Raw genomic sequence first — 72,089 nt, 5'->3', positions numbered from 1 at the left:
GATGAGCCAAACGATGGTGGACGAAAAGACATTTTTACCATTTACTTAAGAGATGTCCCGATGTAAGTCTAGGACTATATTTTAACTGTGTTAGCACAATTAGAGGTTCAGGAAAGATATGTTACGTATCTGCGTACTTAAAGGTGGCAATTTCCACCCATTCTCTTATGTCAGATGTGATTTGAATCACGTTTTATACTTATTTGGTCACATGGGCTCAATATTATGTCTACAGAGTCTCGCCAGTTAGTATTATATGTTTAAAATATGTATTGATTAAAGTTGATCCATGATTTTGGTTATACTTTGCAGACAACTGCATCTCCTTGCCTACACTTGAGATATTGTTATTTTTTACAAAACATAAGCCTGCAATAAAGGTTCTTACACTTACCCATACGAGAGTAGGAATTGTAATTGATCGATGGTTTTACTTTTATGTGCAGTTTTCTAGAACTTGGAAATGCAAATAATTGATGGCTTATACCAGCTCCTGAGTCCTGATATAGATGAAGTAATGATCAGGTCTGTATACTACAAAGTTTTGATATATTTATATTTCAGGGAACTGTTGGAAGACTTCTATCTGAGTTCACCTTAGCTAAAACCTCAACATATAATTTTTATTCGAGGATGACGTTAGCATGTCTCAGTTTTACTCAAGTGCTCAATATCGACATTTACGTATACAGAGGGTATGTATTTGTCTTATGGTAGATCAAAAATCTTATCCATATGACAATTTTCTATTAAGTATTTCATGAACCAAATTCTGAAACACGAGTACGATGATATTATCTCATTGACATAAATGTAGTGATGGGTCTCGATTTCGAAGAAACGGGTCAAGCAGTTGGTGAAATTTGAGACATGAAGTAACATGAAAATATCATGTATGATATTCTGAAGTATTGTACAAGTTGGTAATGTTAATGTGAATATATCATATTAGTTTCATTTGAAAAGGTGTTTCATGCATGTATGATACATTTTTTGCATAGTCGTGACAGAGTTTCAATTACTGTAATAATAAATGAATGCCTTATTTGAAAATGAACATTGCAATTAGAAAAGGAATACATAGTATTATGGTTAGGACTATTATGTCTCAAAGTTATATAAGGCTCTTTTCTATATATATATATATATATATATATATATATATATATATATATATATATATATATATATATATATATATATATATATATATATATATATATATATATATATATTTTAACAAACCCTTGCCATGTCCTTTTATTAGGGTATGCCCTTAAACTTTTGTTATTATATAATTTAAATAACGTGAAGGTTCAAAACTAACGAATGAATGTTTTGTTTGTAGATAATGTAATGCATCAAGATTAAGAAGATTGCGTGATGATCCAGGTCTTAGGCTTCATGTTTTTGCTATTTTATTATCATCGCCAAATGTTACTAGACTTTTATATTGATTTTTTGTAACTATGTTTACTGCCAAATGAAACATATTTTTTTTTGTTAAATGAACTGATTTTGGATGTCAATTTAATTTTCAAAATTTTTGTTATATTTGCACTATTTACATTTTCGTAAACGTATACTTACAACTTTATTGCAACAGGCTCATTTGGACACTTTGACCCGTTTGACGACTTTTGTGTTAACTTGGAAAATGTAAACCTAAGATATGACCATTATCAACATATATAATATCAATAATGAAGAGCTTCTTTATTGTAATTATATCACTACATAATATCAATACTCTTGTGATATAACGACTACCAAGATAGTGTGTTCAAATTTCGGAACTAATAAATGACGGTCAATATGAATGCTATGATCTCCAAAAAGTTATTCATATTTGGGGTCTAAAAGAGGAACCACAAAAGAAAAAACCAAATTTATACGTGTCGTCTGGCTGGACTAAGTTTGTCAAATCTAATGGATATAAGGTTGGTGAAAAATGTCTCATTGAATTCCGACGCAGTAAACTTTTGTTTGTTATGTTACAAGATGGAAGTCACAAGGTTAATCTTTAGGTACTTTCTTTATGGAATTATTGGTATTCTGCAATTTTCAATATATATACTATTTAAACAATTAACAAGTCGAATTTAGTAGCATTAATCAATGTCTTATGTGTAATAGTTTAGAAAATTCAACTATTGGTAATACCGTTACTTATAAATCTACTACTCATGGTGATGTGTTTGGTGTTCTGGTACTCTCAAATTTAGTAGCCTTAATCTATGTGTTTTGTATAGCACGAAACAAAATAATTAAGCAGTTCACCCAACACAATACTTGTGATATTCTCTTTATCATTTCGTTAATTTATATACCAATGTACGTTTCGACTTTGTTTGATTGAGAGTCGCCGTGCAACGCACGGGCTCTTAAATCTAGTATGTATATATATATATATATATATATATATATATATATATATATATATATATATATATATATATATATATATATATATATATATATATATTTTTATTATATCATTTATTAATTACTTTTTGATTTAAATAAACTTTTAATTAAACTTTAGATTAATAATACTTTTATTATTAATGAAAATACTTATGATAAGTATTAAACTTATGTTATGAGATTATTATTATAAGACTTATAATAAAGATTAATTAATTATTTAACTATTATAAGGTTTAGTTATTATTTAATTATAATTTAATTATTAAATACTTATGGTTTAATAATTATAATTAAATACTTATGATATGATTAATAATTCATTATTAATTAATAATACTTATGATATGATTAAAAATGTATTATTACTTAATAATACATATGTTATGACTAATATTTAATTAATTAATTAAATACTTATGTTATATTAATTATATCATTTAAACTTATGTTAACTTTAATAATTCAATTTAATTTAATTAAACTTATGTTATGACATAATTATACATATATGACTTTAAATAACATTATAACTTATATTATTATTATAACTTATACTTTAAAATTTAGTGTTGACTATGTTTGACCAAAGTTGACTTTTGAGTTGACTTTCGGTTGACTTTGACTTTCACTTGACTTTTGTTGACTTTCTAATTAAGGAAACTTTCCTAAGTTAAAAACTTTCTAAAAATAGAAACTTTCCAAAAACAGAAATTTTTTCGGAAATGGAAACCTGCCAAAAATAGAAACTTTCTAAAAATAGAAAGTACGTTTTTTTACGCTGTCCTGATCAAACCGAAGCATACTGAGTGTTGTTCTATGTTTACTTACAACAAGTACTATAGCTATCATACTAAGACTTGACCTAAGTTAGTTATTTATATCGACCTGCTTTATTTATAGGTCGGCGTTGTGATCATTCTTGATCACTTTACTTCCTGCAGTTCACGTTTTCTGTGTTATTACTTCGTTTACGTTATGGTGAGTTATAGTCCTATTTTTCTATTTTAAATCTTTTGGGATGAGAATACATGCATTTTATTTTCCATATTGGACACAAGTGGATGTTGGTTTAAATTATTCATTGTGAGTCGAACAAAAATATTCTCTAATCTGGTAATTATAATCACTGGTTTCTACTGGTGAACGCGAATCCTATGGATAGATCTATCGGGTTTGACAACCCCATTTCGAGGTAGTCGCGCTAGCAATTTATAATCGGAATGTATTAGTACTTCGTTATTATTTGAAGATACACCTGTTCAGTGTATATTGTGTTTGGTAAGGGTGGAATTGGTTAAGTGGTTACCAGGTGGCTCACGGATAATGGAATAATGTTTTTATATGTTTTCGAGCATATAATTTTGTGGTCCAAAAATGAGTTTTTATGTTTTCAAACATAAATTTTTATTGTTTAATTTAAATATTGTTTGCAATATTAAACCTATAATTCACTCAACATTTTTGTTGATAGTTACTCGCATGTTTTATTCTCAGATTCATGATTGATTGCTTTCACTGTGCTTAGAGAGTCTGCATATTTTTGATGGCAGCTTTTGTTAAATATTAACTTGCATTCTATTTTGATACATTAAATTGTGGGTGTTTGTTGACTTTGTTTTGGTCAACTTTTGGTCAACTTTTGGTCAAGTATTTGTGAAGACCCGTCCTAATCCATCCGGACGAAGTCCATATCGATTATAAACGATTCACAACAGTTGATTACATCGCGAGGTACTTGACCTCTATATGATACATTTTACAAACATTGCATTCGTTTTCGAAAAGACAATCTTTCATTACATCAAAAGTTGACGGCAGGTATACCACTTCATAATATATCTAACTATAATTGAATTAATAATAATCTTGATGAACGCGATGACCCGAATGCAACGTCTTTTGAAAGATGTCATGAATGACTCCAAGTAATATCTCTAAAATGAGCAAATGCACAGCGGAAGATTTCTTTTATACCTGAGAATAAACATGCTTTTAAGTGTCAACCAAAAGGTTGATGAGTTCATTAGTTTAACATAAATAATCATTTTCATCATTTTAATAGACCACAAGATTTCATATTTCCATTTCTCATAAATATACGTCCCATGCATAGAGACAAAAATATCATTCGTATGGATTGAACACCTGGTAACCGACATTCACAATATGTATATTAGAATATCCCCATCATTCCGGGATCCTCCTTCGGGCATGATATAAATTTCGAAGTACTAAAGCATCCGGTACTTTGGATGGGGCTTGTTGGGCCCGATAGATCTATCTTTAGAGTTCGCGTCAATTAGGGTGTCTGTTCCTTAATTCTTAGATTACCAGACTAAATAGGGGCATATTCGATTTCGATCATTCAACCATATAATGTAGTTTCGATTACTTGTGTCTATTTCGTAAAACATTTATAAAAATTTCGCATGTATTCTCAGCCCAAAAATATAAAGGGTAAAAAGGTAAATGAAACTCACGCATATAATTATTGTAAAACAGTTAATAAAGCATTTGCATGTATTCTCAGCCCAAAAACGTAAAGAGAAAAAGGGAGTAAATGAAACTCAACTAATGTATTTTGTACTAAAAATACATATAACGACATTTAAACAACTGAACAATGCAGGGTTGGCCTCGGATTCACGAACCTATAACATTTGTATATATATTAAAACGTATATCATAATCGAACAAATATATATTATTATTATTATTATTATTGATATAATTTTTATATTAGTAACTTTTATATTTCATTATTAGTATATATTAATTTTATGTATATATAAAAATATAGATTTTGTTATGTCATATGTATTAAATATTTTATATACATATATATATACATATATATATATATATATATATATATATATATATATATATATATATATATATATATATATATATATATATATATATATATATATATATTATTTGTTTATTAAATAGTAATTATAACAATACTATAATAATATTAGTAGTGATTTAAAATAATGATAATACTAGTATTGAATGAAAAGTTTAGTAGATTTGATATATTTATAGTTATGTGAAAGTTTAATATAATTATATTATATGTAGTAAATATATTTTATGTACAAAATATTTATTTGATTAAAAAGGTAGTTTTTGATATTAATAATGATAATATTTTTTATCATATTACTTAATAATAATACTTATGTTGATAATAATATTAGTAATAACCATATTAATAAATAATAATTATATTTGTAACTAAGGTTATGATAAAAATAATAATTATATAGGGTAACTAATACTTGTATTAGTATTACTAACATCAATAACTAGTATTCATAATACCTACTAATAATAAGACTAATAATAATAATAATTCTATTACTTAATGATAATAATAATGATAATAACAGTAATCACAATGATAACTAATGATGATAATAATAATAATAACTATACTTATAATACATAGTAGTAATAATAATAATATTAATAATAATAATAATAATAATAATAATAATAATAATAATAATAATAATAATAATTGATAAATAACAATACTAATAATTTTAAAACTAATAATAATAACAATAATAAATAATAAAAGAAATTTTAGAAGAAAAAAAAAGAACTACCTTCAAAGCCTCTTAAAAACAAAACGCCATAAGCTGGACTCGAACCCGTGACCTCTCGAATACCGACTAACAACCTATACCACCCAACTGAATCCATTTTTCTGTTAATAACTCAAACCCCGTAGTATATAAACCGTATATTCATTTGATTCTATTTTCATCATCTTCCTCAATTTCCAATCGAACAGAGACCATAATCCATTCAATCACAGTTAAGCCAATGATTTAAAACTTGTAACAGAGTATACAATTGGAACAGAAAATGATTTTTAATTATCAGAATCAAAAATTTAAACCCAACAGACCTGACGAGTACTATGAAGAACTCGAATTCCAATCTGAATTTCTAGGATGTTTTAGCAAATGATTATAACATGAAAATGATCCCATTTCGCCTTTAGAAACTTTCTGGGTATCCAATTCAACCTAAAACATAAAAACGATCTCGAATTTTCATCAAGAACATTTGGTTTGACTTTTGACAGAAACTTTGACTTCGTAAATTCGAGTTCATTATGAAGAATTGGAAATCCAACCTTTGCATATGGTTTTCAGATGAAATTCCTAACATGACTGTGTTAACACTTTTTGAAAACTGATTCAAAATCAAGGCATTGCTTAAAAGTTGTATTGAACAGGATAGCCGTCGGGTTTGTCTTAATTTATTTGTTTTTCTTTCGTTTTGCAGTGGATATTTGTGGAGTATATTTGTTAGTTGATGTTTGATGAATGAATGAACACTTAAACAGCTGGTGATAAATGAATATTATACAGAATTGAGTTGACACGCATTCCCAGGAACAGCAGGTAAATAACAAAAAAGAAATATAAAAAAAATAAACTGTGGACACTAATTGATAACTGTATTTGGTTTTATATCCTTGTTTAGATTCTTATTTGCACAACTTTATAAAATCACCTACAGTATGAGAACGATGGAAAACAATTTACCTATGTAAGTATATGTACAAGTTCGCATATATTTATATTTATCTATATTAAATTATATATAATTAAGTGTTTTTATATATATATGTCTTTATATATATATAAATATATATATATATATATATATATATATATATATATATATATATATATATATATATATATCTATGATTATCTATAATTTACATCTAGTTAATTTTTCTAACCCTTAATGTCTTAATGATAATAATATTATTAACATTTATATCAATAAGAATCCTAATGTTAATAATAATAAATGATAAAAGTAAAATAATATTAATAATATCATTACTAAATATAATAGATTATATATTTCAAATAAAAAAAATACCATTAATGATTTTAATAATACTGATATGGTAATAATACTAATTATAATAATACTAATGATAATAATCATGTTCGTAATAACAATATTATAACAATAAAATTTATATCTATAGATTATATGTTCGTATGTAATTTGGTGTTAATATTGAAAATACTATAATAATTTGTACATAACTACTTTCATATTTGTATTTAATTTAATAATAACCATTTTAATATAGTACTATATTTTATCTTATACTTATAGACATATGTATATATATTTACATTTTTAATCGTTCGTGAATCGTTGGGAAAAGTCAAAGGTCAAAATAGTTCTAACATTTTTTTTTAGGCTTGGCTTAATATGCTTTGCTTATTGTGTCTAAATCATAGTAAGATTAAGTTTAAATTTGGTCGGAAATTCCCGGGTCATCACAGTACCTACCCGTTAAAGAAATTTCGTCCCGAAATTTGAGTGTGGTCGTCATGGCTAACAACAAAAATGTTTTCATGACGAATATGAGTCAATAATTAAAGTTTTATCACCATCAGGTGATTTGAATAAAACAACTCAATTATTCGAAGCGTACTAGTGAAATTATCACAAAAGATTGAAATAGGATAAGTAAAGATTCGTCGTAAATTTTGACAAAGTCAGGGTTGAATTTTAAAAGTAAGATACATCTTAAATTTTGACGTAGTCACGATTGAATTTAGAAAACAGGATGCGTCTTAACTTTTGACGTTGTTTTGGTTGAATTTCGGAATTTAAGGGATTTGAAGAAAATCTTCGAAATCTAAAAGATTTGATTCTCCTGCGAATAAGGAAATTTAGATTTCTATAATTAAATGCGGTGATCATGCCTCGATTCCTATGTCTGATATTTTCACTATAAATTTTACCTTTTTTGTTCCATTAATCTTCACCACTTCAATACTCAATTCCCAAATTCAAAAGATCGTGAAATGCTTAATCCAGTTCTGATTCTTGTCCTTATCCTGATTATCGCAACAATCATTCTCCTTTTCCAACTTCCACCAGAGGAATCCGTTTATTTCTACTATGCTTTAGGGATTATTGTATTTATAATCCTCCCATGTCTTTATATTGCTATACGCACTGATGTCCACGGTTTGTAATTTCGGTGTTGTTGTTGGGAATTATATTTTCTCTTATATTTTGGAGCTCTTTGCCTTTTTATTATCTTCCCGACCTCAGGTAAAGCGAGTAATGGTCCAAAATTCATAAGTATGGAATTTCGAATAAACCTCGTGTTCTAAATAAGAACTAATGTATTAGCACGATTTGATTTATCAAATTACCATAATCACTGAGAATTGAACTATCAAGAAAATACTTTCTTGATATGTTCAGAAGTTAAGCATAATGAAAGAGTTATGTAACATGGCACATGATGACGTTAGGATCTGTGAATCATCACGTCCCATTAGAAACTCAGCATGACTTACTGTAATATAATCACGTTGATCAGGTGTCATTATATTATACTAACTCATGCATCAATTCCCAACATTACTTCAATAACATTCATATTTTAATCTCGAAAGTTTACAGAATATAGAAACTAACAGTTTCTATATGATGTAATACTGATAGCACGAAGAGATTTATGATTTCAGATAAGAATAGTTACAAAAATATCTCCAAAAATATGGAGGATATTTATAATGAAAGATACGATAATATTTCGGAATATCTAAGATCAGAGGATGATAGAAACTATTATCTGCAAGGGTTTAGAGTAAGGAGCAAGATATTCACTAAAGACTTTAGCAGATATTGAATCATTTGGATTCTTTGAAGTCAAACTTATTCTTTGTGATTTGTCCACGGCTTTCTTCATAGTTTCGCATAATCTGCTTTTCGGTACTAAATTTTCTATTGATTGTTTCCAATATAATGATACATAGGAAAGCACGAAGAGGTATATAATTTCAGATGAGAATATTTATGAAAATATCCTCAGAAATATCGAAGATATTGATGGTGATATTTTGGAATTTCTAAGTTCGATGGTTGATGGAGAAAGATTTTTCACAAGATTTTAACATGACTTCAGAGCAAGACATTCTCTAAAGATTTCAACGGATCCAGAATTATCTGGATTCTTTGAATATAGGGTATGGTCCTTGTATTTGTCCTTGGTCTCCTTCATGGTTAACTCTATCCATTTTTCAGTTCTAACTTTTCTGAGCTTTTCGAATATATTATTCTTTATCATCAAACTTCCGACGATTAAGATCGTTTACGGTTGTCTATAGTTTCTGCTTCTTCATTCAGCTTTTTCAACATTCAGAGTATTGATTTGTGACTGAGTGCTTTTCAGAATTTCAGAATGAGAGATCATAATTCTAAAAGATAAATGTCATACATATAACTGTTGATGTAGATATGCTGTGAGTTTTCAAAGTATTGATTGTTGATTCCCGGTAATTGGGATGACAATTATTGTTACAGGGTATAGATGAATACAGTATGGGATTTCAATGAATATAATGATTTTTCGGAAAGTCCAAATTCATTGAAGTTGCTGGTAATTTTACTGCTGATGTGGTGAAATATAAACGGTTTTTCGGTAACGATGACGACTGGGAAAATTATATATCGAGGTTATAATAAGGTTAATTCAAATGGAAGTTGAAGTTGATTTGCCGAAGCTGTGATAAAATTGGCTAATTTGAAAAAGAGTTGAAATGTTATTTTTGCTAATAATTGCCAAAGGATATGACGCGGATACATGTTAAACTTTTACTCAGTTGCCGAGAGTTTCTCAGGTGCATAACTATATGCATAAATCTTTCCTTCCGTAGATGAAGTGCGGTTGATTCATCCTATCGATTGAGGTGTTTTCAAGAATCATGAAAGGTTTGAACGCAGATTGTATTCGTCAAGATACAAATGAGGTTTAAGATGAAATCAAGTGGCAACTTGAAGAAATGTTTAGTTTCATATGTTATATTCAATATTTTAATTCATTTTAATTGTCCAATGTTATTAGTCCACAGTCGATAGTCCACAGTTGACAGTCCAATAATTCATATATAATTTAATATATAATATTCGAATTAATTAATACATATCGTGACCCGTATACATGTCTCAGACTCGATCACAACTCAAATTATATATATTATTGTAGAATCAACCTCAACTCTGTATAGAGAACTCGTTCATTACTGTATATAGAGTGTCTATGGTTATTCCAAATAATATATATAAATGCGTCGATATGATATGTCAAAACCTTGTATACATGTCCCGATATTTAAAGTGCGTAAAAATAAATAACAGAAATTTAAATGACGAATAATAAAGTGCGTAAAGTAAATAACAGAAATTAAATGACGATAAATAAAATTGCGAGAATATAAATTGCGATAAATAAACTGCGATAAATAAATTGCGATAATTAAATGGTAATACAGAATTAACAGTTAGCTAGGAACAGTTAGCTAGGATTTTGTTAGCGTGGATTCTTAATAGAATTTCATATTGTTAATTAATCTGTTACTAATCAATTTTTATTGTGTCCATTATTTCTTCGTTATGCCACTTGATGGATTCTGATAGATCAAAATCCAAATATGTAATTGGATGAATATGGTTATTCTGTGGTGAACGGATTTGTATATCGATGGATGTAAGTAGGATAGTATATGACTTGTTGAAACAGATTCGAAGAACGTACAATGTAACTTATTAATGTGAAATTTAAATAGTCCTCGGGTATTACCTACCCGTTAAAATATTTTCACCATTAACAGTTGTACAAGAGAATTTTTAATTACAATCTTTATGAAAACATATATACATATATATTTTCTTCAGATGTATTCATGGATTTAATGAGTTAATATGATATTAAACTCATTTGCTTTTCGGTTGGAACTAGAATAAATAATCTCTAAAACTTTAGAGATTACATATTCGCCATGTCGAACGAAGATAAATGAGGTAGAACGAAGATCATACTCAAAGTACATATGATGATATTGAAGCATGGATTATTGATGGTACTGGTGCTGTTATTGATTGTACTGTTGGTGCCGGTGATGTTGCTGAAGCTGGTACATTTTGCACCATATTCTCTGAATTGATTATTCGAGCGCGAAGTTCGTTGACTTATTACTTCAGGATGATTGTCGGTCGAAATGAGCGGATGAATAAGGTTCAGAATTGTGGATAGAATATGATCTTGTCTAGTTACCCTGGAAATGAGACTGAAAATGGTGTCTCGAACAGGTTCGCCGGTAAACGCTTCAGATTCATTGTCAAGAGGTGAATTCGGTTGGCGGAAGGGATTGCCCTCTGCGCGTTTCCATTAATTAATTCGACCACGAACCCATCAGATAATGGCTGATTGGTTGATTCATGCCGATGACGCAGTTTTCGGAACTTAGGTGAACATCTATGTCGGAATAGCTGTCGGAATAACTATCGGAATAGCTATCGGAATCTGAGGGACTCGAACTGGTTTAGGGATTCAACCAGTATGATCAGATGAAGAATTTTCGATAAGAAATAGATTATAGGATATAGATTAGTACCATGCAGTACATAATTTACATATGCATATATAATACTAAAATCCCATAAGTTACGGAGGAATCTACGGAAGCTGTCAGGCATCGGTTACAATAACAGGTACGCTAAGATATGAATTAGCAGATATGCTAAGATATAAATTTTTGTCTATACACTAATCATGCAATTAATGCAATAAAATGTGTCTAGACTAAGGATGATAAGCAAGTGATTCTCTAAGAATGATAAGCAGGAAATTTTCGACACAAAATGATAAGCAAAACTTTTGACATGCAGACACGGTCAAAGTCCAGACTCACTAATGCATCCTAACGACTTATCAGTTAGACACACTAATGCAGACCCGGTTCACTAAGACCACCGCTCTGATACCAACTGTGAAGACCCGTCCTAATCCATCCGGACGAAGTCCATATCGATTATAAACGATTCACAACAGTTGATTACATCGCGAGGTACTTGACCTCTATATGATACATTTTACAAACATTGCATTCGTTTTCGAAAAGACAATCTTTCATTACATCAAAATTTGACGGCAGGTATACCACTTCATAATATATCTAACTATAATTGAATTAATAATAATCTTGATGAACGCGACGACCTGAATGCAACGTCTTTTGAAAGATGTCATGAATGACTCCAAGTAATATCTCTAAAATGAGCAAATGCACAGCGGAAGATTTCTTTTATACCTGAGAATAAACATGCTTTCAAGTGTTAACCAAAAGGTTGGTGAGTTCATTAGTTTAACATAAATAATCATTTTCATCATTTTAATAGACCACAAGATTTCATATTTCTATTTCTCATAAATATACGTCCCATGCATAGAGACAAAAATATCATTCGTATGGATTGAACACCTGGTAACCGACATTCACAATATGTATATTAGAATATCCCCATCATTCCCGGATCCTCCTTCGGACATGATATAAATTTCGAAGTACTAAAGCATCCGGTACTTTGGATGGGGCTTGTTGGGCCCGATAGATCTATCTTTAGAGTTCGCGCCAATTAGGGTATCTGTTCCCTAATTCTTAGATTACCAGACTAAATAGGGGCATATTCGATTTCGATCATTCAACCATATAATGTAGTTTCGATTACTTGTGTCTATTTCGTAAAACATTTATAAAAATTTTGCATGTATTCTCAGCCCAAAAATATAAAGGGTAAAAAGGTAAATGAAACTCACGCATATAATTATTGTAAAACAGTTAATAAAGCATTTGCATGTATTCTCAGCCCAAAAACGTAAAGAGAAAAAGGAAGTAAATGAAACTCACCTAAACAACTGAACAATGCAGGGTTGGCCTCGGATTCACGAACCTATAACATTTGTATATATATTAAAACGTATATCATAATCGAACAAATATATATATTATTATTATTGATATAATTTTTATATTAGTAACTTTTATATTTCATTATTAGTATATATTAATTTTATGTATATATAAAAATATAGATTTTGTTATGTCATATGTATTAAATATTTATATATATATATATATATATATATATATATATATATATATATATATATATATATATTTTTACTTGTTTGTTAAATAGTAATTATAACAATACTATAATAATATTAGTAGTGATTTAAAATAATGATAATACTAGTATTGAATGAAAAGTTTAGTAGATTTGATATATTTATAGTTATGTGAAAGTTTAATATAATTATATTACATGTAGTAAATATATTTTATGTACAAAATATTTATTTGCTTAAAAAGATAGTTTTTGATATTAATAATGATAATATTTTTGATCATATTACTTAATGATAATACTTATGTTGATAATAATATTAGTAATAACCATATTAATAAATAATAATTATATTTGTAACTAAGGTTATGATAAAAATAATAATTATATAGGGTAACTAATACTTGTATTAGTATTACTAACATCAATAACTAGTATTCATAATACCTACTAATAATAAGACTAATAATAATAATAATTCTATTACTTAATGATAATAATAATGATAATAACAGTAATCACAATGATAACTAATGATGATAATAATAATAATAACTATACTTATAATACATAGTAGTAGTAGTAGTAGTAATAATAATAATAATAATAATAATAATAATAATAATAATAATAATAATAATAATAATAATAATAATAATAATAATAATAATAATAATTGATAAATAACAATACTAATAATTTTAAAACTAATAATAATAACAATAATAAATAATAAAAGAAATTTTAGAAAAAAAAGAACTACCTTCAAAGCCTCTTAAAAACAAAACGCCATAAGCGGGACTCGAACCCGTGACCTCTCGAATACCGACTAATAACCTATACCACCCAACTGAATCCGTTTTTCGGTTAATAACTCAAACCCCGTAGTATATAAACCGTATATTCATTTGATTCTATTTTCATCATCTTCCTCAATTTCCAATCGAACAGAGACCATAATCCATTCAATCACAGTTAAGACAATGATTTAAAACTTGTAACAGAGTATACAATTGGAACAGAAAACGATTTTTAATTATCAGAATCAAAAATTTAAACCCAACAGACCTGACGAGTACTATGAAGAACTCGAATTCCAATATGAATTTCTAGGATGTTTTAGCAAATGATTATAACATGAAAATGATCCCATTTCGCCTTTAGAAACTTTCTGGGTATCTAATTCAACCTAAAACATAAAAACGATCTCGAATTTTCATCAAGAACATTCGGTTTGACTTTTGACAGAAACTTTGACTTCGTAAATTCGAGTTCATTATGAAGAATTGGAAATCTAACCTTTGCATATAGTTTTCAGATGAAATTCCTAACATGACTGTGTTAACACTTTTTGAAAACTGATTCGAAATCAAGGCATTGCTTAAAAGTTGTATTGAACAGGATAGCCGTCGGGTTTGTCTTAATTTATTTGTTTTTCTTTCGTTTTGCAGTGGATATTTGTGGAGTATATTTGTTAGTTGATGTTTGATGAATGAATGAACACTTAAACAGCTGGTGATAAATGAAATATTATACAGAATTGAGTCGACAAGCATTCCCAGGAACAGCAGGTAAATAACAAAAAAGAAATATAAAAAAATAAACTGTGAACACTGATTGATAACTGTATTTGGTTTTATATCCTTGTTTAGATTCTTATTTGCACAGCTTTATAAAATCACCTACAGTATGAGAACGATGGAAAATAATTTACCTATGTAAGTATATGTACAAGTTCGCATATATTTATATTTATCTATATCAAATTATATATAATTCAGTGTTTTTATATATATATGTCTTTATATATATATAAATATATATATATCTATGATTATCTATAATTTACATCTAGTTAATTTTTCTAACCCTTAATGTCTTAATGATAATAATATTATTAACATTTATATCAATAAGAATCCTAATATTAATAATAATAAATGATAAAAGTAAAATAATATTAATAATATCATTACTAAATATAATAGATTATATATTTCAAATAAAAAAATACCATTAATGATTTTAATAATACTGATATGGTAATAATACTAATTATAATAATACTAATGATAATAATCATGTTCGTAATAACAATAAAATTTATATCTATAGATTATATGTTCGTATGTAATTTGGTATTAATATTGAAAATACTATAATAATTTGTACATAACTACTTTCATATTTGTATCATATTTGTATTTAATTTAATAATAACCATTTTAATATAGTACTATATTTTATCTTATACTTATAGACATATATATATATATATATATATATATATATATATATATATATATATATATATATATATATATATATATATATATATATATATATATATATATATTTACATTTTTAATCGTTCGTGAATCGTTGGGAAAAGTCAAAGGTCAAAATAGTTCTAACATTTTTTTTTTTTAGGCTTGGCTTAATATGCTTTGCTTATTGTGTCGAAATCATAGTAAGATTAAGTTTAAATTTGGTCGGAAATTTCCGGGTCATCACAGTATTTATGTATGGTTTTCTAAACTTACATATTTTGGTAGATTTCCTTTATAGGAAATCATAGCTAAATAAAGAATGCAAAGTTATTTATTAAATTTATTTAGAGTTATGATCAAGCTATGGGACCAAGATAACGATGGTCATCAAGTGTACTTTGACGGGTCGTTAAATATAGCACTATTTAAATTTACATATTTATAAGTAAATGGGTAGGAATTTGTATCTATTAAAATTAACGTTCACAACTATCAACATTCACGTTTTAACTTATTTCCTTTTGTTTTTTTCATTACGCAGGTCAAAAATCTCACTAGGAACAGCCTGTTGGCCGAGACTGTTTAAAAATCAGATGATCTGAACTGCTCCCTCTTCATCTCTTTGAGCTGAGTTTTTACAATTGTTGGGTTGTTGAGCTACATTTTGTGTTAGTTGCATACTGTGTGTTTAGAATATAGCATTAGTGATGCTTGGCTGCTTCTACTGTTGCCCCATACTATTTTATGTATATGTATACTATATTGCATATATTATATAAAACTTTTGAGTTTGACTCAATGGAGCCATGGAGGTAATCATCGGTGATTTTGTTGTTTATGTGTTTGATTTTGAGCTTATAATTGTTGGTCTTTGTGTCTAATTTTCAGTTCGGAGTATATTGTATGATCCCATTATCTATTGTACTATAGTTACTAGGCCACCCGCTTTGCTAACTCTATGCAATATGATTATCATGGATGAGCAATCTATCGTAATGGTTTTTAATCAAAACCGTGAATTCACGGATCACACTCATCCCGAAAATACTGATTTAAATTATGTCCAAATTTAATTAAACCGAAAAACATGATTAACAAGATTTAATTATCTAGCTTTCACCAAAACAAACCACAAGCAATATAACTAATATATCATGCATAAATATAAGTAAATATATAATAACTGAAATAGTTAGGGTTTATAAATATTACCTAACAAGAAAAGTAGAAATATAGAAACGTAGAGAATCGCGAGAGGAATCCAAATATCCAATTTGATTTGGAAGAGGATGAGTTATGATGGAGCTATGAGAAGTCAATTATTTGGAGGTGTTTGAGGTTTAATTCTGATTGCCAAAATGTAGAGAGAATTCTTCGTATTTTTATTTATTTATTTATTTTTTATTTTTATTTTTTTGTGATTAAATGATAAGAGTTGCTCAATAATCTATATAGTCATATAAAGCTCTAAAATGATGATGTCATCATTAAATTAATTGACCTTTAATTTTTATAATAATGATGTCATAATTATATATTAATTTAATTAAAAAAATAATACGAAAGTTTTTATAAAGGGGGATGATTCTCACACACACTTTTTTGATCATCACACACCTATTTTAACCTTTTACTCTTCTAATAATACTCAATTAGTGTGTGAGGATTAAAAAAGTGTGTGTGAGAATCATCCCCCTTTTATAAAAGGAAATACTAATCTCTCCTAAATTGTAATTTTAATTTTCCAAAAAAATTTAAAATACATTTATTATTACTAATAATAATTATTATTATTAAAAATATAAATACTCAACTTTGAGCGAACTTTAGTATTATTATTTACTTTTAATATAATAATTATAATTATTATATTATTAATATTCAAATATGGATTCTTTCTGCGTAATTAATTACGTTACATATGCATGCGAAAATACATGTCTCTATATATTTGTAAAAACAACGACAAGTTTCTTAGTTAAATGGGTAATTAAAATAAATGACTTTAGCATTTACATTCACTTAATACCTAAAACATGTAACGACCCGACTTTTTCGACTTGCTTTTATGCCTTGTATTTTTGCGAAACTGCGTTTTTGTGCGTACTGTGTTACTTTATACTCTGGAATCTTTTAATACATGATTTACTTCCATTTATATGTTAAAACGTGCCTTAGAGTACGTAGGATACTTAACTTGATCACCGGAAGCCTTTATGACCGTTAGTGTCACTTGACGTTTCGAATAAACTGCGAACTGCGCACACGTTTAACTTTTGTCGTAATCGGAATATTATGACTGCGAAATATTAATTATTATTTTATAATAATAATTACTTGGGCTTTTGAATGCTTAATTTTATTTAATTATTTACTAGATCACAATAGTTAGTCTTGTTGGACTTTCTACCTTGTTGGACTTAAGCCCACCCTACTCTAGCTAGTGACCCAATTAATTAGTCCACTTATTAATTACTAGTGACTCAATAATATATAAGACAATTACCCATTTAATTAGAGGGAACATGCTAGCATTTGTGTCAAGTATTATCCATAATGTTACATAGGATCCTAGCATAAGTATCTACTTTAGACAACCATTAACCAAAAAGCAACTTTGTGTCCCCCCTTGCCTTATCCAAATCTCACAGCCACCATCACCAACCTTATCCTCATTTTGCCTATAAATATCACCCTTAACCCATTCATTTAACACTTGCTCTCATTTGAATTTCACACACACTTGCTCCCTTATCTCCTTTCTAGTCTTTCTCACTCTAAAAACTTGTAAGTTTTTGATCTATCTTCTTCTTCTTTCCTTATTCAATTCGTGATTTATCATCATTCATGAAGATCAAGTTCTTTAACTTTGATCTTGATTACATCTTGAAGATTCAAGCATGAATCCTTCAAGAACATGGAAGATTCAACCTTTATAGCTTTGAATCTTCACCAACTTTGTAGATCTACTTCTTTTTAGCTTTAATCTTGTTATTTGTTATAAAGATTCAAACTTTTGTTTGCAATCTTCATGAAACTTAAAGATCCAAGCTTTATGCTTTAAGATCTTCAAGAACAATCAAGATTCAAGCTTTCTAGCTTGAATCTTCATATCTTTTTGTTGGATCTAAGTTTTCTAACTTATGATCTTGTTATTTTGTGATAAAGATTCAAACTTGTGTTTGTAATCTTCATGCAGCTTAAAGATCCAAGCTTTATGCATTCAAGATCTTCAAGAACACCAAAGGTTCAAGCTTTCTAGCTTTGTAACCTTGTAACTTGTGTGAAAAGGATCCAAGCTCTCTAGCTTAGGGTTCCATCACCTCATTTGACTTAGATTGTGTTCATACTTATTTGATTGATGTAAAGTTTGTAGCTTTAGTTGTAAATGGGACTTGAAATTGTGTTAAGACTAAGGATATGATGTAACCTTGGTTCATCATCCATCTAAGACTCATAAATGAGTTGTATTCTTACTTGATCTTAACATATTGTGTATTGATGGTGGAATCTTAGTCAAGGTGATGCTAACCCATCAACGAGTTGTACACTTGAAGCTACAAGCATCAAGGATGAGAACCGTGATGAGCATCAAGCACTAAGAACTCCATCGGAGCACCTTGCTTGCTGTTTTTCGAATCTGATCAGGCTCCTAGGCTACTGGAAAAGTTTATTTTCAGATAGCCTGGTTCGAGTAGATTATTTTCCGTTTAAGACTCGTCTCAATCCGAGTTACGGTTTGGGATTTATGGCCTTTTCTAAATCACTACACCTTTGTAACGTTGTGCTGAAAATTCGGACCTACTCGCACTTAGACCGTCGCCACGGTCAAACTAAGACGAGTTTGAGTCTAGAAATTGGTCAGCAACTATAGGACTCCCATACGGAGCCATAGCCACTGATTTTGCGTCTTTTAGACTTACGTAGAGGCCGTAGCAGCTGACCGAAGTCAGCCTATTGTTGGACCTCTATACTTGATTAACTTACTTAGCTTTTATGATGATGAATGATGATGGTGATGACACTTAAACTTATTTTATGCACTATTAGAACTTGTGAGTACAACCTACTGACCTAGTAACCTTTGATTTAGGTTGACGACCTTTCGGACCGACTTACTACTTGCACACTTTCGTATCAACTTGTATTGCTTATTCACTGTGAGTTATAGCAACCCTCTTTACTACTTTTACTATTTTTGGGACTGAGAATACATGCGCTTTTTACGTTTTACATGCTAGGCACGAATACTTAAACTTTGTATGTATGTGGGTTATATAACGGCATAAATATTCCCTTTAGCACGGTAACGTTTAGTCATTGGTCTTTGAACCGGTGAACGCGAATCTTAGATATGGATCCATAGGGGTTGACATCCACTCGGGCTAGTCACGCTAGCATTTAACGGGTGTTTAATACTTCGTGAACATACGCACTCGCCAAGTGTACCTTCAGGGGGTTATAAACGTTAAGTCTAGTTACCGGGTGCCCACGGTTATACATATACTTTATCATACTGATTTGGGATACTGATTTGAAACGCTTGTTTGAAGCACTGAAATCTCGTGGCCTACATTACATTACTGATTACAAACAAACTATAGCTCACCAACATTCGTGTTGACTTTTTAAGCATGTATTTCTCAGGTGCTTAGACGTTGTTGCTTCCGCTGTTAGACTTGCTGTCTTGGTATTATAAACTTGCTGTTACAGACTTGCTGTGTTAGACTTCCGCTGCATTACTTAGAGATGTCTCAATCATGGAACTTTTCTTTTGCATTCGTAATTTATGTTATTTTCAGACAATGGCTTTGTAACGACCTTTGAGTCACATACTTATGTTTATGCTCCTATTCATAGGATGCACGTTATCTTTTGTAAAACGTATCTTTTCATGAATGCAAACTCGTTTTAAACAGCATATAGTGTTTGACCTTGTAATAATCCTGTTGTTGATGATCCGTACACGTTGATTTTGTACGGAGCGTCACAAAACATGTCATTAAATTGTTTCGTTTAAACAAATCCGTGATTTCACGGGTCATTTCACTAGTATAAAATAAATAGGCAAAAGTATTTTGGCCTAATTTTGTGGGATTTCTTTTTGGCCGGCTCTTTCAAATTTTTAGGAGCATATAATTATTATTATTAATTTTTTTTTTGAATATTGTGAAATGAGATAAGTGAAGTAATTATGTTAACAAGTTAACTAGTATCAAGTCAAAATGGAGGGTGGGCCAAAAATTAAGGGGTGTTCGGTCGAGTTTTTTTTTTTTTTTTTTATAATTATAATTATAATTATATTTTTTTTTCTTCAATCTTATCCATAAAATAACACATGACTAAATTAAATTATATGGAAGATGAACCTATAGCCGTAGAAATGGGGGCCAAAGATGAGCCTAACATTAATAATTGAATTTATAAATTGGCCTGAACGAATGTACGCGGCCTTATTCGTGAAAACACTGCTACGTAATTAAAAATATAGAAAGGACACGCACCCGCAATAAATAAAATATAGAAATATTTTATAACTTCATATGACGTTGAAATGTCATAGATAAAATATTTCAGATTTGAAAATCACGAAAGTCTAATCGTTGGTTTGAAAACCGAAACAATTCACCGGAATAAAACTGTTACACGTAGAAACGCATTAATACATAAGTGCACTTATTTATAATATAACAAGTCATATAGAAATGACGTGGCAAAAATATTAGATAACGAAAGTTAAATATTTAATTGAACAGATAACGGCAAAAGTAGGGTCAGTACATTGTTCATCCCACGCAATAGCAAAAAGACGATTGTTCCACGACAGGGGTAAGCATTATATAAATAAAATGTGAAATATTAAAAAATAATATAGATAACAAAAATAGACTAACATTGACAAACATGTTGAAGAAAGCAAAGACCGAGTAGCAAAGACTAAGGACTAGCAACATCTAACAAACAACACATCGATCTTTTGTCTACAACTCTACTGTCACCGACCTAATCTATCCGCATCGAAGCATGCCCCGTCAGTAGCTATGAACTAAAACTACAATCGAGAAATAAAATTATTATTATTATTATTATTATTATTATTATTATTATTATTATTACAATTGAAATTGAGTGACTGTAGACACGAATATTATTACTACTATATATACTAAAGATCAAAGTGGAATGGTACATTCCTATTCGTCGGCCACTATTCATCAATAGTGGTCTTTTTATGGAACGATGCATTCTTATTGGTCGGCCACTATTCATCTGTTCATCATTTTAATTTTTTTTTTCCTATTATGTCTTTATCATTTGAAGAAAGTTGATAGGATAGTATACATGAATGCATACATTCGCTATTACACGGTTTAAAATATATAAATTTTTTTAGTTAAATCGCTAGCACTTTTCAAGCAGCAGCGCGCGAAACCCACCTTTCTTGTTTAATTCAAAAATCCTTTTGCCATGTTTATATACTCGCGTGTAACAAACCGCCATTGTAATTTAATTAATATTAATATATTTTTAATATAAAAATAATATATATATTAATTAAGGGGGATGATTCTCACACACACTTTTTTGATACTCACACACCAATTGAGTATTATTAGAAGAGTAAAAGGTTAAAATAGGTGTGTGAGGATAAAAAAAGTGTGTGTGAGAATTATCCTCCATCAATTAAATTTAAGCCTCCATTTTAATAATCCAAATAGACATAGACAGCACTTTTTTATTCAATTAAATTTTGAGTAACTGTAGAGAGAATTTTTTTTATTAAAAAAGGCATCTTCATCCCCACATTTCCTGAACCTTCTCTACCTTTCGCTAAGGGTTCTCTGACTCCAGATCCTTCTTCACCCACTCCTCATCCCATCATCCTCCTTTTATTTTACAAAAAAAAAAAAAAAAAAAAAAAATTTAGTTTCCATAGTCCAACCAAACCAAATTTACTTGGAGAACAACACCCAACGGTACCACCGCCGGCATCACCGTCACCGGTGTTACGACCATCGCCAGTGCTACAAGCCTACAACTGGTACAATCACCGCCGCTGCTACTACCGTCTTCGTTGTCTCCGCTGCTTCCACCAACACCGGCGCTGGCTTCGTCTCCTCTTCCACCATCGTCACTGTTGCTACCACCATCATCTCCATGGACAACGGCATCCTTTAATCCACTCTGTAACAACCACCATCATCTTCTTGGCCATCGCAACCGTCACAGTCGCAAGTTACGTCGTCTTATCCGCCTGCAACCCACTCCACCACACGCACTATTATCCTCTCCTTTATCGTGTATGTGATTTTCATTTTTCAATTACCGGGTAAGCTTTGCTTCTCTTACGAATTTGTTGAATTTAGGGTTTCAATTTTTCTCCTATTTTGGCTTATATTTTTGACAAACTTAGCTCATGGGTCTCATGTTCTTCTTCTTTGAATGTTGCAGGCTTTTAGGCATAGATGTCTCACTCTTATTGTATATAATGGCCACGATTTCTTGATTTTGTATTGTTAAATTTGTATTTCACTTTGTATTTGTACATGTCTTTTTTGAAGAATTGAGTGGCTTATGTTTGTTAACAGGTTTTGATGGATCACGGGTTCTAAGAAACGAACGGTGAGATTGAAACTGATAGATGCCGGACTATATCTGACCATGCGTTAATGAAGTGGTACGGTTTATCTTTAATATATTTTGAGCGATGACGCTATGCAATATTAATAAAGCTGATGAGTTTACTCTTGAACTATGTGCTGTGATTTGAATTAATTTTATTGAATACTAAAACATCTTTTACTAATTTGGGTGTCATCTTTTGAAGATGGAAACGGTTTTAAGCCAAGCACAATAAGGCTTGGAGCACATGTTTGGTTTTAGCCGTTGTTCAGGACAACATGATAGAAGGTATGTTTTATCTTAGAAAAATGCTTTACATTTTGAGGCGTTCTATATTCTCCTTTTTAACTTCTTAAAAGGTATTACTCATATGATTCTTTTTATTTCACTCCTAGGAATGAAGTTTAGCTCTTCGTCTGTTATTTGGAATAGACTCTGGTAAATATGTCACATAGGAAATATTAGAAAACAACTTTAAGTTTTGCAATACCTTTTGTTCCAAACAGCCATATTTATAATACCTTTCTTGAGAACTATTACGTAACGTTGTTTCTCGGCCTTTGCCATACAACATTAAACATAGATGCTTGATAGTCATTGTAGATGATGATCATTTTGACAGTGGTTGACGCTTTAGTCTTTTTTTTTTTTTTTTGGCATATTTAACAGGTGTTTGTGTGATGGATAATATTTAGTTGGTGTTAAGTATATAGTGTTTGTTGATGTTGTAAGTTTTTGGTAACCTTATCATCTGCTCCTTTTTTACTTACGATTTTCTTATAAAACTATAATTATAATATAGATACAATGATACATTTAATTTAATATTTTAGCTTATGTATTAGGGAGTGCTCATAGTTGTAAATTTTCAGTTTTCTTATGTTTTAGGTGTTTTCGATATTCTGTGATTAGTGTGTATGTATAAATTTGTAGATACAAGTGAAGTCAACAAAGCCATACTTGATACTGTTTTGAAAGTAAATTTGGTGAAGTTAACAAAGCTATACTTGATACAGTTTTGAAAGTAAATTTGGTGAGATCCGATGTTCCTAATATTTGATTTTATCACATTGATGCCATTACCTTATTTTAATTTTGAACGGTAATAATTTGCTTATCGTTTCTAAAGTATCGTTTGTACCTAACTGATTCATTGTGCTATTATTGCTATTATTGTTAGGTGATATAGATAATAGATATATACTATTTATATTGCTAACTGCACATTCTATGTTTTCTTATAAATACATTTTATGTTTCAAAGTATTGACTCATGCAATTTCTTTTTTTGGGAGAATTACGGTACGATTCTTGCTTCTTTGGGATTTCTTTAGTGTCTTTTGTTGATTATTATACTTTGTTAATTGAACTTTGTTAAGAGGCATAGTGTTTATTCATTCATTCATTATGTAATGTATTGTTGTTTTGTTATTTACATGTGATTGCTATTGCAGGTTTGCTAATTGGAGTTTTTAAGCTGCATTTGGACTCTGTTTGTAACTGCTTTTTGTTAACATGTATATGTTTATAGTTTTTTTATTTTTTTATTTATTTTTAAAATTCTTGCTTAATTTTTGGACACATATTTTTGTACTATGGTAACCTTATAAGCTTATTTGCAACGTTCAGGAAAAGCGGAGCTAAATGGAACGAATGCAACATACTGTTATTTGAACCCGAATCCCGAAGAGTTTAACCAAATGATCGGCGAGTAAGTAAATTACTATAAATTATTTCCAACTTTTAACTTACAATTATTTAGCCTACAAATTATACATACAGATACTGGAAAAAAGTTGCAGAATATACATTGAGCTAGAAAAAAAAAAAGCAATAGGTATCCACTGGCTGCGATAATGGCACAAACCCCAGAGAAACACAAGGTCAGCCAACTATTCTTATTTTCTGATTTATTAGTTTTCTATTGCATACAATGCAACCTGAGAAATTGCTAATAGACTGATTTCATACAGAGTCCAAATGCAGCTTAATAGACTGATTTATTGGTTTTCTATATATATATATATATATATATATATATATATATATATATATATATATATATATATATATAGTGGTAGGATCAAGAGTGAAGTAACCATTCGGGGGGAAGCAAAAACTTTTTTTTTTTTTTTTCGTTTTTTGAAAAAACTTTGTTCACGAACATTATAGATGAGATGAAAATATGAACATTTAGTAGAGACACTTTGTGATAAATGTTTTTATTTTGGCGGGAAAACGCTATAAGAAGTAATATACAACAATTATCGTGTTTTTCGAGCGTATTTTGAGTTTTTAGCTATTGGGGTTTAGATATTAGGGTTTAGATATTAGGGTTTAGAAATTTAGGGTTTAGGGTTTAGATTTAGGATTTAGATTGAGTTTTTAACACGAACGGTTTAGAGTTTAGGGTTTAGGGTTTAGGGTTTGGTGTTTTGGGTTTATGGAATAAACCCAAAACACCAAACCCTAAACTCTAAACCCTAAACTCTAAATCGGGCTAAATTTTACTTCACAAAACATGAAAAAAAAAACGTTCATATTCTTCACGAACAATATTATCTTGAATGTTATTTTTGTCGATCGTTTTCCCGCCTAAATAATAACATTCATCACGAAGTGTCTCTTCTAAATGTTCATATTTTCGTGTGATCTTAATGCCGGGAAAAAAAATTTCAAATAAAACGAAAAAAAAAAAAAATTTTGCTTCCCTCCCTTCCCCCGATTGGTTACTTCCCCATTGATCATGCCCCTATATATATATATATATATATACATATATATATATATACATATATATATATATATTATTTTGATTCTGAGATAGATTTAGAATTTCTTTTGTCATTATCTTATGCATTCGTCAAATTTCATTTTATTTTTTAACTCCAGGTGTGTTAATTTTTATATAAAGATTCCTGAGAAAGACGTAATGTTGCTGCCAAATACTATCAACTGAAAGGGGAAACGGGTCAAAAGGGTTGCTTTTAACCATTGAATAACTTTAGTACAATTGTTTGTGTGACACAATTGTTGTGTATATTGTTTGTTTTTCTTAATTAGTAAACTGACTCTCATAAAACGTATAAACGGTTTGCCACCGCAACGCGCGGCTGACCAACTGCTTGTTAAAAACATATACGAGTATAAAATAGATCGAGAACTTTGTATTTACGAAACATAAATCTTACTTCAGGAAAAACTGAAAAAGAGAACTTGTATAAGAACCTTGGAACTAAATGATCAATACGAATTTTTATTTGCAACACATCCCAATATGCTAGACGAGGCGTATGCTACCTTATGTAGGGCAATTCCCATGCCGAAAGTCAGATTCATGACCTTTATCGGGTGTCCAATTTACAGCATCATCTTGTTGAAGTGAAATGGGAATCTTGCTTTTATTGACAACCAGAATCTCGGCATCAACTATGTCGAGCATCACTTGAATTGTTATTGATAAGCAGGACATTTATGTATGTGATGTAAGTAGTTAATTATGTAATTTGACTAATATTTGTGATTTGTAATGCAATATGGTCTAGCTTATATATAAAAAGAACATGAGATATGTCATCATTTTTTAAAAGATTAAATTTACATTTACATATTATCTAACAGACAAATTACTATTTCACTATTCATCAATAGTAACCAGGGTTATTTCCGTGATTCCACTTTTTTTTTGACTTCAACGATAAAAGAAGCAAAAAAAAAATATTTTTTATAAAAAAATCAACTACCTTTTTTTTTTCTCCCTCAACGATAAAAGAGGCAACTTTCATAAAAGGAACAACCATTCAATGCTACTAAAAAATGTCGAAAAACATTCTTTTTTATAAAATAGATCAACTAACTTTAAAAAAAAGAACACTAAAAGAAGCAACTTTCGCAAAAGAAACAACCCTTCAATGTTAGATGTCGAAAATATTTTTTTAACAAAAAAGATCAAGATTTTTTTTAATGCGCACTCAAAACGGAGCTCTCGGCGCGAAGCGGAGCTCCAAAACTAGTTATGATCATTTAAATAGCTCTCAACTATCATTTTTGAAAACATTAAATCTTGACAAAGGTTAATATGTGGAGTTTTTATGTGTTTTGGTAATTTATTATTTGTCACATTAGTGCTAACTTGGGTTATAAAACTAAGTAGATAGATATGAAATGCTTCAGATAAAAGTTTCATACAACCTTTATTTTTCGAATATATATATATATATATATATATATATATATATATATATATATATATATATATATATATATATATATATATATATATATATATATAAAATAAAGCACGTGACAATAATCCTACGTGTCAACTCCTGAATAATTTGTGTCACGTGTTAACTCATCATTTATTCCTGACACGTGTCAGTTATTTTCATATATTAATCGAATTATTATAGATTTTCTAATTTAATTTAATATACCGATTTCATTACCTAAAATATTATATTATATTACCATATGATATTATATTATATTAATATTAATAACGATAGATGTTATAATTATGTTAATAATATTATATCATTATTAAAATAGAAAATATCATAATAACTTTAAATTTATATTAAAAAGATACATTGATTTAATATAAATATTGATTGTTAATATTTATATATATAAATGGGCATATATGAAAACCATTTACAATGTTTTTATTGTAATAAACAATTAAAAAATATATTTTTTCTATTAACATTATAATAATGTTTATGAATGATATTTTATATAATATAAAATTAATTTTAGTTTGCGCCATAATTCTAAAAAAATTATGTTAATATAATATTTGGGGCTCATGTTTATTAATTGAAGTTAAAATACTTATTTGATAATCTTTATAAATATTTAGATATTTGTATGTTCTATTTCGTTTGAGATTTTGACATAATGGAATTAGTTTATACTAAAAGCATATATAATTAGAGATGTACATAAAATATTTTTCTTAACGATCAGTTTTAAAATAACTTTTTAGGAGTTCATGTTTGGTGTTTATCGATTATTTGTCAGTTGAACTTAAAATGATTTCAATATACGGGCTCATAATCTATGTGTTTGTATTCAATATTAATGTTTCCGATACAAATGTTATCAGTAATAAAAGAGTTTTTTTCATTGTAATTGTATTATACATTTGATAAGTATTAATATTAACATTATTGACTACTAATTTATACACATGTCATACAACGCACGGACTCATAAAACTAGTATATATATATATATATATATATATATATATATATATATATATATATATATATATATATATCATAAAAATCAATCGGATTACATATTGATTAGATCATAATTTTTTTTTTTGTACGTACATGAAAAAAGCTACCAAATAACCACACATGCTTGTCTGATTGGCCACTGAGTTTTTTAATTAAGCACATCACCCGAGTTTATTTCTTGGATATGCCAAATTATTCAAAAAATGAGTGTGACTAGAGAGCGCGCATAATGCGCAATTCACCTGGTACTAGGTCTCGCTCTCGAGGGGTTTGATTATCCGAGGTTTTACCTTTTATGGGGAAGTCAATGTACTCGTTCATATGAGGATTTTCTCGCTTACCACAAAAAAAAAAAAAAACAAAAAAAAAACAAAAAAAAAAATTCAAACAACATATACAATAGTGAGCCACATTGACCTAACAATATACTTCAAACCGACTTAAAAGTTTCATACAACTTTTAAACATTATTCTTTCATCTTTATAGTTAGACAAGCAACAGAATTTTCTTTAAGTAATGAAAATAACAGTTAGATTGTCCATAGTAGAAGAGTATTTGATTTATGTGGTTTCTATTCATTTAAGTTAGCTTATAATGGTTTGAAGAATATATTCCAATGCTCTTTAAAAAAAAATTATTATATTGAAAGGCTAAGATAACTTCACCTAAAGTAAGGTTTGGACAATGATTATAATAATCTTGTGTTGTAAATTACAAACGAATAGTTGAAAACTTATAACGATGTTCTAACAAACATTGGGGTCAACGCGTGCTGCTGTGTGCGAGAAGTTTTTTGTTGTACGTAAATATAACTATATACTTTCAATTAAAATCATTTAACGTTAATGAGCTTAACATAACTAAAAAGACAATAATTCGTTTGAACATGACAAATACACATAATTAAATCTTTAATAATAACTTATTGAAACCTACATTATTTGGATATTTTTGTTAATTAATAATAAAATGTAGAAAGCAATCTTTTTAAAGAAATAATAAACAGAAAATTATAAAAGAAAGATTATAAAAAAGGTTGTTGTAAAAATTTAAAAATAAAAGAATGGGAAGGTTTAAAAGAAAAAATTAAATGAAGTGTGAGACCGAATGATCAAGTCACCAAACAAACCAACCACCACTACACTGGTTGCGCATTAGACCATAGATAATGGGCGATTGTTGAGTGCTTTGCTCATGAGGTGTCACCATAAAAGCCCCACAAACGCCAGAAATGGGCCTTTTGTCCAGGGGCTTTTGTCACGGAATCACGCGCATGAGAGAGGGGCGGTTTGTGACATGGCAGCGTGTAATTGGTTATGAGTATTTTCTCTCTCTCACTTTTAATTATTTACATCAAATACCGATCAAATTTACCAAATCATCGTCAAACTTCTTACAAAAGCCCCCCGTAACAACTTTTATTTTTTTTGTCATGGTCCAGTCACTGACTTGCCCCAAAAAGTGCATCTTATCCACTCCACGTCATAATCACCATTATCCGTGGGAATTACATTTATCAAAAATTGTTATTTAACTGATTAAAAGTTTGTTAATAAAAAACAAAAAAGTGAAAAATTGGTGGCAGAGCTATAGTGTCAATTGCATTCTTTCGGGATGATGTATAGGTAAAAAACCTTGGCCAACAAAATGATTTTTGATGAAATACGGTAAAAGGAATTGAAATTTGAAATAGGAAGAAAGTAACCTTATATACTAATTAGCATAATAATTAGCATAATATTGTTCAACGCAATATTTAATATATATATTTTTTAATTTTTCTTATTCAGTTATATACTTTTTTTTCGACGAAAAACACGAAGACTTATATAAATTAAAGACACTTGCATCAAAAAAAATGAAAGAGCCTAAACGAGAAGATAAAAGGTAAAGTCAACGAGCTTTGAAACAGGAAAACCAAACAAAACAAAACAACAACAATTACGGTAACTAACACCGAAGCACGCCATAATCAAAAAAAAAATCCAAACGGAAGCGAAACTACAACGAAAGAAACTAAACACTAGCAACACAACACCACGTGAAACAAACAACTAAACTCCCAGCATGACGTTACGAACACTCTTAACATAAACACACAACAAAAGCTAACGACCTTCATCCAAATCCGCATTGGAAGAAACAATCTTGCCTTTATCCTTGATAACCGGCCTCTAATACTTACCCTCGACCTGCTTGTATGTAACCATCTTCCCCCCTCTCGAGTTATAAGAATATCTAATAGGAGAGTCGGGATTGGACGACATCGACGGACCTACCACATCACCGACTCCGGATGAGCCACCTCCATTGACCACGACAAGACTTTTTTAATCCTTAATTCGCGATGACACCTTAACGTTAACCTCATCCCGTAATTGTAACGAACCATCACCATCCGCATTCTTCTTTTTGACTTTGTTCTTTGAACCTTTAGACCTACCTTTTTTTGGTCCATTAATACGACTAGATTTCACATTGCCGCCTTTGTCATTGCTCGTATCACATTCCGAAGAAGAGGGTCCAAATTTTTAGTTCATAGCAAAAATGAATTCTTGTTGCTTCCTGGAAAGACCCTTGCCATCCAAATTAGTATTACCTTCAATCACCTTAGAAGAAAACTCATTAGGTGCAAAGCTACCAAATTGCAAACTAGGATCTTCCAAGTCAGTATTAGAACGAACATCTAACACCCCTTTACACACTCTTCCAGCCTCATTAATAGCAACCAACGATGCATCATCCTTATTCCAACCTTCACGACTAAAGAAAGCACATGAATCACCCTTGCAAAAACAATCTGGACCACGATTAAAAGGCTCTAACAACTCCGTAACATGTGAATTATCTAGCACGGTAGGCACCAAAGATGCCACTTCCTCTCCCTGAAACCGAACAGGAGACGTATCCTTCTGCAACACCTCACCACGACTTGAACCACTGGAGCCTCGATCAAAATACCATCTACGCTATCTAACTTATATCGATCTGACCCCGAATCAAGAAGGACATCTTTAAAGGTCCTAACTGATTGGAATTCACCAAGTGAGAATAGATAACTTCCGGGGGAACAACGACCTCATCTCTAACAGCTCCGTCACCAACTACCATCACATCACTATTCAAGGAACAAATGCAGTCAATTGGAAAACCTTCGTTGCTCGATCGCTCCCTGAATGACGTATCATTAACCTCGTTCACCCAGATGGGAGTATTACTACTCTCTCTCGAATCCACCAAAACAACATCAATTAACTCGTGAATATGTTTCACATCGGTTGATTCAACGAAAGCAAAAAGAGACCCGAGATTGCCTCACGAGATTGATACATTAGCCACCGAAATAACCTCACCAAACAATTGAGCGATCTCCTTCGCATTATCCTCCGAGGCGAATCGAACCGGAACACCACGTATTTCAATCCACATGAACCTAAAGAACTTGTTTGGTTTGGATGACAAATGAGAGATTAATGAAAACTTCTCAAACCCAGGAGCCGGATCGAGTAGTTTATTAACATCATCCTCACAGGAGCATACCACAATACAACCAAATGGCCTAATCTTGCTCACATTAGCCACAATAACCTTACATGTCAACAAAAAACTTCTTAACTTACAAAGATCTAAAGATTCCGCATCAACCACAATAACCGATCTGCTTAAACACGCCACCAGAGAATCATTAGGAACCAAGTTTGCATACTTACGTTTAGGAATAACACAATGACCCCGGCCAAAAGCAAAATTTTATCTCTTTTCTTGGGCCATCCAACATAAATCGAACGGCCAAAAATGTTTGAGCCGTTCAGGTTATTCACAGCCGCCTGAGCAGATTCCGGATACAAGTAGGTCACGAATGCATAACGTCGGTCCAACCAAAACATGATGTCGGAGATAACTCCTTCTTTTTCGAAGACACTGCAGAGCATATTGCACGTACACTTCTCGAGCCTTCCGATGAACACCTTACATCATATTAACCCAGAAGAATCTGGTCTTCTTCCTCCCAGAGAAAACAAACCATCATCATCAACCAACGGCGTGCCAGCTGGATACAAAATCGGTGCACGAACTGACCCACCAATCCCAGTAAAAGAGAAGTCATGTGTTGGAAAGGTGGATGCAGCCAGATCACCACCATCGACCGGCGACGGAGAGGGGTGGCAGGGAGGGAGAGAAGGGGTGTTTGAATTTTGAAAAAAGAGGGGGAAGGGTTTTGGGTTGGGAGCATTTTTTGAACTTCATTCAATTATAAATAGTTAAATAATAAATTCAAGTAACATTGAATGTGATGGTGGTTGAGTAATCTCCGAGTCTCCATTGATTTCTCACATTTATTTCCTCTTTTTTCATTTGTCCATATATTTTTTATTTCAATGTTTCTATTTTCATCTTTTTTCTTTTAAAATCTTTTTTTACTCAGATTATGTTTTTGTTTCTTTAATTTATAAAGAAAAACTTATTTCTTTAAAATATCCTTTCATACTTTTTCTTAATAATTATATTATATTATAAAAACCAAACTTGTTTCTTTAAAATATCCTTTCATAATGTACAAAATGATAAGTACTAACTTTATGTTAGTCAATTGTATATCTATAATGTAATTATAGATTATTAAAATATTATTTAATACTTTAGTTTAAAACGATTTCTCGCAACTAATACATAGGCTACCCACTTACCACGTTAATTTGCTTAAAAAATTGATTAATAATGAATGAAAATAGGGCAAATTTCATTAATAGGTAACATATTTACATCAATTTTCTATTTTAGGTAATGTATGTTCATTTTGACGTTTAAGAGATTGTTTTCTCAAATGTTAATTAAAAAGAGGATGATCGTTACTTTCAACTTAGAACTCCGTTAAAAAATTAACGATACTTCATTTGTTAAGTAAATCACATGCAAGTCTGATTATTATTGACACTTACCTGATGATATAGAATACCCCGTGAATGATGATTCTTACAAACTGAATACTTAGTTAATTTTCGTTATTTTCGTAATATGATCGTAGAAGATTAACGACAAACGTATATGCCAATTATCATGCTTGCATATGTTCGTTACCCATAAGTAAATGCCAATGATTAGGCTCACATATGACTTACTAAAAAAAATGGAGTATTGTTAATTTTTTTGACAGAGTTGCAACTTATAAGTAAATATAATCCTCTTTTTGATTAACATTTGAAAAACAAAATCCTTTAAACGTCAAAATAAACGTAGATTACTTAAAATAGAAGATTGAGATAAAAATGTTACATTTTAGTGGAATTTGCCCATAAAATATGACATGTGTCTTTAAGATCACATAAAAATATGAATATTAAAAAAGACATTTTGTGATGAATGTTGTTATTTTGACGGAAAAACGCTCATCATGAGTACTGTTTTTTTTATCATTTTTTTCATCTTATGTGAATTTTTTTCAAAATTTGGTCCGATTAAGAGTTGAGGGTTTAGGGTTTAGTGTTTTGAATTTAGTCTTAAACCCAAAACCCTAAATTCTAAACCGTTCGTGTTGAATATTCAATATAAACCCTAATTTTTAAACCCTAATTTCAAAACCCTAAAAAACATTAATTAAAACATTACTCATGATGCATGTTATCTTTTGTTTCTTCGAGCGTCTTTCCGCTAAAATAATAATATTTATCACACAGTTTCTTTTTCAAATGTTCATATTTTCACGTGATCTTGATGTTTGTAAAAAAATATCAACAAAAAAAATTAGTTCCCCCCAAAAAGTGATTCCCTCTTGATTAAAACACAATATATATATATATATATATATATATATATATATATATATATATATATATATATATATATATATATATGATAAAAGGAAAGATATATATTATTTTAATACAATTTAAAAATAAATAAGTGAAAATTTAATAAATATTACTCCATCAAAAAGACGCTTTGATGTGACATTACGTAACATTTAGAAAAGACAACAAAAACATTACGTAACATTTAGAAAAGAATACAAAACATTCACAATTCCTGTAGTTTATAAGACTGCTCGTATCAGTTCGCGTTTCAGACCGCCATTTGTAACATCCTTGATGTTATGCGAGGGGTATATGAAATAGTATTAATTTTACAAGGAAATACTATTAAATATGATACAATTTTACACAAGTGATTTATTTATTTATAGAGTGGATATACCTAAACCTTGCTATAACACTTATAGGCAGTGTACTTAATCGTACAGTAGTGTAGTTTTTAATAAGTCCGGTTCGTTCCACAGGGAGACTTAAACTAGTTCAACGCTATATTAGTTTTAACTTATAATTGCAAAAATATAAAAATATAAATATGTAATATTATTATTATAAAAGGGGGGGTTTTTACCGTTTAATGACCGGTTTGTCGATTTTAAAACTTTAGTCACAGTTAAAACCTAATGTAAAATATTAAAAATAAATATAACTTAATTTAAAGTGTAAAGTAAATAACGATAATGAAATTGCGATAAATAAAAGTGCAATAAATAAAAAGTACGACAATTAAAGAGTACGATAATTAAAAGTGCAATTAAATATAATGACAATAAATAAAAGTGCGATAATCAAAAGTGCAATTAAATATGAAATATATAAATTATGCTTATTTAAACTTCCGTAATCATGATGTTTGACGTGTTGATTTTAGTTTATTCCCATGGGTTAATTGTCATTTGTCCTGGATTATTCGATATGTCCATACGGATTTGTCCATAATAGTCCATCAGTCATAATCATAAAGTGTGAAAGTCTTCGTCAAATTATTCTTATTCCCGAAGTCAAATATTCCAACTAATTGGGGATTCGAATTGTAACAAGGTCTTAATACTTTGTTTAATGAATACACCAGGTTATCGACTGCGTGTAGTCCAAGGTTTTACTATTTTGTTAACAATTACACCAATTACCCTTGAATGTAATCCACCCCTGTTTCAACAAGTCTATTAACTATTAATCCAGTTCCGTGTCCGGTAAAATGAACAATTATTGGTATTTATAGATATCCCGCCCACCGTACCCAGTCAAGCGTATGTGGTTATATATAAGTACGTCAAATTATAAGTCTATATATTAAATCAACGAGGTATCATTTAGTTAATATAAAACCCATTAATAGCCCATAGTCTAATTTCTACAAGTGTCGTTCTTTTATCCAAACCCCAATTATGGTACAAAGCCCAATTACTCAATTTTAATATTTAGCCCAACATCACGATTACTTCGGCATTAAATAAGCATAATAATAACTTAGCTACGAGACATTAAATTAAAAAGGTTGAACATAACTTACAATGATTAAAAATAGCGTAGCGTTACACGGACAGAATTTCGACTTACACCCTTACAACATTCGCTAACATACCCTTATTATTAGAATTTAAAATTAAAATTAAAATTAAAATTATAATATATATATATATATATATATATATATATATATATATATATTATACGTGATAGATAGAGAGATAGATATATGGATGGATATTTGGATCACCAAACTGCGAAATTTATAGGAGCTGGGTTGAAAAAGTGTGCCACGCGATCGCATGGCTTTTGTTCCTCCAGGCCATGCGATCGCATGGAGGTAGGTATCAGCTCACATGAGTTTGTTTTCTTGTTTGCCGACGTTTATAATATATAATATAATATATATATTAATTTTAAGAATTAATTATATATTATATTATATTATATTCATGTGCATAGTTGACTTGTAATTTTTAGTCCGTTGCGTCGAGCGTTGAGAGTTGACTTTGGTCCCGGTTTCGGTTTTTCGAACGTCCTTGCGTATAATTTAATATCTTGTACTTTGCGTTTCGCATCTTGTACTCTTGTAATTTTGAGACGTTTCTTATCAATAATTGGAACCACTTTGATTGTACTTTGTACTTTTGAGCTTTTTGGTAGTTTGCGTCTTCAATTCGTCGAATCTGTCTTTTGTCTTCACCTTTTATTATTTAAACGAATATCACTTGTAAATAGAACAGTTGCAACTAAAAGCTTGTTTTTCTTGAGGGATAATGCTATGAAATATATGTTCGTTTTTAGCATTATCAAATATTTCCACACTTGAGCGTTGCTTGTCCTCAAGCAATATAGTCTTCAAATAAAAATACTAGAATCACTTCTTTATTTTTCACACTTTGTACATCAGTGATTTCTATACGGCGGTATAAACAATGGTAGTAACGATGTGGTTTACAGTCCCACATGACTATGAAAATTTAGATCCATTAAGGAAATTGAATCTTTATGAAAACATTTGATCTTTTGAAAATTAAATCTAGTTTTTACCCTAGATAAGTTTTCCGGAATAACCCTTCACCGGTGTTTGCAAAATGTTTTTGTGGGTTTGGTGGGTTTCATATTTGAAAATTTTTAGCTTAAAACTTGCAGTTTTGTGTCACCCACTTGCTAACCTTGTATTTAGAAAGCAACACGTCCAGTATACTTGCTCCGTATATTACCTTTTGGTAAACTACCGTCTGGTTGTAAAAGAAAGCGTTGAACAAGCAACTGTTAAGGCAATGTCCCCTGACATGCTTTTAATTATGGTCTATAATGTGTCGGATGCAATTACTATCCTTTGTAGGAGCAATAGTAAAGCTCACCCTATAGTTTTTCGGTCTGGCACAAGGTCCTGTCTTTGACCATGCTATGCAACCACCGTTCTTACGGTTGACACCCGATTTGGTTCAGGTAACCTAATGAATTCCAGGTGAATTCCTAGGATTTTACGTTCAATGGTAATGAACGCATTAAAAATGGGTTTTTCAGAAAATAAATCGGTTTGTAATTTTGATCAAAATATTTTCTCGTTCAAGCTCGAGTTTAGATATCATCGAATTTCATGAGTTTGTAATTCTCAATCTTTAAGGTCAATCTCTAGGATTGAGTAATATCAATCTTAAAAGCTGATTTTTGATCTTTTAAGGAGATTATCCTTTCTGGGGTCTGATTCATTAGTCTTATCAAGCTAATTTGCACGGTGTCCTCCCCATTTTACGAGACAGATCCTCTCATGGTTAGGATAAGTCTGACCACTTAGCGACCCTGTTTGATGCTGAGGTCCATGGATTTCCAGCTGATTTTCAAGAAAACTTTTCAAGGTTTTTCGTAGACTCTACAACTGGTCTGGACGACAACTTCCTCACCTAAATCAAGAAGCGCGTGTCTTTTTCAGAAGACTTTACTTCCTTTTAATGATGGAATTGATTCATCGTGTAGATCCATCTTTCTTTCAAATATATTACAGTTTTTTGGGTAAAACGGTTAATTTTGTCCAAAACAAAAGTAGCTTCAATTATTTGTACAAAAATATGTGATATATGTTCAAAATAACTTGATAAATTTTTCCCACACTTGGCTTTTATTTTTTTTTCTTTGCCTTTTTATTGTCCTCTATTCCATTTTAAATTAATTCTATCATTTTGGTTTGTTTCTCAATTTATGTCCTTTCCGAGGTAACAATAATTTCGGTGTTAACACCTAGTTTTATCGTTCATAAATATGTATAAACATGATTTTGAATTCATTTAATTGAAAATTTTTAAAAATTTTACTAAAATTGGGTAGTCAGTATATAAGACTAGGGCTGTTCTTTATTATCAGAGAGCACTAGATTCTAATACAACTACTGCGTTACTAGTATTTTTAATGGTAACCAAGTGTTTAAATTTAAAATTTTAAAAATTCGAAAGAATTTAACCCCTTCTCACGCTTAAGATCTTGCAATCCCCTCATTTGTAAGAAATCAGTAACAATTTATTGAGGGTGTTTAGCGTAGAAAAATGATTAAATTTTACCAAAGTTTTCAAACATATTGGCGTTTGTTTGTTGAATGATAAATGGTGCACATCATTTGTTCATTCCGTCTTGTTGTTACATCACATTTTTATTTTCGTTTTGTCATCAAAATTAGTAGCTTTTGTTGAACTTAATGCCAGTCTTTGAAAATGCGCTGTTTTACCCTGTTATGTATAATTAACAATATACATACATACAAATATAAACATGCATGGCAATTTGAAATGAGACTTAAAATCCCACTTTCAAATCAAATATGAAATATTAGTACAAAATAATAAAATATTAAACTTACATAAAAGTATCAAAATATAATGTGGTTAAACATAAATAAATAGAAATAAAAATCATAAAAATCACCAACGGAACTATATCAATTTGGAGAGGGGTTCCAGTTCATGTCGTCGTCCGGGTTCCATGGTTGGTGATAGGTGTACTGGTATGCCTGGTTAGGGTCGTAGAGAGTATATGGCGGTCTCATCTCGGGCTGGTGTGAAGGATAGTAAGCGGGTCGGGTTGGAACATAGTGATCCTGAGGTGACAGCCGGCTCATAATCTGACGCTGATGATAGTCCCATCTATCATGCTGTCGTTGCCTGGAATGCTCGTAATCATTCCGGGCTTGCCACTGCTCCATCCGACGAAATCTCTCCACGTTTGTCATATCTACCTCATCTACACGCTGGTAGACATCAGTCATAGCCTCCCGAATGACATCCCTAATGTCATCCGCTTCCTCCATTTCCTTGTCTGAACCTCTCTCTACCTGAAGATGACTACCTTCATAGGGTACTGCCTGATTGCGTCTACTCTTTAATACCTTAGCACCCGCATAAACCCTCAATCCTAAAGGCTCAACCTGTTCTCTACATACCAAAATTGGACCCCCTTGGTCCCTATCTACACCTAAATACTCTCCAATGAGAGTAACAAAAATACCTCCTCCAATTATCCCCTCTTCCTGTATTCCTTCCACCATTTTAGATAAATAAAAACCAACACAGTAAGGGATATTAACAAAGCCTCTTGGGTCTCGAATACACTTTAGGTAAAATAAATCATGTAAGGTCAAATTTTCCTTGTTGTGACCTCTCTGTGTAATCGAGTTAGCCAAAAATCTATGAATTATATGAAGCTCGGCTCTGTTAATATGTAAGTAGGTATGTGTTCCTGCCCGCCCAAAAACATTATAATCTGACATACGCCTCCAGACGGCGTTCGCATCAAAATTCCTATCTACCCTTTCACCACGATAAATCAAATTAATACAATCGGGTAGTAGTAATTCAGCGGGCGTATATATCTGCAAAGCCCTGGCCATGTCCAGCATGGACATCCTGTACATCCTACGGCCAAGTATAAATCTAAGAAAACTTCTATCATCTAACCTATCTACATCTGCATTTAATGCTATAGTACCCATAAGCTCGACACACCATTCCTTATATACAGGCCTACGGATGGTGAATAGACGTTCCCAATCGGTAAAAGAAGAACTGCCATACCTTTGAATCAGTAGCAGTCTAACACGATCAGCTAGATGTACCGTTTCCAAAGGATTCCAATCAATTACCCTAGGCACCTCTACATCTTTCGTTACTAATTTGAATTTATTACTTTGATATGCCGGGTAATCTCTACAGCTTCTATCGAATTTCAGATTAGGATGCAATGTATGTTCAGGAATCGTTGGGTATTCTACTGGCGGATGTATCAGAAATACTGTGAAGGCATCAACAAATTGTAGCGGATCATAATAAGGTACATGTTGATCAGGTTGATGTTGTTGTTCCTGTTGCGGTTCTTGTTCGGGTTCTGGCTCGTATTGCGGCTCATATTCTGGTTCAGGTTCTTGTTGTGGTTGTCTAGATGATGATGAAGCACCAGCAGTATCGGTTTTCTGCAAAACACATTAAACACAAAATTTGTGCATCCAAATATGCATTAGTGTTAGCAAAATGACAACTTGAAACAATTAAATTAGCATGTTCAATCAAAATTAAACTTATACACATTTTCACAATTTTAACAATTCTACACTTTTTAAAATAAGCATATATGAAAATGTATATAAAGTTCATAAGCATTCAACTCAAATAACATGTTAAAACATCCATTACTAACAATTAAACAAGTCTCAAATGGCAATTATATTTAATTAATCAAGTTCATGAATTTTATACCTAAAAAGTTCACTTTAATCTCAAAAATCATGTTTAGGATCAAAGTTTGGATCATTTAACTACCTAAACATGTTACACTACTTAATTTAGCAATAATTCATGACAGAAATCGGCCATAACCTGTTTATATCAAAAAGCCTCAAATTGCTCAAGAACACAAACCCTAGATTTCTAAAAATTTTGAAATTTTTAGCTTCAAATCATGTTAAATAGCATCAATCTAGGTTATACATGCATAAAACACTAACAATTTAACACTAATTACACTAGAAATTAACAAAATCAAATTAGGTAAAATATTGGTAATTATCACAAAAACTAGAAATTTTTAGAGTTTAGGGGTGTAATTTTTACCTTTTTATTGAAGAATCCGAACCTAGGCATGATTAGAGCAAGAAATTTGATGAATTACGGTGAAAAAATGGTGAAATTTGGTGAGGATTTGAGAGAGTTCGTGTGTATATGTGTGTGTTTTGTGGAGACAAACAGCTCGCTGGTTCTTTTGTTTCTTGCCTGGATTCCAGCTCCATGCGATCGCATGGAGTTACAGTGCAAACCCCATGCGATCGCATGGGGTCCGGGTACAGTACCATTTTTGCTTTTTTTTAATATAAAACCTTATACTTAATAAAACATATAATTAATTAAAAATTAAAATTTTGTTTTTTTTAGGATGAGGGCTTTTCGGAACGATGTCCTAGTCCGTCCCTCGACAAAATTTTAAAATTTGTCATTTTTAAGCTCAGTTTTAAAAGCAAAGATTTTTGGGTTTTTTTAAATGTTTTTGGCATACTTTAATTCAATAAGGCTAAAAATAATGATAATAAAAGTTCTCGTCCCTCCCTTGGGTAAAGCAATTTCGGTTCAATAACCTAGTCTTCAACTTACGACGAATTTTAAAAATCATATTTTTAACTTAGCGAAATAAAGTAAATTTTTGTTTTTAAATTCACACCAAACTTAAATTTAAAATGCATAAAATTAAAAAAATTCATATTATTAAGATTAAAAATTCACACCAAACTTATATTAAAATTTTGGTTTTATACATACAAACTTATATTAAAAATATTAATTTTTCAAATATTTATAAACTTAAATATATTGATTTTAAAAGTTCACAATATTAATTTAATTTTTAAATATTAATTTTAAAAACATGGTAAAAATTAAAATTAAAAATCTTTTTGGTCTTTTATCCCACTTTAATCAATCAAATATTATCAAAAATGTACGCCCCTCTTTTCGGTAAAGTAATTTCGGTTCCATAACCTAGTTTAACTCATGACGAATTTTTGAAATATTTTGGTTTGATCGATTAAAGATATTTATACCTTAAGAATAAACGGTAAATTTCGCAGTGATGTAATAAATTTTTGTATGATATCAATAATTTCGGTCGCCAAACCTATTTTTATTGAGTATCAATTTAATACTTTATAGCGAACAATTTAGCGTTTATTATCAAAAGGTTAAAAGCATAAAATAAAAATAAAAACTGTACATACTTACCTGTGAGATAGAATTCTCAGTGACCTGCTTTAGCCCACTCATAAGATAGTCGTACTAATTGGTTTTCCATAGCTACATAAGCGTAACCTCGAGCATTCAACTATTTTTCTTCTAAACATATGAACGGTCCATCTCTGCATAAAGTAACGAACTCGGTATTGGAATATGTCTGATTCGTCGAGCATTTTCCTTCGTGTGACCATTTTCCGCATTTGTGACATCTTTCAAGGTGTCGTGCTCTTCTTTTTGCTGCGGATTTTGATTTTTCTTTACCAAAATGTAACTTATTATTTTCGTTCCTGGATTCTTTTCTTACTCCGTCCAATTTGCCTCTGATTAATGATACCAATTCACTTGGAAGGATGTCATTATTACGTTTAGTAATCAAAGCGTGTAGCATTAGACCATGGTTTAGTTCACAGGAAGTCTTCATATTGTATAACCTAAAAAAAATAAAAATTCAGAATGGGGGGAGAAGACTAGTTCTTTAGGGTCTGCTAGGGAAAGACCATTCGGATTCCATTCTCGAAAACTACACGAAAACAAAAAATCTAACTCTAACAGAAATACATATTACCCTAAAAAGATTCGAACCTCCCCACACTTAGTTAGCTGTGGTGTTGAAATTGTTATTGACTTCATTTTCAATTGAATCATCAACAACTTGTATATCTCTGACTTTTGCTTCAATCCATTTGTTGATTTCTTCCGTAACTTTCACAAATTCAACTAACATCGCCTTTTCTTTTGGAGATAAATTGGATACTAATCGGTTACATAACTTAAAGTTTCCCTTTATCTTAGCATCATGAATCCGTTTATAAAGTTTCTTCGTTGAACTGTTAAAAACGGGTTCATCTAATTTCGTATCATCAACTGGGTTCTTTGTGATTGGTTCATCATTAAGTGTTTCTTCATCTTCCCCACACTTATGCGTTTTTATTGGTTTAAGAGTTTTGGTTGGTGGAGATCTAAACTTTCGGTTCACAAAGGTGATCGATTTATCACCATCCCTAAGTGTCATTCTACCTTCTCTTACTTCAATGAACGCCTCGGTGGTTGCTAAAAATGGGCGACCTAAAATTAGAGGAATATCAAGGTTTTCCTCCATATTAATCACTATGAAGTTTGCAACAAAGGTCAAAATTCCCACGTTAACAAGTAAATTATTTGCTATTCTAACCGGGTGTTTAATGGTTAGGTCAAATGATTGAACACCTATTTTGGTTGGTTTTAATTTACCCATACCTAATCTTTTGTATAAGGAAAGAGGCATAATATTTGCACTTGATCCTAAATCTGCGAGTCCATTATATATACAGCACCATCATTAAGCAAGCAAGAAATGATAAATTCACACGAGTCTCCTGCTTTAGTAAGTCGAGTTGGTTTGTAAACCTTTTTCGAGTGTTCTTTTCTTGGTTCTTTCACTTCTATTTGAACTTCTTTTTCTTCATTTCTTGGAATGGAAGGTTTATATAGGAATTCTTCTTCATCACTCCAATTTGAATCCTCCCTATTTACCAATTTTGATTTTTCATATGTTGTTGATAACATATTTATGTTTTCATTTTGAAGGTTTTCTTGGGTGGTGAAATTATGATTGACTTCATTGTCAACTTCCATCGGACCATGTATGTGATGTTTAACTCTGTGACCATTAACTTTAAATTCAATCTCATTTGAATTTATTAACTCTATTGTTCCGTATGGGAAAACTCTTTTGACTATAAATGGTCCAGACCATCTTGATTTCAATTTTCCAGGAAATAGCTTGAATCGTGAATTGAAAAGAAGAACTCTGTCTCCTTCTTTAAATTCTTTTGAACTTCTGATTCTTTTATCATGCCATTTCTTTGTTCTTTCCTTATAGATTAAGGAATTTTCATATGCTTCATGCCTTAATTCTTCTAATTTGTTTAATTGACTTAACCGTAGACGTCCGGCTTCATGTAAATCAAGATTACATGTCTTCTAAGCCCAAAATGCTTTGTGTTCAATTTCTACTGGAAGATGACATGCTTTTTCGTAAACGAGTCTAAAAGGTGTGGTTCCAATTGGAGTTTTGTAGGCTGTTCTAAAAGCCCAGAGTGCATCCTCCAATTTCATGGACCATTCCTTCGGATTTGATCCTACGGTTTTCTCTAGAATACATTTTAATGCTCGGTTGGTATTTTCAACTTGTCCACTTGTCTGTGGATGATAAGCAGTGGAGATTTTATGAGTTACTCCATATCTTTTGAGAACTTTCTCAAGTTGATTATTACAAAAATGAGTACCCCGATCACTTATTAAAGCTTTCGGTGTTCCAAACCTTGCAAAAATACGTTTTAAAAAGTTGACTACAACTCGTGCATCGTTAGTCGGGAGAGCTTGTGCTTCCGCCCATTTAGATACATAATCAATGGCAACGAGAATGTAGAGATTATTAAGATTTTGGAAATGGACCCATAAAGTCAATATCCCAAATGTCAAATACTTCACATACTTGAATGACATTTTGTGGCATTTCATCACGTTGACTTATTTTTCCGGCCCTTTGACAAGCATCACAGGATTTGCAAAGAAGGTGTGCGTCTTTGAAAATTGTAGGCCAATAGAATCCAGCATCGTAAACTTTTCTTGCTGTAAGTTGAGGCCCATAATGCCCTCCTGTTGGTCCTGTGTGACAATGGTTTAAGAAACGACTAGCTTCATCTCCGAATACACATCTGCGTATTATTCCATCGGGACAACTTTTAAACAAATATGGATCTTCCCAGAAATAGTGTTTTATATCACTATAGAATTTATTTCGTTTTTGGTACGACAATCCTTTTTCAAGGAATCCACATACTAAATAGTTTGCATAGTCTGCAAACCATGGAATTTCATTATAATCTATCTTCAATAGATATTCATCAGGAAAGTTGTCTTGTATGGCCGATTCATTTAGAACTTCTAATTCGGGATTTTCAAGACGAGAAAGATGATCAGCGGCGAGATTTTCTGCTCCCTTTTTGTCTCGGATTTCAATATCGAACTCTTGTAAGAGTAAGATCCAACGGATTAATCGTGGTTTGAGATATTGTTTCGAAAATAGGTATCTAAGAGCAGAATGGTCGGTATAGACCACCGTTTTAGCTAGAACGAGATATGAACGAAATTTGTCAAAAGCAAAGACAATAGCAAGGAGTTCTTTTTTAGTAGTTGTATAATTCGTTTGTGCTCCTTGTAACGTTTTACTAGCATAATATATAGGTTGAAATCGTTTTTCAATTCTTTGTCCTAAAACGGCTCCCATTGCAAAATCACTTGCATCGCACATTAGTTCAAATGGTAGATTCCAATTTGGAGTTATCATAATCGGCGCATTAGTGAGTTTTTCTTTAAGAATATTAAAAGATTTGATGCATTCATCTGAAAAGATAAATGGAACATCTTTTTCTAGGAGTTTATTCATAGGAGTGGCAATTTTAGAAAAATCTTTTATGAAACGTCGGTAAAAACCGGCATGCCCTAGAAAACTCCTAACTCCTCTAACATTGGTGGGATGTGGAATTTTAGCAATTACATCTACTTTAGCTCTATCCACTTCAATTCCTTCCTTTGAAATTTTATGACCAAGAACGATGCCTTCTTTAACCATGAAATGACGTTTCTCCCAATTAAGTACTAGATTTGATTGTTCACATCTAATAAGCATTCGTTCAAGATTAACTAGACATGTTTCAAAAGTATCACCGAAAACTGAAAAGTCATCCATGAAAACTTCCATGCATTCTTCTATCATGTCGTGAAAAATCGCCATCATGCACCTTTGAAAGGTTGCAGGGGCGTTGCAAAGGCCAAATGGCATGTGTTTGTAAGCAAAAGTACCATAAGGGCACGTGAACGTGGTTTTCTCTTGGTCTTCAGGTGCTATTGGAATTTGAAAATATCCGGAAAAACTATCAAGAAAACAATAGTAACTATTTTCGGCTAATCTTTCCAACATTTGATCAATAAAAGGTAAGGGAAAGTGATCTTTTCTGGTGGCGTCATTTAATTTTCTATAATCAATACAAACACGCCATCCTGTTGCAGTCCTAGTAGGAATAAGCTCATTTTTCTCATTTGTGATGACAGTCATGCCACCCTTCTTAGGTACGCATTGAACTGGGCTTACCCATGGACTATCAGAAATTGGATAAATTAAACCTGCATCTAGTAGTTTAATAATTTCTTTCTTAACAACATCTTGCATATTAGGATTTAGTCTTCTTTGGCGTTGCACATACGTTTTATGACCTTCTTCCATAAGGATTTTGTGTGTGCAATACGAAGGACTTATTTTGTAACGACCCGGATTTTTCCAATCGTTTTATACTTATCAGATTAATATTTACATAAATTAAACCTTACCAACATGATAAGCAATCCAAATTATTGAGACTTGTGTTTTTGAAAAGAGTTTTACACAACGTTTGACCGTCCAATTTGACCGATGATATCACGAACTATATAACATATGATAATTATACGTTTGTGTATATATATGTATTTATATATATTTAACATGATCTAAGGATGGTTTAACATCTCATTGTGTACTAATGACAATGAGTTATAAGTATATTTTGAAACTACTAACTTAAGTTTTCAAAACGATAACTATACGTAACATTCTTTGATATATATACTTATAACCTATAATGCTTATACATGTATCGTATATATAATGTATTTAATCACTTTTTAAGGTCTTAAATACATAAAACAATATAAGTATATTCACAAAAGATAGCTATATTTGAATTCTCATTCCGTTTCCTCAAGATTTCTATACGTATATCTAGGGTATATGTACCCGTATCATACCCAGCTTCTATACGTATTTACTATTGGTATATACACATAAAATCAACATCCTAATCAACATTATTACTGCCCTAGATATGAGGTAACTAGGATTTGTCAAGTAGCATGAATTATTAGTAAGAAAACAAAATTAGGAATCCTTTTCTTTCTTTATAAACTAAAAACGTTTTTATGAATGAACACCATTTCTTCACTCCATTTTCTCATACCTACACCCTCATTTCTCTCTCAAAATACTCCTAAATTCATACTTGATCATCTCCAAGCATTTTCCCCATCATTTAGCTTCAATTACAAGCCTTAAATACCATAAGAAAACTCTTTCAAGAACATATCAAAATAACCACCCATTTGAAGAAGTATACTTCCAACCTTTTGATCTAACTCCACCACTCTTTGATTCCAAGATTTTTTCTTATCTCTTACAGTAACTTTATCCAAGTAACTTGAGGTAGTAACCTTGTTCATAATCTTGTTCGATTCATAATTATATAGCTATCTTATTTTATGTTGTAAAATTTTAACAACAAGAACATAGTTTGAATGATTTCGAACTTATTTGCAAACTAAATATATCCTTCTAACTTAACTTTTAAAACACTTCAAGACCTGTAATATATCATAATGATATGCTAACTTAACAAGATATAACTTGGTTTTACAAAGAACACCTTAAAAACTGAATCTACGTCGTCGGAGTGCAACCGGGGGCTGTTTTGGGTTGGATAATTTAAAACCATCTTGAACTTTGAATTGGAAGTTTATGTTCTGGAAAAATGATATTTCTTATGAATATGTTAACACATAAAAATTTCATGGTTTAACTTAAAGTGTAAGTATTTTTAGAAAAATGATCATTAAATGTTGTTTTTATGATGGAAAATGATCACTTTCATAAGTTTCACCAAAGTTTGACCTATAACCTGTGATTTCGAATACAAACTAAGGTATTTTCAGTTCATATTCTTAAAATTTGACTCGATCCAAGGGAGTGGCAAGTTGAACCAACAAAAACGGAGTTGTAATGAAGAAACTACGACTAAAACAAGATTGGGTATCCGAAGATAGTTTAGCTACGAAAATATTTGGAGATAAAGTAAATTAATCATATCTTTTCTAATTAATATGATATTTTATATATAATTACTTATGATTTGATTTTATATATTTCAGGACCACCCGTAAACAACACGAGAAGATTAATCATAAGACCTCATGATTGTACGCAACACGTCATTTGACAACACGGTACTTTATGTACGCAAAACGTTATTTGACAACATGGTACTTTATGTACGCAAAACGAATACGATGAGGTCTTTATTTATTTTATTGAGCAACTAATTGTGGACCACTAACATCGGACTGCTAACTACGGACTAAGAAAATATTAAAAGTATTATAAGTATATATATATATATATATATATATATATATATATATATATATATATATATATATATATATATATATATATAACGATTACTTGAAAAGAAAATATGTTGATATATTATATATATGGTTAGGTTCGTGATATCTATCGGAGACCAAGTCGAGTTAAATACCTTCAAGGCAAAAGTGAGTATATAGTCCCACTTTTAAACTCTAAATATTTCGGGATGAGAATACATGCATTTTATGATTTACGTTATGGACACAAGTGATTAAAAATATATATTCTATGTTGAGTTGTACCACTGGCATACTTCCCTGTAACTTGGTAACTACTATTTACATGAGGTATTGTAAACGCGAATCCTGTTGATAGATCTATCGGGCCTGACCACCCCAACCGGACTGGACGACCAGTATTCAACGGTTGCACTGTACTTCGTTTCGGTGACTACACTTGGTACGGTGTAGTAAGATTTCATAATAAAGGGAATATGCGACGTTGATTAAATGTTAAGGATGGTTATCAAGTGCTCAACAACTTAGAATATCTTTATTAAAACGTTTATATATAAAATCTTGTGGTCTATATTTATAACGCTGCCGACATTAAACCTATATCTCACCAACTTTATGTTGACGTTTTAAGCATGTTTATTCTCAGGTGATAACTAAAAGCTTCCGCTGTAACATGTTGAATTTAAGCAAGATCTTGAGTATGCATATTTGTGTCAAAAATAAAACTGCATATCGGAGAAGTTGTAATGTAAAATACGTTGGAAATCGTGTTGTTATCATCACATGTAAAGTTTGTAAGGCTAAGATTATCGCTAAACGATAATCATTATTATGTTGTTTAAACTTTGTATTTTTAATAAAAGTTATGGTTTGTATTGTAAAAACGAATGCAGTTTTCTTTGAAAAATGTCACATATAGAGGTCAATACCTCGCAATGAAATCATATGTTATTATATTTGTCCTTATGGTTTAGGACGGGTTATGACATGTGGTATCAGAGCGCTGGTCTTAGAGAACCAGAAAATTTGCATTAGTGTGTCTTATCGAGTTTGTTAGGATGCATTAGTGAGTCTGGACTTTGACCGTATTTGATTTAGAAAACTATTGCTTATCCTTGTTGGTTAAAAATTAATATGTAAATATTATGTGGTGCTAACGTGCTAGTTGTTATGTGATAGATGTCTGGCTTAGAACTTGTTATCACATTCAGCGACTCCGAACCAGAATCTTCAGATGGTGTTCCAGTCATTAACCTGTCCGATGATGAAAACGACACCTTTGGGGAAGACTCACAATTTTCGGATGAATCAATTGAAGAGGAACCGGAAAGTGATCCTGAGGAGGAAGAAATACAGGAAATTACGAAAGACAAGTTCTAAAGAGGAAAGAAACGAAAGGCTACTGAATTGGAAAATCCAAATCCCGAGTTTAGTGAGGATGTTGTGGCACCAACTCCACCAGACACTTCCACCCCTATTCCCACTATTCCTATTAGTTCTATCCCGGCATCCAGTTCTTCAGCCCCTCAGCCAAAACGCAGGGAGACAGTCAAGATAACCTTTAAGCGATTTCTCTGAACACAAACGTTTTGGGTTAAATGATGCGCTGTTGTTTTAAACCATGGGATCATATAACGTTTTGTATAATATTACTAGTGTGGTTTGCTTAATGTTTGATGTAAGATAAGCATATGTAAAATAGTGAAGTGTGAAATGCAATAATTTTCCATGGTTGAGTATTATTTGGATGGTAGTAATTAATTTCTGTACTAAGCTATTAAGTATGAACTTTAACGGGTAGGTACTACCCTAGATATAATTATAAAATGCTAATAAGAAGAAAAGGCTTTTATAACAATAACTGGTTCATATTATTAATAAGCTACGATGTACTGTAAATACATACTACATCTATAATATTCCATGTGAATAATTATTTTTTTCATTCTTATTGAAGATTATGGCTAGATTGAACCGAATGACGGAACAAGAAATCGAGGAACTCATCAATCAGCGAGTGGACGACAGAATGTTATGGGTCGAGGCTGCGAGAGGTGCTGCAGTTAACCCAAATCCTCGTGTGGGATGTACTTACAAAACTTTTCAAGGTTGCAAGCCCTCATCATTCAGTGGAACAGAAGGACCGGTCGGTTTAACCCGGTGGATCGAAAAGATTGAGTCTGTGTTTAAAATCAGTGGTTGTATTGATAAGGACATGACCAAGTATGCATCGTGCACCTTACAAGATAGTGCACTCACGTGGTGGAAAAACTATGTGAAGGTCGTAGGAGGAGATGTAGCTTATGATACTCCCTGGGAAGAATTCAAAACAATGCTAATCAACGAGTATTGTCCAAGGAACGAGGTTAGGAAGTTAGAAACTGAATTACGAAGCCTGAAAGTTGTTGGTACTGAACTCACCAACTACAATTAGCGATTCATGGAATTAGCTTTGCTATGTCCCGAATTGGTACCAACCAAAGAATGGAAGATATAACTGTACAAAGATGGTTTGCCTAAAAATGTCAAAGCAAATGTTACAGCATCGAAACCCAAGACTATTCACGAAGCCATCACCATGGCAAACGAGTTGATGGATTAGATTATTCTGGATAAGAACACCGATGTCAAGACATCAGAAAACAAAAGAAAGTGGGAAGGTAATCAACAATCCAACAAGAAACAAGAAACCACGCAAGGTGTGGGTAGTGGTTCCAGCTCAGGTTACAAAGGACGAAATCCTTTATGTAACAGATGCCATAAACATCACTCTGGTTATTGTAATGTGGTGTGCAATAATTGTAATCGAAGGGGTCATCTTGCTGAAGATTTTAGGATTCCTGTTACAAATACCAATGGCACCAAGACTCTTGCCACCAATGCAAATAGAACTGCCTTGGCCACGGTTACTTGTTATGGGTGTGGGAAACAGGGTCATTATAAGAGCCAGTGCCCGAATCCAGAAAAGAATAACGGATCTGCACGTGGAAGAGCATTTATTATTAATGCTAGAGAGGCGTATGAAGACTCGGAGCTGGTTACGGGTACGTTTATCATTAATAACTTATCAGCATCTATTATATTTGATACTGGTGCCGATAAAAGTTACGTGTGTAGAGACTTTTACGCTAAATTGAATTGTTCATCATTACCTCTAGATGCTAAGTACATGATTGAGTTAGCTAATGGTAAACTAATTAAAGCCGATAAAATTTGGCGTGATTGTAAAATAAATTTAGCCGGAGAAACATTTAAGATTGATTTGATACCCATAGAATTAGGAAGTTTTGACGTAATTATCGGCATGGACTGGATGTCCAAAGTAGGAGTCGAAGTGGTGTGTGCTGAAAAGGCAATTCGTATTCCTCAAAAGGATAAATCAATGATAATGATTTACGGAGATAAAGGTAACCCAAACCTAAATCTCATTAGATGTTTGAAAGCTCGAAAGTGCTTAGAAAAGGGATGTTATGCCATCCTAGCACATGTAAAGAAAGTTGAAGAAAAGGAGAAAAATATTAACGATGTAAATGTAGTAAGAGACTTTCCCGATGTATTTCCGGAAGAATTACCGGGACTACCTCCTTTCAGGTCTGTAGAATTTCAAATAGATCTTGTACCAGGTGTTGCACCGGTTGCTCGTGCTCCATATAGACTTGCACCGTCCGAGTTAAAAGAACTTCAGAGTCAGTTAAAAGAATTACTGGACCGAGGATTCATACGACCAAGTACTTCACCGTGGGGAGCTCCAATTTTATTTGTTAAAAAGAAAGATGGAACTTTTAGGATGTGTATAGATTATCGTGAATTAAATAAGTTAACTATCAAGAATCGGTATCCACTACCGAGAATTGACGACTTATTTGATCAACTGCAAGGATCATGTGTGTACTCGAAAATCGACTTAAGATCGGGCTATCATCAACTACGTGTCAAAGAAGAAGATATTCCGAAAACTGCTTTCCGGACATGCTACGGTGATTACGAATTTTTGGTCATGCCGTTTGGATTAACGAATGCACCAGCTGTATTCATGGACCTCATGAATCAAGTTTGTAGTCCGTATCTAGATAAGTTTGTTATCGTTTTCATTGATGATATTCTCATCTATTCTAAAAATGAGCAAGAGCATGAGCAGCATTTAAGGTTAGTATTAGAATTGTTAAGAAAAGAACAGTTATACGCCAAATTTTCTAAATGTGCATTTTGGTTGAAAGAAGTGCAATTTCTTGGTCACGTTGTTAGTAGCAAAGGAATTCAGGTTGATCCAGCTAAAATTGAGGCCATTGAAAAATGGGAGACTTCTAAGACACCAAAGCAGATACGCCAATTTTTGGGTTTAGCCGGTTATTATAGAAGGTTTATTCAAGATTTTTCCCGAATAGCTAAACCATTAACAGCGTTAACGCAAAAAGGGAAGAAGTACGAATGGACCTCTGAGCAGGAGAGTGCATTTCAATTACTAAAGAAGAAGTTGACTAAGGCGCCTATTTTATCGTTACCTGAAGGGAACGATGATTTTGAGATATATTGTGACGCTTCTCAACAAGGTTTTGGTTGCGTCCTTATGCAACGAAAGAAAGTTATTGCATACGCATCCCAACAATTGAAGATTCACGAGCAGAATTATACGACGCATGATTTAGAATTGGGAGCAGTAGTGTTTGCATTGAAGATATGGAGATACTATTTATATGGGGTTAAATGCACTGTGTTTACTGATCATAAAAGCCTTCAACATATTTTTGATCAGAAACAGCTGAATATGAGGCAACGTAGGTGGGTCGAGCTGATAAATGACTATGATTGTGAAATTCGCTATCATCCCGGGAAATCGAACGTGGTGGCTGACACTTTAAACAGAAAGGAACGGGAACCAACTCGAGTACGAGCAATGAACATAAAAATTCGCATGAATCTCAACTCACAAATCAAAGAGGCTCAATGAGAAGCTCTTACTAAAGAAAACATAGGAAATGAAATAATGAAGAAGTATGAGAAGCAACTTGTTATACGGGAAGACGGAATTCGATATTTTGCAAACCGTATTTGGGTACCAAAGTTGGATGGATTAAGGAAGTTGATATTGATTGAGGCACATAAGACAAGATACTCGATACATCCTGGAGTTGGAAAGATGTATCAAGATCTTAAGACGCATTATTGGTGGCCTAATTTAAAGACAGACGTTGCAACATATGTTGGGGAATGTTTAACTTGTTCCAAAGTTAAAGCAGAACACCAGAAGCTGTCAGGGTTACTTCAACAACCAGAAATCCCAGAATGGAAATGGGATGGTATTACCATGGATTTCATCACAAAGTTACCTAAGACTGCCTAGGGTTATGACACCATTTGGGTAATAGTTGATCGTCTCACCAAATCTACACATTTCTTGCCTATAAAGGAAACGGATAGAATGGAGAAACTAATACGATTATACATAAAGGAAATTGTTTCATGGCATGGAATACTGATTTCCATTATATCCGATCGTGATAGTAGATTTACATCAAAGTTTTGGCAATCACTACAGGAGGCCCTGGGAACTCGTTTGGATATGAGCACCGCATATCATCCACAAACTGACGGGCAGAGTGAAATAACAATCCAGACTCTTGAAGACATGCTCAGGGCATGTGTGATCGATTTTGGAAACGGATGGGATAAGTATCTACCATTAGCAGAATTCTCGTATAATAATAGTTATCATGCGAGCATTAAAGCTGCACCATTCGAAGCACTATATGGAAGGAAGTGTAGATCCCCTATCTGTTGGAATGAAGTAGGAGATCGACAATTAACTGGTCCCGAGATCATACATGAAACTACTGAGAAGATAGTACAAATCAAGGAGGGATTGAAAACAGCCCGTAGTCGCCAAAAGAGCTACGCCGATGTCCGAAGGAAACCATTAGAGTTTCAGATCGGTGACATGGTTATGCTAAAGGTGTCACCTTGGAAAGGTGTAATACGTTTTGGAAAAAGAGGTAAACTGAACCTAAGGTATGTAGGCCCGTTCAAGATCATCAAACGCATCGGACCGGTAGCTTATCGACTCAAGTTACCACAACAACTTGCCGGAGTACATAATTCATTTCACGTCTCAAACCTCAAGAGATGTCTTGCAAAGGAAGATCTCACCATTCCTCTTGAAGAAATCCAAGTCGACGAGAAACTACAATTCATAGAAGAACCAGTCGTTAAGGTTCGTTGGAATGCTCGAAGAGGTCCCGAGTTTACTTGGGAACGAGAGGATCAGATGAAACAAAAGTACCCACATTTGTTTCCCGACAATGCAAAATAGGTACAACTTTAAAATTTAAGGACGAAATTTATTTAACGGGTAGGTACTGTAACGACCCAGATTTTTCCAATCGTTTTATACTTATGAGATTAATATTTACATAAATTAAACCTTACCAACATGATAAGCAATCCAAATTGTTGAGACTTGTGTTTTTGAAAAGAGTTTTACACAACGTTTGACCGTCCAATTTGACCGATGATATCACGAACTATATAACATACAATAATTATACGTTTGTGTATATATATGTATTTATATATATTTAACATGATCTAAGGATGGTTTAACATCTCATTGTGTACTAATGACAATGAGTTATAAGTATATTTTGAAACTACTAACTTAAGTTTTCAAAACGATAACTATACGTAACATTCTTTGATATATATACTTATAACCTATAATGCTTATACATGTATCGTATATATAATGTATTTAATCACTTTTTAAGGTATTAAATACATAAAACAATATAAGTATATTCACAAAAGATAGCTATATTTGAATTCTCATTCCGTTTCCTCAAGATTTCTATACGTATATCTAGGGTATATGTACCCGTATCATACCCAGCTTCTATACGTATTTATTATTGGCATATACACATCAAATCAACATCCTAATCAACATTATTACTGCCCTAGATATGAGGTAACTAGGATTTGTCAAGTAGCATGAATTATTAGTAAGAAAACAAAATTAGGAATCCTTTTCTTTCTTTATAAACTAAAAACGTTTTTATGAATGAACACCATTTCTTCACTCCATTTTATCATACCTACACCCTCATTTCTCTCTCAAAATACTCCTAACTTCATACTTGATCATCTCCAAGCATTTTCCCCATCATTTAGCTTCAATTACAAGCCTTAAACACCATAAGAAAACTCTTTCAAGAACATATCAAAATAACCACCCATTTGAAGAAGTATACTTCCAACCTTTTGATGTAACTCCACCACTCTTTGATTCCAAGATTTTTTCTTATCTCTTACAGTAACTTTGTCCAAGTAACTTGAGGTAGTAACCTTGTTCATAATCTTGTTCGATTCATAATTATATAGCTATCTTATTTTATGTTGTAAAATTTTAACAACAAGAACATAGTTTGAATGATTTCAAACTTGTTTGCGAACTAAATATATCCTTCTAACTGAACTTTTAAAACACTTCAAGACCTATAGTATATCATAATTATATGTTAACTTAACAAGATATAACTTGGTTTTACAAAGAACACCTTAAAAACTGAATCTACGTCGTCGGAGTGCAATCGGGGGCTGTTTTGGGTTGGATAATTAAAAACCATCTTGAACTTTGAATTAGAAGTTCATGTTCTGGAAAAATGATATTTCTTATGAATATGTTAATACATAAAAATTTCATGGCTTAACTCAAAGTGTAAGTATTTTTAGAAAAATGATCATTAAATGTTGTTTTTATGATGGAAAATGATCACTTTCATAAGTTTCACCAAAGTTTGACCTATAACCTGTGATTTCGAATACAAACTAAGGTATTTTCAGTTCATATTCTTAAAATTTGACTCAATCCAAGGAAGTGGCAAGTTGAACTGACAAAAACGGAGTTGTAATGAAGAAACTACGACTAAAACAAGATTGGGTATCCGAAGCTAGTTTAGCTACGAAAATATTTGGAGATAAAGTAAATTAATCATATCTTTTCTAATTAATATGATATTTTATATATAATTACTTATGATTTGATTTTATATATTTCAGGACCACCCGTAAACAATACGAGAAGATTAATCATAAGACCTCATGATTGTACGCAACACGTCATTTGACAACACGGTACTTTATGTACGAAACACGTCATTTGACAACATGGTACCATGGGTCGAGATTAATTCTGATCAATACGAATACGATGGGGTCTTTATTTATTTTATTGAGCAACTAATTGTGGACCACTAACATCGGACTGCTAACTACGGACTAAGAAAATATTAAAAGTGTTATAAGTATATATATATATATATATATATATATATATATATATATATATATATATATATATATATATATATATATATATATATATATATATATATATATATATATATATGTAAGGATTACTTGAAAAGAAAATATGTTGATATATTATATATATGGTTAGGTTCGTGATATCTATCGGAGACCAAGTCGAGTTAAATACCTTCAAGGCAAAAGTGAGTATATAGTCCCACTTTTAAACTCTAAATATTTCGGGATGAGAATACATGCATTTTATGATTTACGTTATGGACACAAGTGATTAAAAATATATATTCTACGTTGAGTTGTACCACTGGCATACTTCCCTGTAACTTGGTAACTACTATTTACATGAGGTATTGTAAACGCGAATCCTGTTGATAGATCTATCGGGCCTGACAACCCTAATCGGACTGGACGACCAGTATTCAACGGTTGCACAGTACTTCGTTTCGGTGACTACACTTGGTACGGTGTAGTAAGATTTCATAATAAAGGGAATATGCGACGTTGATTAAATGTTAAGTATGGTTATCAAGTGCTCAACAACTTAGAATATCTTTATTAAAACGTTTATATATAAAATCTTGTGGTCTATATTTATAACACTGCTGACATTAAAGCTATATCTCACCAACTTTATGTTGATGTTTTAAGCATGTTTATTCTCAGGTGATAACTAAAAGCTTCCGCTGCAACATATTGAATTTAAGCAAGATCTTGAGTATGCATATTTGTGTCAAAAATAAAACTGCATATCGGAGAAGTTGTAATGTAAAATACGTTGGAAATCGTGTTGTTATCATCACATGTAAAGTTTGTAAGGCTAAAATTATCGCTAAACGATAATCATTATTATGTTGTTTAAACTTTGTATTTTTAATAAAAGTTATGGTTTGTATTGTAAAAACGAATGCAGTTTTCTTTGAAAAATGTCGCATATAGAGGTCAATACCTCGCAATGAAATCATATGTTATTATATTTGTCCTTATGATTTAGGACGGGTTATGACATATTTCTTTAATATCATGAATCTTCCATGCAATAGCTGGTTTATGAGCTTTTAGCACAGAAATGAGTTGAGATTTTTCAGTTTCAGTAAGAGAAGACGATATTATTACAGGTAATTTAGTTTCACCATGTAAATAAGCATATTCCAAGTGGTTTGGAAGTGGCTTTAACTCTAATGTCGGTGGTTCTTCTATCGATGATTTGTATCGATATCTGTCTTCTTCTTTTAACATTTGAATTTCTTCTGTTGTTGGTTCATATCCATTAGCCATAAGTGTAGCTAATATTTCAGTTTCATCAATTGGTTCAGTTCCTTCTCCTAAAGAACATTCTCCTGTTCCTTGTAATTCTGGAAATTCTTCTAACAATTCTGCATGTGAATCTATAGTTTGAATATAATAACATGTATCATCTGCAGATTGCGATTGTTGCATTGCTCTATCAATAAAAAAGGTAACACTCTCATCCTCTATACTTAGGGTCAGTTTCTTTCCAAACACGTCTATTATTGCTTTAGCTGTGTTTAAGAATGGTCTTCCTAATATGAGAGGAACTCGAGAATCTTCTTCCATATCCAGAATAACAAAAGCTACTGGAAATACTAAAGTACCAACTTTAACTAGCATGTTCTCCATTATCCCTCTAGGATATTTTACTGATAGATCGGCTAGTTGTATGCTTATTCGTGTTGGTTTCAATTCTCCAAGGTCTAGTTTAGCGTATAGCGAATATGGCATTAGATTTATACTAGCACCTAAGTCTGCCAATGCTTCTATTGAACTAAGACTTCCCAGAAAATATGGAATTGTGAAACTTCCTGGATCAGATAATTTTTCAGGTATCTTATTCAATAGTACTGCAGAACAATTTGCATTCATAGTAACAGCCGAGAGTTCTTCCATTTTTTTTCTATTTGTGATTAGATCTTTCAAGAATTTAGCATATCTAGGCATTTCTGAAATCACATCAATGAAAGGAAGATTTACATTTATCTGTTTAAACATATCCAAAAATTTGGATTGCTCGGCTTCAAGTCTTTCTTTTCTCATTTTACTTGGGTAAGGAAGTGGTGGTTGGTATGGTTTAACATAAGATTTAGCCTTAACTGTGTTATCTTCATTAATCTTTTCAACTACCAATTCTGATTCCTTTTCTTGCTCAGATTGTGGTTCTTGTGGAGTAGGAATAGCTTCATCAGAAATTACAGGCATTTCAGGCGGTTTAAGTGTAATACCACTTCTTGTGGTAATGGCTTTAGCTATTTCATTCCGGGGGTTAGCATTTGTATCACTAGGTAGACTTCCCGGTTTTCTTTCACCTATCAACCTTGCTAGGTTGCTTACTTCTTGTTCCAAATTTTGAATAGAAGCTTGTTGATTTCTAAATACTTGAGCATTTTGTTCATTGGTTTGTTTCTGAGATGTGAAAAACTGAGTTTGAGATTCAACTAGCTTTGACATCATATCTTCTAAATTTGGCTTTTTATCATCGGTTTGTGGTGGTTTATTTTGAAAAGTAGGTCTTTGCTGATTGTAAGTATTATTGGATATTTGTTGATTACTAGGACCTTGTTGGTTGTTGTATGGAACATTTCGGTTATAATTCTGGTTTTGATTGTAAATTGGTCTTGGCGGTTGATAATTATTCTGATAATTATTTCCAGGCCTTTGGTTTATGTATGAAACATTCTCTCTTTGTTCCATTGTTAGTTCAATACTGAGATAATCTTTTGTCAAATGTGGTCCTCCACACTGCTCACAACTAATTCGTATTGAGTGGATATCTTTAGTCATCTTTTCCATTTGTCTCTCGACAGCATCTATCTTTACAGAAATGGAATCGAAGTCATGGCTAGAATCGGCTCTAGCTGCTTTAGATGATCTAACAATATCTTTTTCTTGGTGCCACTCATGTGAGTGGGAAGCAGTGTTATCAATAATTTTGTAAGCATCAGTTGCGGTTTCTTCATAATGGAACCACCAGCTGCTATATCGATGTGTTTCCTTGTAGTGATGTCGCATCCTTGGTAGAATATTTGTACTATTTGACAAGTATCTAAACCATGTTGCGGACATCCTCTTAATAACTTTCCAAATCTTGTCCACGCCTCATATAGAGTTTCATTTGGCTTTTGCGTGAACGTAACAATTTCTCCTTGAAGTCTCACGGCTTTAGATGCCGGAAAGAATTGTTTAAGAAATTTTTCAACTAAAACATCCCATGTATCAATCGCCCCTTCAGGTAACGATTCTAACCAATCTTTGGCTTCTCCCTTTAAAGTCCAGGAAAATTACATGAGATATATCTGTTCATCCTCAACTTCTCGGATTTTAAATAAAGTACAGATCCTATTAAATGTTCGAAGATGTTTATTTGGATCTTCCTTCGGCGCACCACTAAATTGGCATTGATTTGTTACCATATGTAGGATTTGTCCTTTGATTTCATAATCTGGCACATTAATGTCTGGTTGAGTAATTGCGTGACCTTGGCCAGTGCATTTAGCTCGCATTCGGTCTTCCATACTTAGAGGTTCCAGATTCTCCATAATTGAATTTGTTGAATCTGAATCACTAGAGGATTCTGATTTAATGGTTGGTTCCTCAACAATCTATGTTTGAATGATTGGTGGTTCCGGAGGAAAGATTAATGATTCAGGATCTATGAATTGTCCCTGAATATTCTCCGGATTCTCAATTGTGAGGTCGGGTTCAAAAAATGGATTATCGGAAATTTGAATTTGAGTACTTGGTTGACTGGATGACGATTCTAAAGAAAAATCAACGGCGACAATATTGGCTAGATGTCTTGATCGAGTTACAGGTGGTGAACGTACAAAAGGTGGTGAATGTTTTGCTCGGTGCATTCACTGAATATCCTATTAGTTATAAAAGATAAAAATTATATAAGCTATCAAATTAATAGACTTTTCTGCTTTTGCTCACGTTTCGAATAGCCAATAGATGCAGCAGGGAGCCAGAATCCTTTAAATCGGAAGCTCACAACTCAGCCACTAACAAATTCAACTATTACTACGAAGCAGAAAATTTGGGATGTCTATCAATTTAACCACTTAAAATAATTTTTCGTTGAAATTTAAAGAAATTTTAGAGAAGAAATAGAAAAAATCTAAGTCCTAAAAACTAGAGTGGCGAAAAATAAGAAAGAAAAAGAGCGCGTCGAAAAACGTCGAAAAATAAAAGGTCGAAAAATAATAGGCGTCGAAAAATAAAAATAAGAAGTAGCGCGTCGAAACTTAAAAAGGAACTAAAAACTAAAAATTAAAAGTTGCGTCTAAAAATATTAAAGCTTAGAGAAATACTATATCCCAAATGGCAATAACTTAAAAAAGTACTAAAATATAAAAACAGCGTCGCAAAACTCTAAAGCACTTAAATCTTAGTCTAAAGAAAAAGCACTTAACGGATTTTACGGCAAGGCCTAAAAATCTAGAAATAAAAATAACTATGGCAAAAACTATGTCTTAAAACTAAATACGAGCGAAAAATACAAACATTACGCTAATACAAACAAAAAGATACAAAATATAAAAATAAACTTAAAGTTGTAAAAAGTACAATTTTTATAAAAATATTATTTTTATATTATTTATTTTATAAAACTATTAATTTTATAATTTAATAAAACTAATTAAACTTAAATTACAAATTAAATAAAAACTAAAACTAAATAATATTAAAATTAAACCCTAATTAGGGTTTTAGTTAAATAATAATAATAATAATTATTACGTAATTATTACAGAAAGGATCAACTGTGGCGTGTCAGACAGCTTCATGCGATCGCATGAAGTTTTGCCTTCGGGCTCATGCGGTCGCATGAGCTAGGGTTTCGGGCCAAAAGTTGGGCTGCTACAGTGCCGGGCCTCGAGTGTTTTTTTTTTTTTAGTTTTATGTTTTAAATATATATATAACTTAATTAAAAATTTAATTTTAAAAACTAAAATAAAAATACTTATTCACTTTATAAATATTTTTAACAACTCTTAAAAACAAATATATAGATTTTTTTTATATTTTCTTTTTATATTTTTGTATTATTAATATTTAAAACGTATATTTTTTTATACAAAGAACTTAAAAAAAAAACTTTTTTTTATATAGCGTTTCGCTTCCGGCGTTTAAGCTTGTCCCCGACAGCGACGCCAAAAATACTTGATGTTATGCGAGGAGTATATGAAATAGTATTAATTTCACAAGGAAATACTATTAAATACGATACAATTTTACACAAGTGATTTATTTATTTATAGAGTGGATATACCTAAACCTTACTACAACACTTATAGGCAGTGTACCTAATCGTACAGTAGTGTAGTTTTTAGTAAGTCCGGTTCGTTCCACAGGGAGACTTAAACTAGTTCAACGCTATATTAGTTTTAACTTATAATTGCAAAAATACAAAAATATAAATATGTAATATTATTATTATAAAAGGGGGGTTTTTACCGTTTAATGACCGGTTTGTCGATTTTAAAACTTTAGTCGCAGTTAAAACCTAATGTAAAATATTAAAAATAAATATAACTTAATTTAAAGTGTAAAGTAAATAACGATAATGAAATTGCGATTAATAAAAATGCGATAAATAAAAAGTACGACAATTAAAGAGTATGATAATTAAAAGTGCAATTAAATATAATGATAACAAATAAAAGTGCGATAATTAAAAGTGCAATTAAATATGAAATATATAAATTATGCTTATTTAAACTTCCGTAATCATGATGTTTGACGTGTTGATTTTAGTTTATTCCCATGGGTTAATTGTCCTTTGTCCTGGATTATTCGATATGTCCATACGGATTTGTCCATAATAGTCCATCAGTCATAATCATAAAGTGTGAAAGTCTTCGTCAAATTATTCTTATTCCCGAAGTCAAATATTCCAACTAATTGGGGATTCGAATTGTAACAAGGACTTAATACTTTGTTTAATGAATACACCAGGTTATCGACTACGTGTAGTCCAAGGTTTTACTACTTTGTTAACAATTACACCAATTACCCTTGAATGTAATCCACCCCTGTTTCAACAAGTCTATTAACTATTAATCCAGTTCTGTGTCCGGTAAAATGAACAATTATTGGTATTTATAGATATCCCGCCCACCGTACCCAGTCAAGCGTATGTAGTTATATATAAATACGTCAAATTATAAGTCTATATATTAAATCAACAAGGTATCATTTAGTTAATATAAAACCCATTAATAGCCCATAGTCTAATTTCTACAAGTGTCGTTCTTTTATCCAAACCCCAATTATGGTACAAAGCCCAATTACCCAATTTTAATATTTAGCCCAACATCACGATTACTTCGGCATTAAATAAGCATAATAATAACTTAGCTACGAGACATTAAATTAAAAAGGTTGAACATAACTTACAATGATTAAAAATAGCGTAGCGTTACACGGACAGAATTTCGACTTACACCCTTACAACATTCGCTAACATACCCTTATTATTAGAATTTAAAATTAAAATTATAATTATAATATATATATATATATATATATATATATATATATATATATATATATATATATATATATATATATATATATATATTATACGTGATAGATAGAGAGATAGATATATGGATGGATATTTGGATCAACAAACTGCGAAATTTATAGGAGCTGGGCTGAAAAAGTGTGCCATGCGATCGCATGGCTTTTGTGCCTCCAGGCCATGTGATCGCATGGAGGTAGGTATCAGCTCACATGAGTATGTTTTCTTGTTTGCCGACGTTTATATTATATAATATAATATATATATTAATTTTAAGAATTAATTATATATTATATTATATTATATTCATGTGCATAGTTGACTTGTAATTTTTAGTCCGTTGCGTCGAGCGTTGAGAGTTGACTTTGGTCCCGGTTCCGGTTTTTCGAACGTCCTTGCGTATAATTTAATATCTTGTACTTTGCGTTTCGCATCTTGTACTCTTGTAATTTTGAGACGTTTCTTATCAATAATTGGAACCACTTTGATTGTACTTTGTACTTTTGAGCTTTTTGGTAGTTTGCGTCTTCAATTCATCGAATCTGTCTTTTGTCTTCACCTTTTATTATTTAAACGAATATCACTTGTAAATAGAATAGTTGCAAATAAAAGCTTGTCTTCCTTGAGGGATAATGCTATGAAATATATGTTCGTTTCTAGCATTATCAATCCTCAAATCGGGCCTAGACGTAAGATGACATTTTTATCCTTAGGCATAATTGTGTGGTTAATTATGTTTCTATTTTAACTATATGTTTTGTATTATTTTATTATTTGGTTAAGACCAGTTTGTGACAATGGTCACAGAACATATTCGTTTATTTAATTTGGACTCCGTTAGGGCAGTTAAATTAAGTACGAAAGTTATTAGATAACTGGTAAATACCCGTGTGTGATGGGGTATTGTGTTTAACACTAGTATATAAGAAAGATACCAGCTTCTTTCCCTCATTTTCTTGAAGCTTCTAATTTACTCCGTACCTAAAATCTTACCACTTGAAACCCTAGATTTCTAATTTGTGTTCTAGAGCGCAAATCATTCATATCATCTTGTTCTCAACAAATTACTGATTCTATTGAGGTAAGAATCAAAGTGTTTCAAGCTCTAATCTTTGAGAAAATGAATATTTTGTGTTAACTTTGTTAAAAGTGCAATTTTGAGTCAAAATGGTTGATTTTGATGTTGTTTGTATCAAAATCTTGTAGGTTTATGCTTATTGATGTTAAGTGTACTCGATTTGATCAGTTTAGGGGTAACAAACGAGCTCTAAAACAAGAATTGGTGATTTTAGGTTGAAACCTGTCAGTTTTCTGTTGTTGCTGCACGATGAACACAATCGTACGGTTGCAGCTTGCAACTGCACGGGTACACGGTGCAACCGTACGGGTGCATGTGCAACCGTACGGGTGCATGTGCAACCGTACGGGTGCATGTGCAACCGTACGGATGCAGTGGTGTTGGTTCAAAAAGGGCATAAAGTGTGCAACCGTACGGACGCATGATGCAACCGTACGGATGGACTTGCAACCGTACGGATGCATGTGCAACCGTACGGATGCAGATCAGTGATGCATTGTTGTGTACTTTAGCTGTTTCTTAGCCGTTATGATGTGCGTGTGACTTATGATGATCAGGATGTAAATTTTAAAAATGCATAAGTGTTAATTAGACTTTTTAGCGGCGCTTTTTGATACTGATTTACTATGCTGTGCTGTTTTGTGTTAACGGACAGAAATTTACTTGATTTGCCTTATGTTCAGGTGATAAGGATAAGGAAGCCGCTCAGTGATAGATTATCTGAGCTAGTTTCTGGTATTCGGTGAGTGGGTCTATCTCCGGATAGAGTATTAAGAAGCTGACACGCTACTTGTTCAGACTCTTTACTTTTATGTTTATATCTAGTATGAATACCATGTGTAGTTAGATATTACCATGCTAGTTAGGACGGTTGCATAACTGATTATCTGTGATCTTATGTGCGCACTGTCAGTTGGACACCAACTGAGGCAGCAAGGTTGGGAACCCACCGAGGCGGCAAGGTTGGGAACCCACCGAGGCGGCAAGGTAGGGTTGGTGTGAGGTCGACCGTGGTAGGCTGGTCGTGTCATGATGTTACTGATTGTTCGGTATAGCATAGAAGGACACATGTGTTGCATCTGGATGGTTATGCAGTGGAATCAGTAAAGCGGAATATCGGTAGACTGTAGCCTGATCATCTAAGTCGTGTGCTCGTACAAGCCGTCGATCCTCATATTGTCAGTTGTTGTTGTATGTTAGTTCAGGACGTTAGCATAGATGTGATCCTTGCATGTTCAGTTGCTTATGCTTGGTCTGTTAGATAGTATCCATTCACTTAGCAGTTGTGCTAATTCCCCCACATTTCCACTCCTTGCAGGTTTAGGTACTGCTGATTAGGATGAGTGTTGCGGACGGATTAGACGACATGTTTGACTATAAGCTGAACTCTGATGTTTTCTATTTTAATAATGTTTTCACGTAACACCATACTGTATAAAGTTGGTTTGTAAACAACGTTATGTAAACATTAACTAAGGCTGTTATGGTAATTAAGTAAATACTTCCGCTGTGATATAAAAAAATCTGGGTGTTACAACTTGGTATCAGAGCATGGTTTAGTAACAAGTACGTGCGCGTATTTGTTCTTAAACCCTGAGTTAAGTCAAACATATCTGTGAGATGGGGGCTAAGTGAATGTAGGATGTTGTGCATGTTAGTGTTTAGGAAACTAACAGTTATCCACTAAGCTTTTGTGCCAGTGTTTTGTAGCACAGATGGTAGATGACAGAGATGCGAACTCTACAAACCCAATCCACCCCGGAACGTTCAGTGCTCCAGATGTGGAGGATGAGGTTGAGGTATATCAGGTTGATTATGTGCATGAGTTTGAAGGTAGACTCAAGGAAGCTCAGGATAAGATTGTTGAGCTTGAGATAGCTAGACAGTCGGGTAATGAGGATACACCACCGGGTTTTGCTACTGCTCAGTCACATACCGTACCATAGATAAACCAGAACTAGTATCAATACCCAAATCAGAATCAAGTCCCTCAATACATCACGCCACCATAGATCAATTACCAGTACTCAAACCCAATGATGATGAACCAAGTTCAGCCACCTATATATCAACAATCATTCCTACAACAGCAATTCCAACAACAATACCAGCCACTAAAAAGATGCACCTTTAAACAATTCAGAGATTGTGGATCGACTCCATTCTCGAGAAGTTCTGACCCAGCTGTGACTCTCAATTGGTTACGGGAGGTTGAAAAAGAATTTGAGGTTTGTCATTGTGAGCTAGAATTAAAGGTGACTTATGCGAGCAGGTTATTGAAAGATAGAGCAATGGTATGGTGGGATTCTGTGATAGCTAGTGTCCCTCCAGAGCAAGTTAGAATGATCACTTGGGAGCAGTTTTACGATAAGGTATGTGAGCAATACTGCAATGTGTTTGACATGAACAGAATCAAGATGGAGTTCTGGGAAATGCGGATAACACCGCAGATGTCAATTGATGAGGTGATTGAGAAGTACATGGATAAGCTGAGGTTTGTACAACAATGGGTGCCTGATGAACAATCAAGAATCCAACATTTTGTGAACATGATCTTGCCGGAGTACATGACCTTTGTGAGGTTAGCCTCGACGTTATCTCTGGCTTTTGTGATGGCAAAGATGGTAGAGAGTGATGTTAGAGCAGCGAGGGGTATGAATATAGGGAATGTGGTACCGCAGGGTAGTCAAGCTACTAATCAGTCAAGTTTGAAGTCTAAGAAATCATTTGGGTTTAGACAAAAGGGTAAGGGTAATCAAGGTAGTTCAGGTTCTGGTTCTGGTAATAGAGAATGGTGTAAAGGTTGTAAGTCTTCTCACAGTGGGCAATGTTAAGAGGCAACGAGAACATGTTTAAGATGTAGTATGGTAGGTCATGAATCTCAGGGGTGTTCCTTCAGGGATAATGTGTGTTGGAGTTGTCACCAGCCGGGTCACCGTTTAGCTAGTTATCAGGCATCAAAGGGCGCAAGTTTCGGGGCAGGGTCAGGGCGCGTTCGGCATCTGTCGGGGGTTCCATAGCCTCAAGTGGACAGAATAGAAAGAACCCACCGACTGTGGAAGCCAGGGCCTTTCAGATGACAGTTGAGGCTGCAACGAATAATGATGATGTCATAACCAGTATGTTCTTGATCAACTCAATACCTGCTAGAGTATTGTTTGATTCAGGTGCAAATAGGACATTTATGTCTAGATTTCTATACTAAGTTGGGGTTACCTGCTACTGTGCTGACTGAGCCTGTTAGAGTAGAGGTAGCTGATGGTAAGACGGTTCCAGTCACAACGTATGTGTCTGGGGCTAGTATAGAAATTGATGGTAGACCGCTTTCTATGTTCTGTTTAGTGTTGCCTATCCCTAGTTGTGACGTAGTATTAGGGACTTACATAAGGCCCACATTAAGTGTGATAAGAAGATTGTGACTTTCCGTTTGACCGATGGAACCCGTATTGTGGCTCGAGAGAAACGAAGTGGGTTTAGTTTTCCGTTGATTTCTATGATGAAGGCAAAGAAGTCACTTTCTAAGGGATGTGAGTCCTTTATGGCTTATGTTATTGATGCTAAGATGGAGAAGAGATCGGTTACCGATATTCCGGTGGTTTCGGAATTTTCAGAGGTGTTTCCTGATGAGTTACCAGGGTTGCCGCCGGCAAGAGAAGTAGAGTATAAGATTGAGTTGGTTCCGGGAAGAACTCCAGTAGCTAAGGCTCCTTATAGGTTATCACCTTATGAAATCAGAGAGATGATGTCTCAGATACAGGAATTTTTAGGCAGGGGGTTTATAAGACCGAGTTCCTCGCCGTGGGGTGCGACGGTATTGTTTATAAAGAAGAAAGATGATACTCTGAGAATGTGTATAGATTATCGAGAATTGAATAAGAGAACGGTTAAGAATAAGTATCTGTTGCTTAGAATCGATGATCTGTTTGATCAGCTCCAAGGTACGTCGTATTTTTCGAAAATAGATATTAAATCCGGGTATCACCAGGTTCAGGTTGCAGAATCAGATATACCGAAGATTTCACAACCCGTCCTAATCCATCTGGACGAAGTCCATATCGATTATAAATGATTCACAATAGTTGATTTCATCGCGAGGTATTGACCTCTATATGATACATTTTACAAACATTGCATTCGTTTTTAAAAGACAAACTTTCATTTCATCGAAAGTTGACAGGTATGCATACCATTTCATATATCCAAACTATAAATGACCTAATCTGTCATTTACTTAATAATAATCTCTAATGAACTTCAACGACTCGAATGCAACGTCTTTTGAACTATGTCATGAATGACTCCAAATAATATCTTTAAAATGAGCTAACGCACAGCGGAAGATTTCTTTCAAACCTGAGAATAAACATGCTTTAAAGTGTCAACCAAAAGGTTGGTGAGTTCATTAGTTTATCATAATCATTCATTTCCATTATTTTAATAGACCACAAGATTTCATTTACTCAATAATCATACACTCGCAAGTGTTTAAAAATCATTCGTATGATGAACACCTGGTAACCGACATTAACATAATGCATATAGAATATCCCCGACACGCTCGCAAGCATGCTATAATTTTATAGGCAATCATAATCACCTTATTAAGATCGAAGTACTAAAGCATCCGACAGTTCGGATGGGGTTTGCCAGGCCCATAGATCTATCTTTAGGATTCGCGTCAATTAGGGTGTCTGTTCCCTAATTCTTAGGCTACCAAGTTTAAAGGGGCATCTTCGATTTCGATCATTCAACCATAGAATGTAGTTTCGATTACTTGTGTCTATTTCGTAAAACATTTATAAAAGCAGCGCATGTATTCTCAGTCCCAAAAATATATATTGCAAAAGCATTTAAAAAGGGAGTAATGAAACTCACCATACTGTATTTTGTAGTAAAAATACATATAATAATATTGAACAACTAAATAATGCAGGGTTGGCCTTGGATTAACGAACCTATAACAGTTGTATATTTATTAATATTCATAGTTGTTATTGAGCACACACACACACACACACACACACACACACACATATATATATATATATATATATATATATATATATATATATATATATATATATAAATGTATTAGTTATATCATTTTTATGTTAATAATATATATATGTTTTATATGTTTATTTTGTATATAAAAATATTAAATTTTGTTATGTTATATGTGTTAAATATATATATTTATGTATGTATTTCATTTGTTTATCGAAACAGTAGTTCTAATTATACTAAGTTAATATTAGTAAAAATAATGGTAATAACATTAATAATATACTTATTTTAATAATAACGCTATTAGTGATAATAACAATGATATTAATAATATTACTTGTAAAAATATTAATTTTACTGTTTATGATAGTTATGATATTAATGATTTATTAATAATAATAATAATAACTTTATTAAAAATGATAATATTAATAATAATAATGATTTTGTTAATAATGATACATTTGTTTAATAATAATAATAATAATACTAATAGTTACAAAAGTGATACTAATACTAATATTAATGAAAGTAATATTAATTTTTATTACTTTCATAATAATCTTAATAATAATCATATTTGTTTCTGACATTATATTAATACTAGATGATAACTTTTATAAATATACTTTTATTAGTAACATAAATAATAATAATAATAATAATAATAATAATAATAATAATAATAATAATAATAATAATAATAATAATAATAATAATAATAATAATAATAATAATATTCATAATACTAATAATAATTATAATACTAGTAAAAATAACACTAATTAATTACAATAATAATCATAATAATACTAAAACTAATAATAATAATAATAATGATAATAATAATAATAATAATAATAATAATAATAATAATAATAATAATAATAATAATAATAATAATAATAATAATAATAATAATAATAATAAATGAGAGTAACTACCTCATAAAGCCTTTTCTAAAAAAAAATGGCTGCTGCAAGACTCGAACCCTAGACCTCTCGATACCTGTCAACACTCCTAAACCATTGGGCTATTGCCCGTTTTCTCATTATAATGGATACCAATTTTTTTTAAACCGTGATTTCCTGTTTTCCTTTCTTCTTCACACATCACTTGACCATGGAACGATTCCAACAACCGATTTTAAGAGTTGAATTATATTATAAATTGAAACAGAAACGTATTGGTATGATTAATTAATTTAATAGAAACAAAAATTTTAAAAACAGATTAATCATAACAGACGATGTACCCGTTTAAGAGCATGAAATCAATTTTGAGTTTTTAGAAGGTTTTGGGTCACGACTTCTACATGAAAAAGGTTCAACATCATTCTTAGAAACTATGAAAATTATCAATTTAACTCAAATTGAAACAGACAACTCGAATTTTACTGAAGAACAAACGTTGACTTTTAAAGTTCTAAACTTTGACTCGAAAATTCGAAGTCGATAGAAAGAATTGGGATTTTAGACTTTGCAGATAGTTTAAATAAATGATTTAAGACGTAACTGAATTAACACATTTTGAAGTTTGGTTCGAAATCGAGGTATTCGAATAATGAAATAAAAACAGGGCAGTTCGTTGTTGTTCTTCCACTTTTTAAAAAAAATTGATACTTATAAGCTGTTAAGGGTTTTTGGAATTGATAGTTGATAGTGTAAGTTGGTGTTACCTACAATGTGAATTTATTAGGTTTAATAGACAATTCAAATTTTTAACAGTTTAAATAAAAGAAATATATAAATAAGAAAAATAAATGTTGAAATCGATCTCTAACTGATTTTGTATTGTTCCTCTGATTTGATTCTGATTAGTACGATTTTTGAAGACAAGAATCAATTTAAACTACAGGATGAAAGCTAAGTTAAACAAATTCATACGTAATTTTTCTTGATTTAATAGTTTATATAATAATTAATAAATATTTTAGTAATATTAATACTAATCACTAATTATATTAATAATAAAAAATTAATAATAATAGAAATACTAATAATAATAATATTAGAAATATCAATATTATTTATGATAATAACATTAGATTGTATTATTTCCTAATTATAACTATAATAATATTAATGATATTAATAATATTAATATTGATAAAGATAATAATAATATTAGTAAATAATCGTAATAATAATTGAAATTATGGTTTTTAATCATTCTTACGATAATATTTATATTTTTCATCTTTATTTCATTAATCATAACTTTTTTTATTACAATTAAAATAATAAACATAGTAATAACTATAATAATAATCATGCTTTTTAAAACAATAATAACATCATTAATATCTTAAATTACATGTATTAACATGTATATGTAATAATAATTATATTCATCATATTGAGATTAATATTAGTAATAATAAAATATTATAACAAATATATTTTAACTTGTATTGATATTTAATTATTAATTTTATATATTATATGATAATATAGGTTAAATATTTATTATTTATACATTATATATATTACCATATAATCATTGATAAGAACCATATATATATTTATTCATTTTGATAATACTTACTTATCCTGTTTATTGTTTTACGTTTTTAATTTTAATTGATTAAAGTGTATTTTATTAATCTCATACTATTATATATAAACCCTTATATTTATGTTTATTTATTTACATATTTATTTACACTCAATCGATCGTGAATCGGCAGGCATGGTCAAAGGGTAACTGATTACATGAATATAGATTTCAAAACTTTCGAGACTCAATATTACAGATTTTGTTTATCGTGTCGGAAACATATAAAGATTAAAGTTTAAATTT

The 72,089-nt window shown here is 31.5% G+C and overlaps 2 long non-coding RNA genes across 11 annotated transcripts in view; both read left to right on the top strand.

The window, feature by feature from the left end:
• LOC139893518 (uncharacterized) overlaps positions 1-1,485 on the top strand; it is a 3,628-nt gene extending 2,143 nt beyond the window's left edge. For 3 of the 6 annotated variants that reach the window (XR_011774581.1, XR_011774577.1, XR_011774576.1), the window contains 2 exons: positions 1-695; positions 818-1,091. The exon at positions 1-695 is cut by the window's left edge and continues 1,178 nt beyond it. This is a non-coding gene — a long non-coding RNA (uncharacterized lncRNA). Of the gene's footprint in view, positions 696-817; positions 1,092-1,348 lie in introns of those variants that run through there. The other 3 variants (XR_011774579.1, XR_011774578.1, XR_011774580.1) reach the window with 3 other exon arrangements.
• A 20,976-nt stretch (positions 1,486-22,461) lies between these two features.
• Positions 22,462-26,496, top strand: LOC139893517 (uncharacterized). Of its 5 annotated transcripts, XR_011774575.1 has the most exons (9): positions 22,462-23,361; positions 23,512-23,594; positions 23,702-23,744; positions 23,976-24,033; positions 24,240-24,339; positions 24,761-24,823; positions 24,936-25,017; positions 25,089-25,189; positions 26,199-26,496. It is a non-coding gene; the product is annotated as an uncharacterized lncRNA (long non-coding RNA). The 5 variants fall into 5 exon arrangements; XR_011774574.1 differs by lacking the exons at positions 23,702-23,744; positions 23,976-24,033 and having other exon boundaries at positions 22,462-23,013; positions 23,136-23,361; XR_011774572.1 differs by lacking the exon at positions 23,702-23,744.
• Positions 26,497-72,089: the final 45,593 nt, after the last annotated feature.

This window comes from Rutidosis leptorrhynchoides, chromosome 2 (assembly GCF_046630445.1).
Source record: "Rutidosis leptorrhynchoides isolate AG116_Rl617_1_P2 chromosome 2, CSIRO_AGI_Rlap_v1, whole genome shotgun sequence".
In the NCBI taxonomy this organism is placed as follows: Eukaryota; Viridiplantae; Streptophyta; class Magnoliopsida; order Asterales; family Asteraceae; genus Rutidosis; species Rutidosis leptorrhynchoides.
The sequence above is the reverse complement of the archived record's forward strand: the minus strand, read 5'-3'. Positions and strand labels throughout refer to the sequence as shown.